Here is a 72,089-nt window from a genome sequence, read left to right as displayed (position 1 = left end):
AATTCCTATCTAGGGGCAAGAGGATTTATTTTCCTCTGGCCACGTACCTTCCAATTCAGAGACTCGGTACCTATCAAGGGGCAAGAGGATTTATTTTCCTCTAGCTATACTCCTTCAAATTCAGAAGTATCCCGAATCAGAGGCTATGACCCACTGGATATGGTGAGCTTGATTCTCAAAGAAGGACGCCTAAGGACAAAAGCCAAGATTCTTCAGACGAAGCTGTGACTGATTCAATGTCTAAATGTTGCTAGCTAAATTCCCTAAAGATCCTTGAAAACATTGCATCTGCATTCATAACATTGCATAACAGGTTTCCATAACAGGTCTCTCATCTTCTCTCGCTGTTTATTTCAGCATAAATGGATCTCGTGCAATCAGTCAAAGACCTTCAGGCTCAGAATGCCCAGTTCCAAGTTTTGATTCTGAACTTGTCCAATGGGCAAGACGAGCTGAAAACCCTCTTGACCAAGAAGGAGAAGAAGCCCAAAAGATCAGCTAACGCCATTTGCTTGAGGAAAAGATTCAGAGGTCCTGTTAAGAGAACCAATGAAGTAGAAATTCCTGAAGACAGTGACGATGATCAAGATGACCATGCTAGCATCAAAACTGATGCAAAGAGCAACCATGATTCTTCCAAGCCTTTTGAAGAAGAAGAAGATTATTACCATGAGAACGAACATCCTGATGACAAATACAAGGTGTTGGAGGAACGTATGAAAGCCATGGAAATTCAGAAAATACCTGGACTGGATTTTGAGGAATCAGGACTCACCTCAGGAGTTGTTATACCTCCCAAATTCAAAACTCCGACCTTTGCTAAGATGATGGAGTCTCTTGTCCTAAACTACACTTGAGGTCTTATGTGAGAAAGATTCAACCTCATACTGCTGATCAGAAGATCTGGATCCATTTATTTCAAGAAAGCCTATCAGGGGCACAACTCAAATGGTACTATCAACTGGAGGGTACCAATATCCACACGTGGGAAGATTTGGCAACTGCTTTCTATATGCAATATCGATATAATGCTGACCTCGCGCCAACCCGCATGCAGCTACAAAGCATGTCTATGGGCTCTAATGAAAGCTTCAAAGAGTATGCTCCAAAATGGAGGGACTTGGCTGGCAGAGTTCAACCTCCGTTGGCCGATAGAGAATTGGTCGATATGCTTATGAGCACGTCGACTGGTCCTTTCTATAATCATTTGCCGGGAAGTTCATCATCTGGAATCACTGAACTTATACTGACTGGGGAACGTGTCGAGAATGGCATCCGAAGTGGTAAGATTCAAGCCGCTACATCCTCAGGCGTTACAAAGAAGCATCCCAATGGGAAGTCAGAGTTAAATGAGGTATACGGTCAAAAAAGGAGTAACCATGACCAATCGGTGGGGGCAGTTCTGATCTCCACACTAGAACCTCAAAAAGGTCGTCAAAACAAGCAAGACATGCCTAGGCGTCAGTTCACGAAGATCAATATGTCACTGGCTCAAGCATTACAACACCTGTTGAATTCAGAGTTGATCACTTTAAAGGATCCCCCTAAGAATCCTAGTACTTCTGCTCGTAGCTATAATCCTAATGTGAGATGTGCATATCACTCCGATAGTCATGGTCATGATACGAATAGCTGCTGGACATTGAGGAATAAGATCCAAGATATGATCGATGTCGGGGAAGTTGAATTTGATTCTCCTGAGACTCCTAACGTGACTGCTAATGCTGTGGATGGCTAGAAGGAGGAACTTTCAGATCATTAGTTTTACTTTCATTTGCAAATTTCTATTCTGTTTGTTTAAACATTCGACTTATGATAGACATTATCTGTTTTAATAATCATCATCAGTGCATTGCATATGTTTGTCTTGAATATATTATTTCGCTATCACTCATTTTAAATTGCGTATTTACTTTGCATATGTTTTGTGTTTATTCAACTCTTGCTAAGCTGTAAGCCTTTTGAGGGAGGATGACAAAAATGATACCGCAACCTCATACAATATGCTTTTGAACGGACTATGTTGACGATGTACAGGCATTGTTTCAATTCCTAAATAGTGGAGATATAAGGATGCTAATCCCTCGTAAACCCTTTTGAGCCTAAGGAGTAGAAGTTTTTTTTCTCATACAAGTTAAACCCTTAATCATAACCTGGGGCAAGGTAGTTACTCAGTTAACTCAATTATACTAGCTGTTGTTTACACAAATAACGATGGGTTTCTGTAGTCATCAAGTCAGGCAGTCAATATCCATCAAAAAGGAGAAAAAAAGAGAAAACTATTAAGTCAAAACCTATGAAGGAGACTTATCGAAAATTGAAATATCCCGCTGACTCTAATCTCAAAATAAACAGTTTAGGCAAAAGTTAGGGACAACAAAGTCAAAAAAGGGTCACTACAAACCCTCGACCAAAGCAAAAAGAATTACAAAGAAGGATGACTGACTGTCCAAATAAACTTCTGGTGCTTCGACCACCATCAAATATCAATGTTGATACCTCGAGCTTTGCAAAAGCTGAAGCGTAAAGTTAACCGAGCATAGGATCGAAGAACATCACGAATATTGGGATGGGTACAAATAAACTTTGAGCCATTATCCTTTGTTTCTTAAAACGTGAACCAAGCCACGTTACAACCTTTGAAAGTCCTAACTAAAGCATGGTTAGTTCGAAAGCATACTGTCACCGAAAAGGTATCCCGACTCCTTAAGGTTTACCACAAATGCTGAGTCGATACAAACATCACGTTTTAACAAACATCACGCTGTTACAAATATCACGTTTTTACAAATATCACGCTTTTACATCTCCTATTTTAATGTTTTCAACAAACTCAAGACATACATATGCATTGCATCTCATGAATTCATTATTAAACATATTTTGCTACATAATTTCGAATGTTAACATCAGAAAGAATTTGCACAAGGTATGAATAATGACTCAAAGTTATCCCGGCTAACAAAGATTATTCCAAAGAAGCAGGGTCTCCTACGTATACAAGGGGCATGACACGTTTTGCCCAATCAATCTGGGGAAATCATGTCGAGATTCCAAGAATCTCCCAAAAGCCAAACAATTAGGGGCATGCACCTAAGTGGGTTTGAAGCCATCGCTCGATCAGTCAGGGGCATCATCCTAAGTTTACGATTACTAGGGGCATGTCGCTCATAGTGCACATCTCATAAAGTCCTCGCGAGGCAAATCTTTCCAAAGTTCCTACTGGCAGGGGCAAATCTACGCAAGTCCAGTTTGACACTTCGATCAATATTTATTGGTGTGTTCTAATCAATACAAATCCAGGAATGGTAGTTACTATAATTTTGGGGGCAATGTTCAAGGCATCCATGCCTTCCCACAACTCTGGCCTCACAGGACTCTATCCCCACAGAGTAATCATTAAGAAGACATCTTCAAATGTTCTCGTCCAACAAAAGACATAGCTCCTCAACAGAGGTCACATCTTTGACACCGTCGGTTCCCCGACCTTCTTCTCTTCTCCAAACATGGTTTATTAATATCTCTAATCCCCAGTCAGGGTACATTAAGTTACTGGTCATCCCCAAGCAAAATCGTAAATCCCCAACTGTGTATCTTCAAAACAAGATCAGGCATCAGAGTCACAATGACCTGGAGATTTCTTTTCTCAATCAAGATACTCCAAATAGCATAAATCATATCCACATATCATATGTCATAAACACATTCATACATCGCATACATTACCTCATAATAAGTTCATACATAATGCGCAAGTTTCTCATTTATTTTGAGAGACCCGTCGCATAATACATGCATCATGACATTGCATAAAGACTAACTTTACCTTTTTCAAGATACAAGTATAAGCAGATGAACAAAATCTCCAATTTTCAAAGATCTAATTCAGTTACTACGAACGGTACTGACACGGTCAACTCTCAAAGATCTAATTCCATTATCACGAACGGTGTGGACACGATCAACTTTTCCAAAGACTAATTCAATTACTACAAACGGTGCTGACACAACAAGAGATCTAATTCTATCATCACGAACGGTGTAGACACGATCATCCTTCGAAGATCTAATTCGGTTACTACGAACGGTACTGACACAATCAATGAAAGAGACAAACTTAATCATGACGCTCAATTCAGAAAAGACAACTGAGTCACGATAATGGAATCACGACAACTGAGTCACGATAATGGAATCACGACAACTGAGTCACGATCATGGAATCACGACAACTGAGTCACGATAATGGAATCACGACAACTGAGTCACGATAATGGAATCACGACAATTGAGTCACGATAATGGAATCACGACAACTGAGTCACGACAATGGAATCACGACAACTGAGTCACAATAATGGAATCACGACAACTGAGTCACGATAATGGAATCACGACAACTGAGTCACCATAATGGAATCACAACAATTGAGCCACGACAATGGAGTCACGACAGTTAAGTCACATATCTAATTCCGATATTCAGTTCAGAAACAATCATGGCAATGAAGTCACGACAATAGAGTCACAACAATCAATTCACTTATATGATCCTGAAGCTCTGGGCAATTTGGCCAACAACTTAATTCTGACACCACAGATTCAGTCTAAAGTACGAATCGTCCTAAGTACGTCCTTCAGATACGATCTAACGTACGACGTATTCTGAATCTCAAGCCTATCAAGATGGATGGCATCTTTAAGCCCATCTCAATCAAGTCTCTTAACATCTGGATGACATCTTCAAGCCCATCCCCGACAATACTCTGCCTGGATGGCATCTTCAAGCCCATCTCCGAAAAGTCCCTTCATCATCAGCAAGGGCAAATTTCTTGGTATTCTAGTGTTCAATCCTCTTATACCTTCAGATTCCGACAGGCACACATGCCAATCTACATCCTCAGGTATAAGAAGATTGAACAGGGGAAGCTGTCATACCCAAAAATTTGCCCACCATATTTTTATACGCAAGCTCATTTGAATATCAGAAGCTCAAGACTTGACTGACTGTACACTCTCCTAAACAACAACCCTCGAACTAGGGTTTCGATCTTTTCAAAGTAAAATAAAATTCTAAGACCTCAAATGGAACCCTTGGTCTCTCATATTCCTCAAAGGATCCTCATGCCAAGTTGCAAGCTCTGATTCAAAGATTGCTCAGTCAAAAGTTCAAACAATCAATAATCGATTAGTTGACCTAAAAGTCAAACTATGGTCAAACGACAGTCAAAATTACTGATTTTTGGTCAGCATCCTCATCATGAAGTGTAATTCATCATTTTATCAAGGATTGATCATGATGCATCAAAGAAAGCTCCAAAATCATCAAAAACCTAAGTTTTTAAATTAGGGTTTTCAAGGAGAAAGTCAACCCAACTTTAACTGGCCATAAGTCTCTCATACTTCATCAAAAATTCCCCAACCAAAGCCTATCTTGAAGTAAATTGAATTATCTACAACTTTGTCTCTCACAAGCCAAGACCAAAAATGCACCATTTGGGAGATATGAGCCAAAACATTACAGGTCCTTCTAGAAGCTCGCAAAAAGCTGTTTTTTCTCAGAAGCCATATCTTCAAGATAAAATCCTCATATGAAAAATATGTTCCAAAGTGGCTTGTAGAGGACATCTTGAGCTTTCCAAAAAGTCCTAGAACATCTTCGTAGGACAAATATCGAATGAGTTATGATTGTCAGAAGTTGGGAAAAATTGGAAAATGCTTGAAACTCAAATTGGTGATTTTTACAATTTTTAGTATTGGGCCTTGGATTTTGAACTTCCCACGAGACATTGAGCCTAAATTAGGCTCAAGGGTCAATTGATATTTATTTTATGGTTTTATTCGATTTATTTTTGGATTTATTCATTTAAATTCAATCTAAATCATATAAAATCATAATTAAATGGATAGCAAATTATGAGGTCAATTTTCCTTTCCTCAATCACCCTAAAATCACCTTGGGGGCCCACAAATCAATCCCATGATATTTTTGACTTTTATTTTATTTTCTTTTGAATTTATTCATATGAATTCAAGATTTAATCAAATAAAATCATAATAAAATTTTGGTTGATTGATTTCTTTTGATGAAAATTAATTCATGAAGCCAACGAATCGTGGAAGATACGTATAAAATATGAGAGAACTCAAAATAGAAAGATGTGGTGTAAAGGATCATATCAAATTTTTCACAAAATATGATTGATTTTTTTTCAAGGTTCTAACCCTAATATAATGATATATATATATATATATATATATATATATATATATATATATATATATATATTCCAAATTCACTGAGAAATAGGGGAGGAAATAGGACGAAAAAAAGAGGAGATGGGCAGCCTTAACTACCAGAACCTAACTTCCAAAAGTTGAAGAAAACTAGGGCACGAGTAAATAAAATTTTCAACCATTATCAAGGCAAAAATATCATTCTACTCTCTTCCTGAGGTGTCAAAGAAGAGGTACAGACGGTGGGTTGAGATTAAAAAGGCTTCAAACGCACACTTCTCACCATTCGTGTTCATGAGCCTGTCAATTTCGTTTTCCATATTTTCTTGCGTTTTGACTCTAACTAATGATTCCTGTGAGTTATTAATGTGTATTAGAATAGGTTTGACGTATAACATGAAAGCTTTAAGCCCGTAGACAACACTTGCCATTGTTAGGATCTCAAAGTGGTCAAGCTTCGTTTTCCATGTTCCAGGCACTTATGGATCGAAACGACATCACCAATGAATTCACAGCATCCTATTTGGTGGATCTGGACGATCTTGTTCCTCCATTAACACGTTTTATGAGCTTTAATTTATTTTCTAAAAATTGCAGGAAAAATCCGCAGGAAAAGTGGCAGCAGAATTCATAGGAAATTCCGCAGGTACAAAGGAGGAAGAAGATGAATAGTATGGTGGAAGCATTGACTACACACGTGGACGATTGGCTCTATGCCATTGGCTGGTCAGTAGCGTCGTTTTCTCCATCCATCTCTCATTCGTCAGTCAACCATTAAGCAAAGTCTCTCTCCTCTTCCATTGGTGGCGCCAGCGATAGTGGGGTCCACATTGACCCCCCATTGAATTTATTTTCTTTATATTTGTTATTTGTTTGATATTTTATTTACAGCGAGTTAAAATAGCACAATTAGTAAATGGCTTTGGATGGGGAGTGGAAGTACCTGGGTTCAAGTCCCAGGATTGTCATATATATTTTTTTAAAATCAATTAAACATAGATCCAACGTATGCAGTTACGCAGGAGTATGGTGTACCATCATGCCTCAGCCGTTGATTCATCCTGAAGCCATATCTGAAGGCCCAGAACACGCTAGCCTACCATGCACCTCTAGGACGCTGGTGCACTGGATCATTCGCCCCATTCCACTCTTCTCCCAGGTTTTGTCTTTATCCTATTATTTTTTATTTGTTCTTTTTTTTTCTTTCTTCTTTAATTATCCTTTTGTTTTAGTTAAATAATAACTTTAGGTTTTAACAAATTAAACTAATTAGAATTAACTTGATTTAATTAGGATTAACCTGATTTAATTAGGTTAGATAACTAATTTTAGGATTAGATTAATTGTAGGTTATCTTAATAATTAATTATAAGTTAGTAATTCAATTAATTTTTTTGTTTGTTTTAGGTTAATTAAATAACTTTAGGCTAATTAATTTCAGAGTAATTTTAGTTAAACAACTTAGGATTAATTTTAGGTTTCAGTTTAGCCTTTAATCAAAACCATGTGACTATCAGTAATGTAGGGGTTGTCCATCTAACTGTAAGTTTAGGTTTTACCCTCTTTTTAGCCATAAGGCTTTAACCATGTTTTTCTAAACTTATCCTTTTATTGGCGAATACTCTTCTCATCTCCCACTCCCTTGATTGTCGCATGCTTTTAATTTTAATTATATATTTTATTTAAATTTCATCTTTTTATTTTATTTGCATTTATTTATTTAAATTATCTGCCTTTATTTAATTTTTGTTTTTATTTCACTTCTGCTTTAATTTTTGCCTTTATTTTTGCCTTTTTATTTTCGCGCTCCTTTCTTCCTCTATTATGTAACTGCCCCAAAGCCTTGTAATAGCTGTAGGTTTTTTTTCTGCCTTTTAAATTCCGCCTTTGTTTTTCTGCATTAACAGGTGTTTATTGTAATAGCGTAGGATCATTAAAACGGTGTTTATTTTTTGCCATGGTTAGTAATTTAGGGAGTGCAAGACTGTCATACTCCAAAATTTGCCCAATCAAATCTACATCTTTTAATTCATCAAGGATCAAAATTAAGAGTCATGGGGTTTGACATTCCTATTGTCAAACCCGCTCTCTCTTAAGATATCCTAAATAAAAATAGGGGTTTGAATAGCAAGTATTTTGAGATCTAAACAGTGGGCCCAAGTGTTACAAAAATTCTATTTTTTTTTAGAAATCATTTGTGTTCTACTAACATTTGTTTTTTTATTTTTATTATTATTAGATAGAATTAGGATTAATTAGGTTTTTATTTTTTATTAGATTTTATTTATTATATAACATTAGGATTATTAGTATTAGGATTTTTTTTAGTTATTAAGTTAATTGGGCAATAGGCCCATTAGGTGTAGAAAACCCTAATTGGGACAAATATAAATATAACATTTTTTTTCTGTACAAGGGGAGGCAGAACTCCATTCACAAAACACCGACACGCTACAAAAATAGTTTCCTCCGACTAACATTTTCTAACCCTGGTACTACCTATCCACACTAAGAATCCTAATCACCCTTTCACCACAATGATCATGTGAATATACAAATACATCTATTTTCACATTGCTGCCCAGAAAAGCCTCAATTTTGAACAACTACTTGTTCATCGCCAATTCAATAGCCATTACTAATTATTATTATTTTTGTTTCTAACATAAACCAGATAACATCCAAATACTGGATACCAAACCACAAAGCTAAACCTCTTCATCAATCTGCAATAAATCATCATAAGAAAATTCACAGACTGACAACTAACGAAATTCTCTTATTTTCTTTGTTTTTTTTGTTTTCTGTGTTCTTCTATTCTTGCAGCCAACTGCTGATGCCATCTGGAGCTGTTCAAGAATTGATGAACTGACCACCGTCTCCGGTAAAGGCTGCGGCGTACGACTTCCGATCAGAATCTCTTCACAACAACGCCGGATCTGATGACAACCGCAACCACCCCTCTGTGCCGTTGAAATCCACCGCGGAAGGAGCTGTCCGCCGCCCCCTATTCGCCGGCGATAACCACCGTGACAACCACACCGATCCCGCTGCGACACTCCCTCCGCCCATTCGCATCTCATCATTCCAAGCTTCGTATCGCCACCGTGTATCGGGTTGAAACCCCTGTTGAGAATCTCTGCGAAGAAGAGGAAGATGGGGCGCGGATCCCCTTTTAATTTTTTTTTTCTCTTTCTTTTCTCTAGTCTTGTTTTGTTAAATTGTATTGGCATGGTAGGAATAATAGATTGGCATCGTAGCATGGATGGCAAGGGCTTGCACTGGTACCCAGAAGAGCTTGGGTTCGATTCCCTCAGGACACAACAATTTTTACTAAATTGCCTATTTATGGATCCAGTGTGGCGCATCAGCATACACCCACCATACGCCCGCTGCAGCCATCCATTGGATCATTACCAAACGAGATCCCATGTCCCGGAGTTTGAGGCTGCATCATGGATAGCCAAGGACACGCCACATACAATCAATACCCAGGTTCTTTTATTTAATTATTTAGATTAGTTAATAGTTAATTATATTAGATTTAATTAATTATTTAAAATTAGGATTAGAATATCACACTAGGATTAGGAATATAACATTTTTCCCGATTATTCGAGTATCTCGATTAATTTATTTAATTGGTTTTAACCATTAAAAAAAAATCAAATCACAATAAAAAATCCTATTAAAATTACCACGTTAGGGTTTGCTCAATCCCATTGGCCATTTGGCCAAGGATATTAGGATTTAATTTATTATTCGTTCCGACTAAATCTATTGGTCGTGATGATTAATAATCGATTAATTTAATTAATCAAACCCTATAAATTAAAATACAACTATTTTGCTAAATGGTTTTAACCATCTTATTGGTTATGATGATTAGCATACCTTATCAATTTGTTATTATTTGTAATCGAATCTATCGATTATGAGGGATAACGATAAATTAATAAATCAATAATAAAACATATTAATTCATTATCAGTGATAATCGAATTGATCGATTTGAATTGGTAACAATGCAAACCCTTAATCTTTTAACTATGGTGATCAAACCTATTGATCATTGCGGTTAATTGTGCCAAATCGGGGTTGTACGCCCCAAACCCTAATATAATTCTAAACTCCATTCAATTTACAAAACAAACCAAACTGCGATAGGCTGACCAAAAAGCCTCTAAAAAACACATCTAATCAAATTCAACTCTAAGGGGCGTACAACCCTCCCCGAACTACGTAGACTCTGATCCTCCATAAGGAGGTACGTAGGCACTTGGCAACAAGGCGAGTCCCCCACCCTAAAATCTCAATTTTCCCCCTTATTCATTTCCTTACCTTAATACTCTTAGCCATCAAACCTTTGCCTTAGATTCAAAGCCAATAGGAAAGGGTTGAGGGTGCCTAACACCTTCCCTCGACCTGAATATAGTAACTTACCCTGATCTCTATACTGCGTAGGGTTTCCTATTCGCCCTTCAGAATAGGTGGCGACTCTCTAAGCTTTAATTTTTAGGCAGGTTGCTACAGCTGGTGACTCTGCTGGGGACATCACTTAATGGTGAATTATTATGCTCCTATAGGTTTTGGCAGAGTTTAGGTTTTTGGCGAAACATTTAGGTTTGTGGCAAACTTTTAGGGTTTGGCTAATTTGCCATTTTTAGGGTTTGGCTAACTCGCCAATTTTAGGGTTTATTTTTTTTATATAAATATTTAAATTTAAACTTTTATTTATTTATTTATAAATACATTTATTTTACCTCAATTTAAATTAATATTTTATTTAAATATTTGTTCTACTGCATTGTTATAAGCGGCCGGATTCTAAGGTTAGTTTTTAAATATTTAAATTTAAATTTATCTATTTATTTACAGCCTTAAACTACAGTAATTTAAATTTTTATTTAATTACTGTCATACTATATTGTCAAATTATAAGCGGCGGGACTTCGAGGTTAGTTTGTTTTTAAATATTCAAATTTAAATTCATTTGTTTATTTATCTACATCTATTTACAGTAATTTTATTTATTTATTTTATTATAATTTAAATAAATACTGCTTTGGTTGCTTATATACAATTGTTGCTTGTTATATTGTCGGGATATTATAAATTATTTGTTTAAACCCTAAGTGTGGGGGTTAACTTTGAGATCAATAGGGGAGTATGAATCTCCTACGAGTCTCATTGATAACTCCACTCGGAGTGGGTTGAGGATTCGGAAATGTCCAAAACGAGGCTTGACTTTGTTGAGGGCAGGATTGGATACTTGGCTGATCTCTCCGAGAACCTACCCCAAAAATTCGAACCTCATGGATAAAATGAGTTGTTCTAAAATCCGAAGAGACAAAAAGTCTCGGAGGCTACGAACGACCCCATGAGACCTTCTAGAACACTCCCATAAAAAGGTTGGCTCCCTAGAGCCCCCTACGTCGAACCTATGAACTTAGGACTTTTGTGCTTTTGTGCTCATTATATGTTTGCAATTTATATACTTCGAATGTCTATACGTTTCAATTTTGCAGGTATCCCTACGTGGTCCCTAGCCTGTAGGGACTCAAATTTCTAAGACCACGTCTTTCCCACGAAGGACATCACCATCTATGCATCCCCTAGCCTGTGGGGATTTTATTTTTATATCCTTGTATTCTTACAACTACGCGTCCTTCCCACGAAGGACATTTCCATTAACGCACGTCAAATGGCCTCTCGATGGCCATGCGATCTAGTGACTGTCTCGAACGGTCACCCCGTGCTTGCTACTACGTACTCCCTAGCATATAGGGATTTTCTGTTACATCCACGTGTTTTCACAATGACGCGTCCTTCCCCGAAGGACAACTTCACTAGCATGCGTTCGATTGGCCTCTCGATGGCTATGAAATCTAGTGACCATCCTGAACGGTCACTCCATGCTTATTCCCGCGCACCCTCTAACTTGTAGGGTTTGGATCTCCATTTAATCATCACATCCCTAGCCTGTAGGGATTTTTCTTCGTCCATATCGTCCTTAGATAGGTTGTGTTCCGCATAGAGAACCTTCCCACGAGGGACAAATTCATTGGTGCATGTTGATTGGCCTCTCGACGGCCATGAGATTTAGTGACTATCTTGAACGGTCACTAGCCGCTATCTCCCGCATACTCTCGAATCCAAGGGATTTCCCTTAGCATGTCATAACATTTATCCTGCGAAGATTCCAAGAGGGTCTAATGTCGCCTCTAAGGCTATCCCTAGGATAATATGTTACACGTCGGCATTGCATACACGTAGTTACAATATAAGGAGTCTCTCGCTTACGCGTGTATTTGCATTTTCATGCATTCATACATTTACATTTGCATTTCTATCTTCGCCCGCATCCATACCAACCACGCTAGCCGGTTTCCCGAAACTCCCAAAAAAATCAAAGGATCGTAGACTACGGATCAAGGAGAATAAAAGATCTTAGTCTTGCTAAAGAGAAAAAAGATGCCTTTCGCCATGCCAGCCGCATGTCCATGCCTTGTCATAACAGGATTATGAATACAATGAAGGTTGTCATCGAGCAAGGATTAGTTCAACAAAGAGTTCCCTCATAGATACACTCAAGATGTATCTAGTTATAAAGGGGTTCATCTTAGAACATATCAAACTTTCGAGGACGCTCTACGATAACCTGGGGGGCAAGGATTAGCCCAACTGGGGCAAAATCCTGAACAAAGATGCATGACTACTATGAAGGGAAGGCGACCTGTGTTAACTCCACGCCAAGGGAGAAAGGGTCATAGATTTCCTTCATTAATTTACAAACGCTGAAGGTTGCAAATGGTGTGATACTATCCTGAGAAAAAGCAAAAGAGGTTCAGTCTAAGGAAACTCATGAAGTTCCAAAACGACGAAAACCCATGCTAACAGTTTATTCCTGACAGGTTTGACGTGTCCAAAGAAAATTCGAGGTTGCCCTCACTTCTACAAGTTTAAGAATCTAAGGAGTGAAACAAGGTCAGTGGATCTACAAAGGAGATTATCCCTAGGATCAATAGGTGTTTACCGTGCTCACAATTTCAACTCTACAATCGCTAAGTGTCGCTCAGGATAAAAGTTGTACCTTCGGATTAGCAACTCTAATGGGATGACCATGCATGTTTTGAAATCAATCCATTCGCTTCATTCGCTCACTACTACGACTTTCTAGTCGCACACTTCTATTTTCAATTTCAAATCATTAACAAACCTGAGGGAGAATGACGATTACAAATAACTAAGTCTCGCTAAACATATGCTTTCAAGGTAAGACCGAGCCGAGGATGTACAGGCATTGTTTCCATTCCCAAACAGTGGAGATATAAGGATGTTAATCCCTCGTCACCCCCTCGAGCCAGGAGTTGGAGTTTGTTTCTACTTTTCAAATAAACCCTGATTTTAACCAGGGGCAGGGTAGATTTCAATTAATTCAATGGTGTATTTTGGTTGTCAAGAGAATCAGTCAATCCAAGCAGGGATTCAAGCAAGGAGCAAAGCAAAGGTTCAAGCACATCTTCTTCCTCGTGTTCATCCAAGAATGAGGAAGTAATGGAGATGACATTCACAACAATCTTCTTCCTCATTACATCATTCAAGATAGAGGAAGTATCAAAGGTGAAGCTTACAAATCAAAATCGACATGGCAGTCACAACATTCAATATCCAAGGATCAAGTACTTCAAAAGGAGCATTCGAAAGAAAAAGAAGAAAAACGCCCGCTAAGTCAAAAATGGATAATTCCATGAAAACAAAAGAACGACTTAGGCAAAAATTAGGGCATCCCGATGGATCAAACTCAAGGAGTTGGTTCATGCAAAAATAAGGGATAAAAACAAAGGCGAAATACAAAGGATAATCTTGTGACTGCTAAACCATCAAAGCTTCACATCAATGCTTGGATCTTTACCACATATGTCATCAAAGTTTGGATCTCTACTAAGGCTTCTGTTCAACATCGAAACTGAAATGATTCTCTTGCAAACAAAGCACATCCATTGGATTAGGAGAATTTTTAGGATCTGGAGAACATCAAGGAGAAAGGGGTGGGTTAAATAAATTTTGAGCCTTATATTCATTGTTTCTTAAAACATGAACCAGGCCAAGTTACAACATTTAAAAGTCCTAATTGAGGCAAGGTTAACCATGAAAGCATGTTAAGCAGGATTTGTTATACTGACTCCTATGTTTGTTAAAACTATCTCTAACCAATGTGCTTCTTCAAGCATTCTTTCCAAAACCATCCAGTCCTAATTCATAACGGACTTCGATTTCAAAACTTGCATACACATTCCATTGGAGCTACTTCTCAAAAGGTACAACACCATCTACGAGTATACACTTAGCATCGAGGAAATCTCGAAATGGTTTAATCAAAGGTGATCATTTCTAATAAAGACCCTGGAGTCGGGGGAACCACATCTAGGGGGTTCTCCTAAACAGGGGCAAAAAAATTTCAAGGAGCACAGGGGCATACAATCGAACATCCTATTAACTAGGGGCAGTCTTCCTAAGGTTCAATCGACTTGGGGCACATCTCAAAGCAATCTCAAACAGGGGCATGTCTTACATGGGAAGAATTCAAAAGGATAGCACACTAAGGATAGTCCTCCATATCATGGAGATCAAGGGCATACCCTTCAACTCAAACGTCGAAGCATATGACAAGGTTATTTCTTGGGGCACTTCCCCCATGACTTGAAGATCATAGGCATCTTTTTCACTAAACATTGGGGCACCGGATATCAAATCCACAAGGCAAACAATTCAAAGGTTAAAGGTGTGGAGAACCTCCAAAGGCTAAAGGTGTGGAGAACCTCCAAAGATTAAAGGTGTGGGGTATTTCTAAAAAAAAAAAATCATCAAACTGGGGCAAGACGCACAACAAAAGGAAAAAGCGTTCTCGCACTTTACGACCTCAAACAGATATTTCTCCTAACTACGATCTTCAAAACAGGTATTGGGAAATCGCGCTAGCATCCAACAAACTTACAACATTAGCAAGCTATACACGCTTTGGTTATTAACAACCTATCATTAGGGCATCGTGCAAATAAATAAATCATGCATTGCATACATGGGTTGATACATTACACCATACCTTTTCGGGTAGTCTTCTTTAGGACAAATTTCTATCTACTCTAAGAACCTTTTCAGGTAGTCTTCTTTAAGACAAACATTCACATCCATTCAAAAGACCTTTTTCGGGTAATCTTACAGAAGACATTACTTTGTTCCACTCATTATGTCAACCAAGCACACGCATATGCGTAAGCATACATAAACATTACAAAGCCGACATAAGCATAGTCAGGGTATAAGTGCAAGCATGGAATAAACAAGTTCAAAGGGTTTGAGGAGATAAAACCATGAGATTGCATCAGCATTAGCATACATGCATACGCATTAGCATTAGCATATACATATCACAAAAGCCCAATTTTTATTGGCAATCCAAACCATTACAAAGTCCAGTTCCCGTCTGGTAGTCAGTCCTCGTCTGACCGTTTCATCAGTATACATACAACATATACATGTGTAAGCATTCACACATACGCATCATACAAACAACAGGGGCATGTGCATAACGCATAAGCATGATGCATACGCATTTACAAAACAAAATTCTACATAGGTAAATTTCGCGATAACACTCGCGGATAACCCTATTGGTGGTACAGGTAAATTCTGCGATAACACTCGCAGATAACCCTGATAACATAGGTAAATTTCGCGACAACACTCGCGAATAACCCTATTGGTGGTACAGGTAAATTCTGCGATAACACTCGCAGACAACCCTGATAACATAGGTAAATTTCGCGACAACACTCGCGAATAACCCTATTGGTGGTACAGGTAAATTCTGCGATAACACTCGCAGATAACCCTAATAACATAGGTAAATTTCGCGACAACACTCGCGAATAACCCTATTGGTGGTACAGGTAAATTCTGCGATAACACTCGCAGATAACCCTGATAACATAGGTAAATTTCGCGACAACACTCGCGAATAACCCTATTGGTGGTACAGGTAAATTCTGCGATAACACTCGCAGATAACCCTGGTGAAACAGGTAAATTCTGCGATGATATTCGCCGATAACCCTGTCGGTGCAGGTGAACTTGCTAGAATTATAGCAAGCAATCCTATTGGGGTCCAAACTGCGATGTAACTTGCCAGAACTATGGTAAGTGAGAGGTACAAACTGCGATGTAGCTTGCCAGAACTATGGTAAGTGAGAGGTTCACAAACTGCGAGTAGCTTGCCAGAACTTTGGTAAGTGAGAGGTACAAACTGAGAGTAGCTTGCCAGAACTATGGTAAGTGAGAGGTTCACAAACTGCGAGTAGCTTACCAGCACTATGGTAAGTGAGAAGTCCACAAACTGCGAGTAGCTTACCAGCACTATGGTAAGTGAGAAGTTCACAAACTGCGAGTAGCTTACCAGCACTATGGTAAGTGAGAAGTTCACAAACTGCGAGTAGCTTACCAGCACTATGGTAAGTGAGAAGTTCACAAAATGCGAGTAGCTTACCAGCACTATGGTAAGTGAGAAGTTCACAAACTGCGACGTAGCTTGCCAGCACTATGGTAAGTGAGAAGTCCACAAACTGCGAGTAGCTTACCAGCACTATGGTAAGTGAGAAGTTCACAAACTGCGAGTAGCTTACCAACACTATGGTAAGTGAGAAGTTCACAAACTACGAAGACTTACTAGAACTATAGTAAGTGAGGGGTTCACAAACTACGAAGATTTACTAGAACTATAGTAAGTGAGGGGTTCACAAACTATGAAGACTTACTAGAACTATAGTAAGTAGGGGTTCACAAACTACGGAAGCTTGCTGACCATAGCAAGCCAATTACACAACCAACAGAAGGTCCTCGCTATTCCTTTTCAGGAACCTTTCCAGGAAGTCTTCTTCAAGACGTATTCCATCCTTTCTAGGAGCTTTTCCAGGCATACAAGATTTTCAAACGATTCCTCAACTGGGTTTATCGCGTTAGTCCCTCGGCAGTGATATTCTTCAAAACTTCAACAAACAATCAAAGGTGCTATCTTGCTTTTCAGAATTACTAACATACTTCGATTAACGTAACTAACAATCATGCATCATTTCAACTAACTAACCTCATTCATACATAATGCATATACATGCATCACTCTCATTTATTTTGAGAGGCTCATCGCATCATACATTGCATTGCATAAATTTCAGGTTGCCTTTTTAGGCCGTGCTACAAAAAAAACACAGTGGTCCCTTTCCAAAGCGTTTGCTCCGCACTCTGAAAAACGGTATTCACCTCGGATGGCATTTGTAAGCCCATCTCCTACGGAACTTCTTCCCATGCAAATTTCAGGGCATTTCAGTGTTCAATCATCTTCTACCTTTAGATCACGATAGGCAGACGTGCCTATCCGACTCTTTAGGTTTAAGAAGATTGAACAGGGGCAGCTGTCATACCCCAAAATTTGCCCAATCAAATCTACATCTTTTAATTCATCAAGGATCAAAATTAAGAGTCATGGGGTTTGACATTCCTATTGTCAAACCCGCTCTCTCTTAAGATATCCTAAATAAAAATAGGGGTTTGAATAGCAAGTATTTTGAGATCTAAACAGTGGGCCCAAGTGTTACAAAAATTCTATTTTTTTTTAGAAATCATTTGTGTTCTACTAACATTTGTTTTTTATTTTTATTATTATTAGATAGAATTAGGATTAATTAGGTTTTTATTTTTTATTAGATTTTATTTATTATATAACATTAGGATTATTAGTATTAGGATTTTTTTTAGTTATTAAGTTAATTGGGCAATAGGCCCATTAGGTGTAGAAAACCCTAATTGGGACAAATATAAATATAACATGTTTTTCTGTACAAGGGGAGGCAGAACTCCATTCACAAAACACCGACACGGTACAAAAATAGTTTCCTCCGACTAACATTTTCTAACCCTGGTACTACCTATCCACACTAAGAATCCTAATCACCCTTTCACCACAATGATCATGTGAATATACAAATACATCTATTTTCACATTGCTGCCCAGAAAAGCCTCAATTTTGAACAACTACTTGTTCATCGCCAATTCAATAGCCATTACTAATTATTATTATTTTTGTTTCTAACATAAACCAGATAACACCCAAATACTGGATACCAAACCACAAAGCTAAACCTCTTCATCAATCTGCAATAAATCATCATAAGAAAATTCACAGACTGACAACTAACGAAATTCTCTTATTTTCTTTGTTTTTTTTGTTTTCTGTGTTCTTCTATTCTTGCAGCCAACTGCTGATGCCATCTGGAGCTGTTCAAGAATTGATGAACTGACCACCGTCTCCGGTAAAGGCTGCGGCGTACGACTTCCGATCAGAATCTCTTCACAACAATGCCGGATCTGATGACAACCGCAACCACCCCTCTGTGCCGTTGAAATCCACCGCGGAAGGAGCTGTCCGCCGCCCCCTATTCGCCGGCGATAACCACCGTGACAACCACACCGATCCCGCTGCGACACTCCCTCCGCCCATTCGCATCTCATCATTCCAAGCTTCGTATCGCCACCGTGTATCGGGTTGAAACCCCTGTTGAGAATCTCTGCGAAGAAGAGGAAGATGGGGCGCGGATCCCCTTTTAATTTTTTTTTTCTCTTTCTTTTCTCTAGTCTTGTTTTGTTAAATTGTATTGGCATGGTAGGAATAATAGATTGGCATCGTAGCATGGATGGCAAGGGCTTGCACTGGTACCCAGAAGAGCTTGGGTTCGATTCCCTCAGGACACAACAATTTTTACTAAATTGCCTATTTATGGATCCAGTGTGGCGCATCAGCATACACCCACCATACGCCCGCTGCAGCCATCCATTGGATCATTACCAAACGAGATCCCATGTCCCGGAGTTTGAGGCTGCATCATGGATAGCCAAGGACACGCCACATACAATCAATACCCAGGTTCTTTTATTTAATTATTTAGATTAGTTAATAGTTAATTATATTAGATTTAATTAATTATTTAAAATTAGGATTAGAATATCACACTAGGATTAGGAATATAACATTTTTCCCGATTATTCGAGTATCTCGATTAATTTATTTAATTGGTTTTAACCATTAAAAAAAAATCAAATCACAATAAAAAATCCTATTAAAATTACCACGTTAGGGTTTGCTCAATCCCATTGGCCATTTGGCCAAGGATATTAGGATTTAATTTATTATTCGTTCCGACTAAATCTATTGGTCGTGATGATTAATAATCGATTAATTTAATTAATCAAACCCTATAAATTAAAATACAACTATTTTGCTAAATGGTTTTAACCATCTTATTGGTTATGATGATTAGCATACCTTATCAATTTGTTATTATTTGTAATCGAATCTATCGATTATGAGGGATAACGATAAATTAATAAATCAATAATAAAACATATTAATTCATTATCAGTGATAATCGAATTGATCGATTTGAATTGGTAACAATGCAAACCCTTAATCTTTTAACTATGGTGATCAAACCTATTGATCATTGCGGTTAATGGTGCCAAATCGGGGTTGTACGCCCCAAACCCTAATATAATTCTAAACTCCATTCAATTTACAAAACAAACCAAACTGCGATAGGCTGACCAAAAAGCCTCTAAAAAACACATCTAATCAAATTCAACTCTAAGGGGCGTACAACCCTCCCCGAACTACGTAGACTCTGATCCTCCATAAGGAGGTACGTAGGCACTTGGCAACAAGGCGAGTCCCCCACCCTAAAATCTCAATTTTCCCCCTTATTCATTTCCTTACCTTAATACTCTTAGCCATCAAACCTTTGTCTTAGATTCAAAGCCAATAGGAAAGGGTTGAGGGTGCCTAACACCTTCCCTCGACCTGAATATAGTAACTTACCCTGATCTCTATACTGCGTAGGGTTTCCTATTCGCCCTTCAGAATAGGTGGCGACTCTCTAAGCTTTAATTTTTAGGCAGGTTGCTACAAAGACTATTAACTGAATATAGATCACCTAATATAAATGTCATCAAAGTAAACCATGTGATTGTGCACTCACACACCTTTAGGGTAATCCCTATGGTTGCCTTGTTGCCTTATATTGTTGTCTTATTGTTGCCTGTTGCCTCTAATTGTACTAAATAGTCAAAGTCCCTCGATTCTGAGGATACCTTAGCAAATGCTGCCTTCGATTCTAAATCATCATAGTCCCTCCGATTTAAAGATCATGGTCCCTTCGATGTTGCCTACGATAAAATGATCTTGTCCCTCGATGTTGCCTCGATAAATGATGATAGTCCCTTCGAATGCTAAGGTATCTTTACATGTTGCCTAAATAACTATTACATCCTTCCCTTAGACTACCTGCCCTCTTTATGGTAGGGACAGTCTTGTGGCGAACGATTATTCTCGATGAACCGCACATCCAATTGAAAGACTTCCTGCCCTCTCATGGTATGGATAGACCCTTTCGCCCGAAAGACTTAAAGAACAAGAAAGACAAACTTAGGGTAGGTAGTTCTTTATTGCTTGCTCAAATTCAAATCAAACTTTAAATTTCTTTTCACACCCCTTTTCAAAGCAATTAAAAAAGGCTACGCTTATTTACAAGCTAAAGTCCTTATTCAAAATCTTTTTACAATTCACACACGACACTCTTTCAAACTTTTCAAACAAACAAACAAGTGAGCTAAGCAATTAAGAGCCCATGGATAACCATGGATACAAAGGGTGCCTTACACCTTCCCTTTGTATAACCTACCCCCGAACTCAAAGGTCTTTCCTGTTCTTTTTGCCTTTCCAATTGGATAAAATAAAATTCGGTGGCGACTCATGCTAAACCGCGACATTTCAGATAAAAGTCAGTTCACTGTATTACAGCTACTAATCAGACGCTTCTAAACTGCACCTGAAAAAGATAAGTTTATTGGGGTGAGATTAGTAAATCTCAGTGAGTCTCCCTATCTTACGAGTTCACTCGAATCTACAGGGAACATGCAAACATACAGATTCACCGAGAATCCGGGTTTTCCTTGCGGCTAGGTACAAGTACAAGCAAGGGTACACCATCATTGGAAGTCCCATAACTATCCAATGAGGCAACAATAACTAACACCAAGCCAAAAAATATGCAGACCCGTATCTGTGTACGAGGAATCCAAGACTAAGTTACTTGCCTGCTACATAGACTATGCATCCACACCCTCGGTGAGTTATCTCTCATGCCTAATTGTCGAGAGACTTGTACATGCACATCGCAGGTGAAACAAATAAGTCCTATGTGGTTTATCCGCGACGAGTTACAACGGTGATTTTCCTATATGGCATCACGCCCCGTTTTCATACCCCAAAATTTGCCTCTCACAATGAGTCAATGCTCAAGGGTTGCATTAAGGAGTTCTCTCACACAAGGTTCCTTTGAAACTATGGTTTGGGTACTCTCCCAAGGAAATGGGATAAGTGAAGCCCAATGAAGTCTCCCCATGGTTCATCATGCTCTAAGGTACTCACATAACAAAGTTCAAGATTCAATTCCAAAGCTCTGCTCACTCAATGGTCCAGATGATCCACGGTCAACTGGTTTGACCTAAAAGTCAACCATAGTCAAGGCACAACCTAAGGCTCTCAATTTTGGATCAACATCAAGTAAATTAAAGTATATCCATCATTTGATCAAAGATTGATCATGATTCCATTAATAGAAACTCAGAAATGAACAAGTGCAAAAAGGTTCAAATTAGGGTTTCTTTAGGAGAAAGTCAACCCAACTTTGAGTGGGCATAACTTTCACATGGAACATAAAAAATTCCCCACTCAAAGACTATTTTGAAGGAAATTGGATTCTCTACAATTTTGTCTCTCACAAGCCAAGGCTAGAAATGCTTCATTTGAGAGGTACAATGCAAAAGATTACAGGTCCTTTTCAAGCACCCTTCAAAAGCAGTTTTTTGTCAAAGAGGATATGGTCAAGATAAAAGCTCCAAATGAAAGATATGTTCCAAAGTGGCTTATAGAGTACCTCTTGAGGTTTCCAAAAAGTCTTAGAACTCCCTCATAGCTAAAAAATTGAGTGAGATACGCTTGATCAAAGTTGAGCAATTTTTGGAGGCAAAATGTGAAATAAGAAGGTTCAAATTGGAAAATTTTGCAAATGGGCCTATGGTGTTATGATTGAATCATGATCCACAAGCCATTAGTGTTATCCAAACCATGTGCCACGAACTTTAGATGTTTTCTTGATTTTATATGATTTTTTATTTCATTTAAAATGATTTAAAAATAAATTAATTGCAAGAAAATCAAATATTATATTAGAGGATTCATATTGGCCTATTCCAATCTGTATTTATTGCATATTTTCAACAGAAATTCGTGCTAGCAAGATTAGAAAAGAGGGAATCAAATTTTTGGCCAAAATAGAAAGATTATATTCAAAAATAAAATCAATTTTCACAAACTTGGTAAGATTTGATTCAAGGACCTTGGGCTTTGTTTCTTTGACCTAATCTTGTTCCTCTATAAGTATGCAACACAGAGCAATAGATTAGGGGTTCAAAAAATCTGGAGAGAGGTGCATATTCGAGAGCAAAAAGTCTTAAAAAAATTCAAGATCGGTTTTGAATATTGAAGGCGTTTCAAAGGATTCTGAGGATTGATACACGTCCATTGGTATTTGCTGAAGCTGTTTGGATACTCACACGACACCAACAACCCCAGATTAATCTCCATTTAGCCAAGGTAAGTTATTCTGAAACTTGAATCGATGGCCATGATTGATGCATCTCCATGTTAATTTGTTTGCGTATTATGGTTTGCTTGTGTGTGCTGAACATGTATGTGCTTTTAATTGAAATTCTGGGCAGTATATGCATAATCGGCCATTGAAGGCCGAGTAAGGTTTCTAGGGTTCAAATTAGGGGTTTTTGGTAGAGATAAAATTAGGGTGAATTAAGAACGTAATTAAGATCGTGTGGCCGAGACGAAAAGAATAAGATGGTTGCGCCATGTTTATATGCTTGAATATGTTAATCGCTATTTTCCAGGTTTGTTCGCCACGAAAAGAATCGTAGCAGATTCGTAGCAGATATTTGCAGGTTTTGTGGTTTTTTTGGGGAAGACGATGATGTGGCATCACGTTATTGGGTTGTTTAAACTGCGCGCGGGTTTTCCATTGTCTGTTTCATGTTTTTTATATATTATAACGAGCGCGTATCTCAAACGATTGAGTAATTTGGTTATGTTTGTTAAAGGGCGCGTATGGGAGTGGAGGGTCACAGGTTCGAGCCCTCCCTCCAACAATTTTTTATGGAAAGCTTTATTTCTTGATTCAGTACGCGTACAGTCATTGGGCTTACCAGATCTGGGCCCTAGGATATCCACCCTTTAGATCTAACACACCCAGAACTTGTCCCCATACTATAGACCCTCAAACCAATCACACGGAATCATAACCCTAATGAATTAAATAAACTTTATTTAACTTATTTTGTTTTTAATTAAACCTTTTAATATATTTGTTAATAATTATTTTCATAAATAAAATTAATATGTGATATTTATATTAAAAATTCTAATTTGTTGTTCGTTCCGATTAAATCAATTAATCGCTATGGTCAATAATGATTTTATATTAAAATACTATTTAATTAAAATATAACTAATTGTTATTTAGTTAAATGGTTTCAACCATTCTCATTGGTTGCGATGATTAACTTATTAATCTCCCCATTTCAAATTCCTTATTCTTTTTAATCAAATTAATCGATTACGAGGGGTAATGATATAAACTAAACTATAAAATTATTAAAAAAACACTATAATTCATTATTAGTGATTATCGAATCAATCGATTAAAATTGGTAATGATACAAATTTCAAATCTTTTAAATATGGTGATCGAATCTATTGATCATTGCGGTTAATAGTACAAAATTAAATCAGGTTTGTACGTCCCTAAAACACTTTTCAAATCCTTTCAAAACTACAAATTATCAAACTGCGATAGGCCACTCAAAAAGCCTCTAAAAAACCATCTCAAATCAAAACTCAACCCTAAGGGCGTACAACCCTCCCCGAACTACGTAGACTCTGATCCTCCCAAAGGAGGTACGTAGGCACTTGGCAACAAGGCGAGTCCCCTTCCTCTTATTTCTAATCACGTCAATATAATTAACCCTGTCTGTTACCTTTCTTTATAAACTTTGCCATAAACCCTTATCTTTGCAATGTTAGCCTTTAGGAAAGGGTTGAGGGTGCCTAATACCTTCCCTCAACCTGATTATAATAACTGACCCCGAATCTTTAAAACTGCGTAGGGTTTCCTATTCGCCCTTCAGAATAGGTGGCGACTCTAAACCTTCATTTTTAGGGCAGGTTGCTACAGCTGGCGACTCTGCTGGGGAAACACATTAGGTTAATTATTATGCTCCTAAGGCTTGAGAGGGTTTAGGTTTGTGGCTAATGGTTTAGGTTTATGGCGCATCTTTAGGGTTTGGCAAGTTTGCCATTTTTAGGGTTTGGGGGAAGGTTTATCTTTATATTAAATAGTTAATTATTTGTTTATTTATTTTTTGTTTTTTTGTTTTCATTAAATGTTTTATCTGCCATGTTTGCCTTAAAATGTTTAATTATATATTATATGCACTGCTGGTTACTTTATGATTGTGTTAAAACCTAAGTGTGGGAGTTATCCTTGAGACCAGGGGGGACATGAATCGCCTACGAGTCTCATTGATAACTCCACTCGGAGTGGGTTGAATATTCGGAAATGTCCAAAACGAGGCTTGACTTTGTTGAGGGCAGGACTGGATAGTCAGCTGATCTCTCCGAGAACCTACCCCAAAAATTTGAACCTCATTGGATAAAATGAGTTGTTCTAAAATCCTAAGAGACAAAAAGTCTTGGAGGCTACGAACGACCCCATGAGACCTTCTAGAACCCCCCATAAAAAGGTTGGCTCCCTAGAGTCGCTACGTCGAACCTATGAACTTAGGATTCTTGAAATATCATAATCTGATTTGTTTTTTTGTGTTATTAATGCTTGGGTTTGTTTTTTTTTGTTTGCTTGTTATTATATTTTTGTGTTTGCATGCATCATTCCTCATTGCATCTTCATCATGACTTATCCACACAAAAAAAAATATACGTATAAAAAATATATACATTTTGTAAAAAAAATATATTTTTATTGGTGAATATGTAGGAAGGATGAGTACGAAGAAGACAATTGTCCACCTTACAGTTTCTACTCCAGATATCAAGAAATTGAAGATAATCAAAGAGAAATTACCATCAGGTGCTTTGGATAGGTTTGTGATCCGCTATGGGAATATCTTGGACTTGCTCAGGGTAAAAGTGCAAGAAGAAGCCATCACCGCTTTGGTTCAATTCTATGATCCGCCGCTTAGATATTTCACTTTTCAGGACTTTCAGTTGGCTCCGACTTTGGAAGAGATGGATGCTATGTTAGGATTCTCAAAAATTAAAAGGGAATTTTACACAGGTGTAGGTAAAGAAGTTGACTTTCCGGATTTGGCAAAAGCTTTGGGAGTATCCGCTACAGAATTAAAATCTAATTATAAAACTGATGGAGATATGCATGGGATCAAAAGATCTTACTTAGAAAATCAAGCTTTAATATATGCTCAAAAGAAATAATGGGACATTTGTGGACATTTATTAGCTCTCTTGGTTTTTGGTGTTGTGTTATTACGAAAGAATGTTGATTATATTGATCCTACCGCAATCCATGCTTTCACATCTTTTAGGATTTTTGACAAAGATCCAACTCCAACTATCCTCGCTAATATTTATTATGCTATCCATACGAAGTATGAAAAGAAGAAAGGAATGCTATTTTGTTGTGTCCACTTGCTATATTCTTGGTTGACTTCTCATTTCTACAAAGCTAGTAGTTTTATTAAAGATTTTACTAGATATGATTGGTCTCAAAAATTGAGGGCTCTTAAAGTGGATTCTATCCTATGGTATGCGAAGAAATTAAATTTTGACAAGGTTATTTACAAGTGTGGGGAGTTCAACAATGTGCCATTAATGGGAACTCTTGGTTGTATTAATTATAACCCCGTTCTAGCATTGCGTCAATTGGGTCACTCTATGGATGGCGAGCCTTCCGAACAACAAGTAGAAAAATTAATTTTGCATGACAATGGGAAAGGTGAGCCAAGAACCTTGAAGAAAGTAATTCAAGCTTGGAAGCATGTTCAAAGAAAAGACTTTGGGCCAAAGAATGTTGTTGCTAGAGAACCGTACATTAAATGGGTTCAAGAAAAAGTTGGAAAGATTTTGCTCCCTTTTGTTGTAGATCCCGCATACAAGCCTGATTCTCCTAATCCTGTTCCTATATCCATCGAAGAGATAAAAGGGATCAGGGCTGCCCTAGAGGCGTCCCGAAAGGAAAAAGAAAAGTTAGAGCTTGATTTGCATCAACTTACCAATGAAAGGAGCCAACTGCGCTTTGACCTTAAAGAAAAAAACCAAGAACTTCAAGCAATGAGGGAAGAGAATGATAGACAAAGGAGTAAACGAAAACGTGCAACCGAAGGAGTTCTAAGTGCTAATTTCAATCTAGAAGCACATAATGAGAGGTTGGAACAATCGGATATTGAAATTGCGAGGTGGAGAAGGCGTTATGAAAAGGCTTCCCATGACAAAGCGGAATCCGAGAAAAATTTAGAAGCTGTGGTTTTTGAATTGACGGATAGGACTAAAGATCAAGAGGTAGAAATAAAAAATCTCAAATTTGATCTTCAAGAAGCCCGCAATTCTGGACAAGAGGAACGCACAAGGAGATTGGCTGCGGAAGAAGCACTTTTACAGCGCACCGGTGAGCGCCATAGAGCACTTCAAGCTATGGTCTTGCTTAGGCAGGTACTTATGAGGCAAAGGGAGATATTTGAGGCTGCAAGGGATGAAGGGGATTATTGGAAGAGACAATACACAATTGTTTCTACAGCATATGAGCATGTGAGCATGGTTCCCAAGATGCTTGAAGAATACAAAAAATGCCGTGATAATTATGACAAACTGGTTTATTTATGCAATGATTTAATCATAGACATTCCAAAGAGTTTGGCAAAAGCGGAATCATCTCCTGTTATCCTTCCTAAAGAAGTCAAGGAGTTCATGGAGCTTTGTAGAGACATGGTGGACAAGTTCAAAGAAGACATCCAAAGGCGTTCTTAGTTTTATTCTATTATCTTTGTTGCTTTTTTCATTAAGTACTTTAATTTCCAATTTCAATTTCTATTTGTGAACCAGCAATGGAGTAGTACTTCTTTTTTTAATAAAGTGTGTTTCTTTTCCGTTACTCATTGTTCCCATAATATTCACCAAAGGATTATTTCCCTATATATATATATATATATATATATATATATATGTATAAAAAAAAGAGGCTATTACATATGTAAAAAAAAAAAAGAGAAAAAATATTACATATGTATATAAAAAAAAATGTACATATATATAAAAAAAAAAAGAAGAGAAAAGGAGAATAAAAATAGTATATAAATATATATATGTATATTATAATAATGTGGATAAGACGTGAACATAGCACAATCATAACATTCATAGCATGCATATCATATTTATTTTTCAAACATAAAGAAAAAACTATCTTCATCTCCAGTCACACCATTGCAACTCGACCACTAATCCATACAAGATCCCAAAAGAAGAAGGCAATGGAGCAATTGGAACAGAATCAAGCCGCCCTTCGCGAGGAAATGACCCAATTGAAAGGCACTGTTGAGGACCTCAAAGGAGGGATGACCCAAATGTTGAGCTTCATGAAAGATCTCAAGGATAAGCAAGATAAGGCTAAGGAGGTTCAGGATCAGTATGAGGAGATACCTAACGATGGCAGCCCACTGTTAGGATATGTTATAGGATGTGACCCTCATAAGACAAACACTCGCTCCTTTAAGAAGGTTACCACTACTCAGGAAGAGGGAGAAGCCTCTCAAGAAGGATTTGTTCCTGCTGCTCCGAAGGAAGGGGTGTCCCGCACAGTTCGCATTCCTGTCAACAATCCTCTTAGGGATGAAGACTACTTGGATTTACAATATGGGGACAATGATGATACAAATCAAGTCCTTCAACCCAAGTTGACTCCCCCTAACTCTGGGGATGATTCTAAAGATAACGGACAAATCAAGGCGCTGGAAGAAAGGTTAAAGGCTGTAGAGGGATATGATGCCTTCGATGTGGATACCTTCGAGATTAGTTTAGTCCCAGATCTGACTATTCCACACAAGTTCAAAGTTCCTAACTTTGAGAAATACAAGGGACTCACATGCCCAAGGAATCACTTGCGCATGTATGTGCGAAAAATGGCCGCTTATGCTCATGATCAGAAGTTAATGATACACTTCTTCTAGGACAGCTTGAGCGGAGCATCTGTTGACTGGTACATGCAATTGGAGAAGTCCTACATCCGAAGCTGGAACGACCTTCCTAATACGTCCTGAAGCAATACAAGTACAATTTGGATATGGCGCCTAACCGAATGCAACTCCAAAATTTGTCACAAAAGAAGGATGAATCATTCAAAGAGTATGCCCAGAGGTGGAGGGAGATGGCTTCCCGAGTCCAACCTCCCTTGTTGGAGAAGGAGCTGGTAGACATGTTTATGGCTACGTTGCAAGGACCATACTACGATAAAATGGTCGGAAGCGTATCGTCAGGGTTTTCAGACTTAGTAGTTATTGGTGAAAGGATCGAGAACGGAATTAAAAATGGGAAGATACAAGGGGCATCGTCTGGATCTTATCAGTCAAAGAGACCTACTCCCACCTTCCCAAAGAAAAAGGAAGGAGAGACTAATGCAGTGGTGCATCAGGAAGCTAGACCTCCTATGTCATTCCCACCGCAACAAAATCGGTTTCAAGGGCCTCAAAGGAGATTCGATCCTCTACCTACTTCCAAAAAGGAGATACTGAGATACTTGATAAGCGAGTCCTTAGTAGAAGTCAAACCATTGGCGCCTCCTCCTCCAGGCAAAATCACACCCAATTACAAACCCAATGAGAGGTGTGAATATCATGCTGAAGGATAGAAAAACACTTAGAAAGGGGGGGATTGAATAAGTGTGACTTAAAATCTTGAGCGATAAAAATAAAATGCACAATTATTTTTATCCTGGTTCGCTGTTAACGAAGCTACTCCAGTCCACCCCCGCAGAGATGATTTACCTCAACTGAGGATTTAATCCACTAATCGCACGGATTACAATGGTTTTCCACTTAGCCGCAACTAAGTCTTCCAGAGTCTTCTGATCACAACCTGATCACTCCAGGAACAACTGCTTAGTTCACTCCTAAGACTTTTCTAGAGTCTACTGATCAACACGATCACTCTAGGCTTAGTTCACTCCTAAGACTTTCTGCTCAGCCAACTGCCAAGACTTCCTGCTCAGCCAACTGCCAAGACTTCCTGCTCAGCTAACTGCTAAGACTTCCTAGAGTATACTGATCAACTGATCACTCTAGTTCCTTACAACTTAATGTAATCAATTCAAGAGTTTACAAATGCTTCTTAAAAGCGATAATCACAACTGTGATATTTCTCTTACAATTTAAGCTTAATCTCACTAAGATATTACAACAGCAATGTAGTGAGCTTTGATGAAGATGAAGATTCTGAGTTTTGATTTGAACAGAGTTTCAGCAAGTGAATTTGAATTGTATTGGTGCGAAAATCGTTAACCTTGCTTCTCATCAGAACTTCATATTTATAGGCGTTGAGAAGATGACCGTTGAATGCATTTAATGCTTTGCGTGTTCCGTACAGCTTTGCATTTAATGTTATACGCTTTTGTCAACTACCTCGAGCCTTGTTCACGCTGTGTCTACTGACGTAGCCTTTAGTAGCTTTAACGTTCCTTTTGTCAGTCAGCGTAGTCTGCCACGTGTACTTCCTTCTGATCTGATGTTTGTGAATACGACGTTTGAATATCATCAGAGTCAAACAGCTTGGTGCACAGCATCTTCTGATCTTCTGACCTTGAAGTGCTTCTGAGCGTGATACCATCTTCTGATCTTCAGTGCTTCTGATCTCATGTTCTTCTGATGCTTCCATAGACCCATGTTCTGATTCTGCTTCGACCATCTTCTGATGTCTTGCCAGACCATGTTCTGATGTTGCATGCTGAACCATTTGAGACACATCTTCTGAGCGCTGAATTATGCGTACTCTTTATATATATTTCCTGAAAGGGAAATTGCATTGGATTAGAGTACCATATTATCTTAAGCAAAATTCATATTATTGTTATCATCAAAACTAAGATAATTGATAAGAACAAATCTTGTTCTAACAATCTCCCCCTTTTTGATGATGACAAAAACATATATAAATGATATGAATTTGCGATCAGAAAGAGTAGACGGCAAAAGACAAATTACACAGCTATAGCATAAGCATATGAATATGTCTCCCCCTGAGATTAACAATCTCCCCCTGAGATAAATAATCTCCCCCTGAAATAAATACTCGAAGAACTTTAATAAAAGACTTCCCTGATTATTTCGGTAGAGACGATCATATGAGCTTCTGCCTTCAGAGAATCCATAGCTTCTGACTTCTGCTTCCATTGGACAGCTTCAGAACTTGAATTTCTTTGATCTTCAGAACATTCACAGCTTCTGACTTCTGCTTCCATTCAGGACAGCTTCAGAACTTGAATTTCTGGATCTTTTAGAACATTCACATCTTCTGATTTCTGCTTCCCTCGGATAGCTTCAGAACTTTGAATGTCTACCAACATCACTTCATGCTAGATTTGTATCAGAACATTGTTGAATGTACCAGAGCATCATTTGAGCATCTCTACATCCTGAAATGTTACAGAACAAAAACTAAACGACAAAAGTCAGCATGAACGAGTTAGAACATAAAATGTATATTCAAATACATGATATGTATCAGAGCCAAATGTATCAGAGCATTTTAGGCTAAAAACATGTATCAGAGCAAATAATGTATCAAAGCCATAACATTATGTGTATCAGGGCAAATAGAATTTTGTCAGAACAGGAATGTTCAAATTCTATTATCAGTGCTTCTGATTCATTCTTCTTTCTTGCTTCTGATCTCTGAAGCTTGACAGCACTCAGCTTGCTTCAGTTTCAATGGTTTTGCTTCTAGTGTTTGCTTTGAAGATTCACTTCACTTCTTTGTACCTGCAAAACACTTAAACCATATAGAACTTGCAGTTCATGTTAGTGAATGTGTGGGAGCCTTTACCCAGCAACTGATAGATTTAATCAAATCATTTATCATTTATCTTTCTCCCCCTTTTTGTCATAACATCAAAAAGTATATATAAAAAGATTCAGATGTATAAAACGACAAAAGAAAACATTTACTGGAATGTAAAACACAAGGAAACTTTTTCATTGATAAATCAAAAAGGATTACAAAAGATGTGCAACAAAGAAAAATAAAACTACTGAGAGATAATAAAGACAAATGAAGTGACTGGCACAGTTACCTATGGTCGGCGTCCCTTCAACTGCACGCGCGCTTATCCATGAATAGTAACGGCAGGTTTACCATCCCGAGATAAAGCGTAACAGCTGTTTTGCTTTACAAGATGTTCTGAATCAACTTAGACAATGAAACGTTAGTAATAACCGAATCATAATTTCTAAACGAATTCAATCAGAACTTCTGATTAAAAAAAAATGTTCCACATTCATTTCAGAAGATACTCATACATGAGAAATTCTCATCTTCTCATTCTGGGCATAAATCCATACTGATGTTCTTCAGAATGAACTTAAACCTATCTTCAGCCAGGGGTTTTGTAAAGATATCAGCCCATTGATGGTCTGTATCAACAAAGTTTAAAGATATAACACCCTTCTGAACATAGTCCCTTATGAAATGATGTTTTATCTCAATATGTTTAGCTTTTGAATGAAGAATAGGATTCTTAGATAAACATATAGCAGAAGTATTATCACAGAATATAGGAATGTTACTCTCAAATATCTGATAATCTTCTAACTGACTTTTCATCCAGAGCATCTGTGTACTACAACCAGCAGCTGCGACATATTCTGCTTCTGTGGTTGATAGAGCAATGGTTGCTTGCTTCTTGCTGTACCAGGAGATTAAGTGACTTCCAAGAAATTGGCAACTTCCTGAAGTACTTTTTCTTTCAATTCTGTCTCCAGCATAATCAGCATCGCAGAATCCTACTAAGTTGTATTCTTTAGATTTTCTGTAAACTAAACCAACATTAGTAGTACCTTTCAGATACCTTAGAATCCTCTTAACAGCAGTTAAATGAGATTCTCTAGGATCCGATTGGAATCTAGCACACAAACAAACACTGAACAGAATGTCAGGTCTAGAAGCAGTCAGATATAGAAGAGATCCAATCATACCTCTGTATAGCTTCTGATCTACCTTCTTACTTACCTCATCCTTACCTAGGATGCATGTTGGATGCATAGGAGTTTTGGCTTCTTTGCAGTCTAGAAGATTGAACTTCTTCAGAAGTTCCTTCACATACTTGGTTTGGTGAACATACGTTCCTTCTGATGTTTGATTTATTTGTATTCCAAGGAAATACTTGAGTTCTCCCATCATGCTCATTTCAAACTCAGCCTGCATAGACTTAGCAAACTCCTTTCCAAGTGTAGCATTAGATGTTCCAAAAATAATATCATCTACATATATTTGACAAATTAAAATATCCTTTTCAAAGGTTTTACAAAAGAGAGTAGTGTCCACTTTTCCTCTAGTGAAACCATTATCTAGAAGGAAAGAACTTAAGCGTTCATACCAAGCTCTGGGAGCCTGTTTCAATCCATACAATGATTTCTTAAGTTTAAAAACATGATTAGGAGACATAGAGTCTTCAAAACCAGGAGGTTGATGGACATAAACTTCTTCATCTATATAACCATTTAAGAAGGCACTCTTAACATCCATCTGATAGAGAGTGATGTTATGTTGAGTGGCAAAAGAAATTAATAGACGAATAGACTCTAACCTGGCCACTGGTGCAAAGGTTTCTGTGTAGTCAATCCCTTCTTGCTGACTATAACCCTGAGCCACCAGTCTGGCTTTGTTCCTTATCACTTCACCTTTCTCACTAAGCTTGTTTCTGAAGACCCATTTTGTACCAATTATGTTGAATCCATCTGGTCTAGGAACAAGATCCCAAACATCATTCCTTGTAAACTGATTTAGTTCTTCTTGCATAGCAATTATCCAGTCTGGATCTTCTAGAGCATGATCAACAGAAGTTGGCTCGATCAAAGATACAAGACCTAATTGACAGTCTGCATTGTTCCTAAGGAATGCTCTTGTTCTGATTGGATCATCCTTCTTTCCAAGAATGACATCTTCTGAATGACCAGAGATGAGTCTGGATGATCTTCTGACAGATGGTTCTTCAGAAATACTTAGATCCTCCAGAGAAGCTGTTACTTGATCTTCAGATTCTTTGCTTCTGAGGAGCTCTGCTTCTGATGCGTTGCTTCTTGGCTCAACAACTTCTGATATGTCAATATCACAACCTGCAAAATTATCAACTTGCTTTGGTTTTTCAGAACCAAGCTTATCATCAAACCTGATATTGATTGATTCTTCTACAACCAATGTTTCAGTATTGTATACCCTGTAGCCTTTTGAGCGTTCAGAATATCCAAGAAGGAAACACTTTTGAGCTTTGGAATCAAACTTACCAAGATGATCTTTAGTGTTCAGAATAAAGCATACACATCCAAAAGGATGGAAATATGAAATGTTCGGCTTTCTATTCTTCCACAATTCATAGGGAGTCTTATTTAGAATAGGTCTGATAGAGATTCTATTCTGAATATAACATGCAGTGTTTATTGCTTCTGCCCAGAAATGCTTAGCCATATTGGTTTCATTGATCATGGTTCTGGCCATTTCTTGAAGAGTCCTATTCTTACGTTCTACAACCCCATTTTGCTGTGGAGTTCTAGGACAAGAGAAATCATGGGCAATACCATTTTCTTTGAAGAATTCTTCAAAGGATTTGTTCTCAAATTCACCACCATGATCACTTCTGACCTTTATGATTTTACACTCTTTTTCAGATTGAATCTGAATGCAGAAATCAAAGAACACTGAATGAGTCTCATCCTTGTGTTTTAAGAATTTTACCCATGTCCAGCGGCTATAATCATCTACGATGACTAATCCATATTTCTTTCCTCTGACAGATGCTGTTTTGACTGGTCCAAACAGATCAATGTGCAAGAGTTCTAATGGCCTTGAGGTAGAAACAACATTCTTAGACTTGAATGCAGGTTTGGAGAACTTGCCCTTCTGACATGCTTCACAAAGAGCATCTGATTGGAATTTCAGATTAGGGAGTCCTCTGACAAGATTCAGTTTGTTAATTTGAGAGATCTTTCTCAAACTAGCATGACCTAATCTCCTGTGCCAGACCCACTGCTCTTCAGAAACAGACATAAGACAAGTCACCTTCTGACTCATAAGATCTTGCAGATCTGTCTTATAAATGTTATTCTTCCTCTTGCCTGTAAATAGGATTGAGCCATCCTTCTGATTTACAGCCTTGCAAGACTCTTGATTAAAGATTATATCATAACCATTGTCACTTAATTGACTGATAGATAAAAGGTTATGTGTTAATCCTTCTACAAGAAGTACATTAGAGATGGAAGGAGAGTTACCAGATTTTATAGTTCCAGAGCCAATTATCTTGCCCTTCTGATCTCCTCCGAACTTGACTTCTCCTCCAGACTTAAGCACCAGGTCTTGGAACATAGACCTTCTTCCTGTCATGTGACGCGAGCATCCAGAGTCCAGGTACCATGACATGTTGTGCTTTGTCCTTCTTGCAGCCAAGGATATCTGCAATAGGAATAATCTTATCCTTAGGTACCCACATCTTTTTGGGTCCTTTCTTGTTAGATTTTCTCAAGTTCTGATTGAACTTGGGTTTAACATTGTAAGCAATAGGAGGAACAGCATGATAATTCTTAATGTGAGTTTCATGATATTTCCTAGGTTGTGTCACATGCTTCTTAGTGTGTGTAATGTGAAAACTTTGTGCATGTGAGGTGTGCCTAATATCATGTGAGTGGCCATACTTGAACTGATCATACAATGGCTTGTATGTAATTTTCATTTCATCAACAGGTTCAAGTTTGTATGGGGTTTCACCCTCATAACCAATGCCAACTCTTTTGTTTCCAGACACAGCATATATCATAGAAGCTAGCTGACTTCTGCCAATACTTCTAGATAGGAACTTCCTGAAACTTAAATCATATTCTTTCAGAATATGGTTCAGACTGGGAGTGGATTTTTCTGAATCAGAAGGAGATCCAACATTATTGGATAATTTTAAAAGTTTTTCCTTTAATTCAGAATTCTCCAACTCAAGCTTCTTTGTTTCAAATTCAAATTGCTTTTTCAGCTTTTTGTATTTGAGACTGATCTGAGACTTGAGTTCCAGAAGTTCAGTTAGACCGGAAACTAACTCATCTCTAGTAAGTTCAGAAAATACCTCTTCAGAATCTGATTCTGATGTAGATTCTGATCCGTCATCTTCTGTCGCCATCAGCGCACAGTTGGCCTGCTCATCTTCTGAATCATCTTCTGACTCATCCCAGGTTGCCATAAGACCTTTCTTCTTATGAAACTTTTTCTTGGGACTTTCCTTCTGAAGATTTGGACATTCATTCTTGTAGTGTCCAGGCTCATTGCATTCATAGCACATGACCTTCTTCTTGTCAAATCTTCTTTCATCAGAAGATTCTCCACGTTCAAATTTCCTTGAACTTCTGAAGCCTCTGAACTTCCTTTGCTTGGTCTTCCAGAGTTGATTTAGCCTTCTGGAAATCATGGACAGTTCATCTTCTTCTTCAGATTCTGATTCTTCAGGATCTTCTTCTCTAGCCTGAAAAGCGTTAGTGCATTTCTTGATATTAGATTTTAATGCAATAGACTTACCTTTCTTTTGAGGCTCATTTGCGTCCAGCTCAATCTCATGGCTTCTCAAGGCACTGATAAGCTCTTCCAGAGAAACTTCATTCAGATTCTTCGCAATCTTGAATGCAGTCACCATCGGACCCCATCTTCTGGGTAAGCTTCTGATGATCTTCTTTACATGATCAGCCTTGGTGTATCCTTTGTCAAGAACTCTCAATCCAGCAGTCAGAGTTTGAAATCTCGAAAACATCTTTTCAATGTCTTCATCATCCTCCATCTTGAAGGCTTCATACTTCTGGATTAAGGCAAGAGCTTTTGTCTCCTTGACTTGAGCATTTCCTTCATGAGTCATTTTCAAGGACTCATATATGTCATAGGCCGTTTCCCTGTTAGATATCTTCTCATACTCAGCATGAGAGATAGCATTCAGCAAAACAGTTCTACATTTATGATGATTCCTGAAAAGCTTCTTTTGGTCATCATTCATTTCTTGCCTTGACAGCTTCACGCCTCTGGCATTTACTGGATGTTTGTAACCATCCATCAGAAGATCCCATAGATCACCATCTAGACCCAGAAAGTAACTCTCCAGTTTATCTTTCCAGTATTCAAAGTTTTCACCATCAAATACCGGCGGTCTAGTATAACCATTGTTACCGTTGTATTGCTCAGCAGAGCCAGATGTAGATGCAGGTGTAGGCATAGTCCTTTCACTTTCATCAACCATCTTTTAAATGAAGCGTTTTTCTCTTCCTGAATCTTTTCTAAACACGGTTAAGTGCTTGCACCTTAGAACCGGCGCTCTGATGCCAATTGAAGGATAGAAAAACACTTAGAAAGGGGGGGATTGAATAAGTGTGACTTAAAATCTTGAGCGATAAAAATAAAATGCACAATTATTTTTATCCTGGTTCGCTGTTAACGAAGCTACTCCAGTCCACCCCCGCAGAGATGATTTACCTCAACTGAGGATTTAATCCACTAATCGCACGGATTACAATGGTTTTCCACTTAGCCGCAACTAAGTCTTCCAGAGTCTTCTGATCACAACCTGATCACTCCAGGAACAACTGCTTAGTTCACTCCTAAGACTTTTCTAGAGTCTACTGATCAACACGATCACTCTAGGCTTAGTTCACTCCTAAGACTTTCTGCTCAGCCAACTGCCAAGACTTCCTGCTCAGCCAACTGCCAAGACTTCCTGCTCAGCTAACTGCTAAGACTTCCTAGAGTATACTGATCAACTGATCACTCTAGTTCCTTACAACTTAATGTAATCAATTCAAGAGTTTACAAATGCTTCTTAAAAGCGATAATCACAACTGTGATATTTCTCTTACAATTTAAGCTTAATCTCACTAAGATATTACAACAGCAATGTAGTGAGCTTTGATGAAGATGAAGATTCTGAGTTTTGATTTGAACAGAGTTTCAGCAAGTGAATTTGAATTGTATTGGTGCGAAAATCGTTAACCTTGCTTCTCATCAGAACTTCATATTTATAGGCGTTGAGAAGATGACCGTTGAATGCATTTAATGCTTTGCGTGTTCCGTACAGCTTTGCATTTAATGTTATACGCTTTTGTCAACTACCTCGAGCCTTGTTCACGCTGTGTCTACTGACGTAGCCTTTAGTAGCTTTAACGTTCCTTTTGTCAGTCAGCGTAGTCTGCCACGTGTACTTCCTTCTGATCTGATGTTTGTGAATACGACGTTTGAATATCATCAGAGTCAAACAGCTTGGTGCACAGCATCTTCTGATCTTCTGACCTTGAAGTGCTTCTGAGCGTGATACCATCTTCTGATCTTCAGTGCTTCTGATCTCATGTTCTTCTGATGCTTCCATAGACCCATGTTCTGATTCTGCTTCGACCATCTTCTGATGTCTTGCCAGACCATGTTCTGATGTTGCATGCTGAACCATTTGAGACACATCTTCTGAGCGCTGAATTATGCGTACTCTTTATATATATTTCCTGAAAGGGAAATTGCATTGGATTAGAGTACCATATTATCTTAAGCAAAATTCATATTATTGTTATCATCAAAACTAAGATAATTGATAAGAACAAATCTTGTTCTAACACATGCCAGTTCTCCCGGGCATACATTGGAGATATGTTGGGCTTTCAAGCACATAGTTCAAGATCTGATAGAGTCAGGGGCAATAGCCTTTGACAAACCCAATGTGAAAACAAACCCTATGCCACACCATGATGGTGCAGTCAATGCAATAGAGGTCGTCAATGAGCAAGAGTTGGTTCAACAAAGGAACTCCCCCATAGATGCACTTAAGAGGTATCTTCTTATAAAGGGGTTTATCCTAGAACATAACGAGGCTTTCAAAGACACTTTGCAGAGGCTCATGGACCAAGGGTTGATCTAGCTGAAGGAACATCCTGAAGAGGAGTATGTAGCTATGGTGGAAAGGAACGAGCCTTTAATGATACCCACTCAGGGGACAAGAAAGACATTAATCATCCCGTGCTCTAGACCACCATTGATGATACCTACGCAAGAGCGCACTAGGATCATCCCAACCAAAGAACCATATCCTTTGGGCAAAATGAAAGCAGTACCATGGGAGTACGAGGCTGATACCAATACTACTGTGTCGAGCATTGTTGGACCTGGGGGCATGACCCGTAGTGGGCGCATATTCAAAACGGCGCAAGCACCACCAACGTCTAATGAAAACTTGACACAATCTGGTGAACAAGCTGTTATGAGACCGAATAATGAGGCTGAGCCTAAGGATAAAGAAGCTATTAACAAGGACACTGAGGAGTTTCTTGCTTTAATTAAGAAGAGTGACTATAGGGTGGTATATCAGTTGCAACAGACACCATCTAAAATATCACTCTTATCACTACTGATACACTCCGACAGGCACCGAGATGCCTTGATGAAGATTTTGAATGCCGCCCATGTAACTAAGGACATCACGGTCAATCAATTTGATGGGATGGTGGCTAATCTGACTGCTGGGGCATGCTTGGGTTTCAGTGATACTGAGTTGCCTCCACAAGGAAAGACACACAACAAAGCCTTGCATATCTCCATACAATATGGAAAGGCTCATCTAGCTAGAGTTTTGATTGACACAGGTTCATCATTAAATGTGATGCCAAAAGCTACACTTGACAAAATAGCCTTGGAAGGACTTGTGGTTAGGCCAAGTCGTCTGGTGGTTAAGGCTTTCGATGGATCACAGAGTCCGGTGTTTGGAGAAGTGGACCTTCATGTTATAATTGGTCCTCACACCTTCTGCATCAATTTCCAAGTGATGGAAATTGAACCAGCTTATACCTGCCTACTAGGGCGTCCTTGGATTCAAGCAGCTGGGGCAGTCACCTCCACCCTCCATCAGAAATTAAAATTTGTGAATGGGAACTCCATAGTGACCGTCAATGGAGAAGAGGATATATTTGTCAGCAACCTGAATTCATACAGATATATTGAGGCTGGAGAAGGAGCATTGGGTACTGTGTTCCAAGCACTGGAGATTGCAACCGCTGTTACACTACCTGTGGAAAAGGTGAGAAGGGCGGTAACATCATGGAGAGATCTACAAAACACAGATATGAAGGGCTGGGGCAAGCTACCAGAGGTTTTGGAGAAGAAAGATCGCCTAGGGTTAGGATACCAACCAGCAAGGATCACAAGCACTAAGAAGGAGGAACAACAATTTCCCCCAATAATGCAGACTTTTGTGACAGACGGGTATGAACATGTGGCTATGGTGTCCAACAAGGATTCTCAGGAGGGAACGTCCAACTTCATCCGAGAGATCAGACCAGGAGAACAGCTTCAGAATTGGACAAGCCTGGAGATACCGGAGATAGTTTTTATTTCAAAGTAATTTGCTTCTGTGTGTTTTATTTCCCTTTCAAATAAAGAAAAACAATAACGCTCATGCCTCGCTCGGAGCATAGAGTTGGTTTGTAAGGTCCTCATTTATTTTCAAGTTTAAAAGTTTATTAATAAAATTGTCTTTGCATTTGGTATTGAAAACATTGTCTCTTCCCGCATTTATTTCCTTTCCTTTCAAATTGACAAATAAATTTCTTGCACAAAAAGCACGTTCATATCTGCATACTAAAAACAAAACATAAAACGTCTGCAGATCACCCTCTAACACTACCGATAATAATACTGCTGAAACTCTGTACAAACTCGAGGCTCTCGCTAATCAGTATGAAGAAGGGGATGAGGAAGACGATGAACTTCTGGAGGAGTTGTCGAGGTTAATGGATAAGGAATCCAAAAGCATGCTCCCTCCGCAAGAGGCCATTGAAACCATAAATTTGGGTACAGACGAAGAACCCAAGAACATTAAGATTGGGGCAACACTGAACGAGGACGTGAAAGCAACACTAATCAAGCTCCTACACAAGTATGCAGAGATATTTGCTTGGTCATACCGTGACATGCCAGGGCTGGATAGTGATATTGTTGTACATAGGTTACCACTCAAAGAAGGATGCGCACCTGTCAGGCAAAAGCGCAGAAGAGTTCGACCAGATATGGATAGTAAAATCAGGGAAGAAGTGCTCAAACAGTTCGACGCCGGGTTTCTTGCTGTTGTCGACTATCCACCATGGATTGCCAACATAGTGCCAGTTCCTAAGAAAGACGGGAAGGTACGCATGTGTGTGGATTACAGGGATCTAAACAAAGCAAGTCCGAAAGACGATTTTCCACTACCACACATAGATGTCTTGGTGGATAATACAGCACAAGCTTCGGTATTTTCCTTCATGGATGGGTTCTCCGGGTATAACCAAATCAAGATGGCTCCTGAGGATATGGAAAAGACAACCTTCATGACATCCTGGGGCACCTTCTACTACAAAGTAATGCCTTTTGGGTTGCGAAATGCAGGGGCAACATATCAAAGAGCCATGGTCACATTATTCCATGATATGATTCACAAGGAGGTCGAAGTATATGTAGACGATATGATTGCCAAATCTTGCACAGAAGAAGAGCATATCACACACCTACATAAGTTGTTCGAGCGCTTAAAGAAGTTCAAGCTGAGGTTAAACCCAAACAAATGTACATTTGGTGTAAGGTCGGGAAAGCTATTAGGATTCATTGTAAGCCAACGAGGCATAGAGGTTGATCCCGACAAAGTAAAGGCTATACAAGCAATGCCTGTTCCAAAGACAGAAAAAGAGGTGCGGGGTTTCTTGGGTCGATTGAATTACATCTCAAGGTTTATTTCACATCTGACGGCTACGTGTGAGCCTATATTCAAGCTGCTCAGGAAGGATCAACCTATCAAGTGGAATGACGATTGTCGAGTAGCCTTCGAAACTATAAAGAACTACTTACAAGAACCACCGATACTCTTACCTCCCGTGCCAGGAAGACCGTTGATCATGTACCTCACAGTTCACGAAAGATATATGGGGTGTGTACTGGGGCAACAAGATGAAACAGGCAGAAAAGAACACGCTATTTATTACCTTAGTAAGAAATTCACGGATTGCGAATCTCGGTATTCACCATTGGAAAAGACATGTTGTGCCCTAGCATGGGCCTCCAAACGTCTAAGGCAATATATGCTGAACCATTCCACATGGCTGATAGCGAGGATGGATCCTTTGAAATACGTGTTCGAAAAACAAGCCCTCACAGGGAGAATTGCAAGATGGCATACAATATGTCACTCAAAAGGCGACATACAATATGTCACTCAAAAGGCGATAAAAGGGAGTGTACTGGCAGAACATCTAGCTCACCAACCCATCGAAGAATATCAGTCTATGAAGTTCGACTTCCCCGGTGAGGACATTATGCTAGTAAGAGACTACGAAATACCAAGACCCGACGAAGGACCCGAACCAGGCTTGGTATGGACACTTACATTCGATGGAGCCTCCAATGCATACGGACACGGTATAGGGGCAGTCTTGACATCTCCTGACAATCGTCACTTACCTTTTACTGCAAGAATGTGCTTTGACTGCACCAACAACATTGCAAAATACGAAGCATGCATATTGGGGGTAGAAGCCGCAATAGACCTGAGGATTGAACTACTCGAGGTATACGGGGATTCAGCACTGGTAATCCACCAGGTCAACAAAGAATGGGATACTCGAGATTCAAAGCTAATCTCATATCGAGACCTTATACTGGAGTTAACGACTGAGTTTGAGACAATCACTTTTACCCATATCCCAAGGGAAGAAAATCAAATGGCTGACGCATTAGCGACACTTTCCTCTATGTTCAAAGTGACCTGGCCAAACCACGAACCACGGATAACGGTTAGACACTTTGATGAGCCTGCTTATTGTCTCACAATCGAGGAGCAGTCTGACAACAAACCATGGTACCACGATATCAAAAGGTACTTGGAGAAACAAGAATACCCGGAGAACGCCTCTACGATTGATAAAAAGACACTAAGGAGATTGGCAGCTAAGTTCTTCCTAAGTGGAAATATCCTATACAAACGGAATTACGACTCGGTGTTACTAAGGTGTGTGAATAAAAACGAGGCCAAGGATATTATCCGGGAAGTACAGGAAGGAACTTTCGGAACTCATGCAAACGGACACTTAATGGCTAGAAAAATACTACGAGCGGGGTATTACTGGTCAACGATGGAAGCTGACTGTTTCCAGTATGCAAGAAAATGTCACAAGTGCCAGATTTACGCTGACAAAGTACATGTACCGCCAAGTCCGTTGAACGTTCTGAGTTCGCCGTGGCGGTTTGCAATGTGGGGGATTGATATGATAGGGATGATCGAACCGAAAGCTTCAAATGGACACCGATTCATATTGGTTGCCATAGACTATTTCACCAAATTGGTCAAAGCCGCCTCTTACACCAACGTGACGAGACAAGTAGTCACCCGGTTTATCAAACATAATATCATATGTCGGTATGGGGTTCCAAACACGATTATCACCGATAATGGGTCGAATCTAAACAACAACATGATGAGGGAGCTGTGCGAGGAGTTCAAAATTGAACACCACCATTCTTCGCCATACAAGCCTAAAATGAACAGCGTTGTCGAAGCTGCAAATAAAAATATCAAAAAGATAATACAAAAGATGGTGAAAACATACAAGGATTGGCACGAAATGCTTCCCTTCGCCCTACACGGTTACAGAACCTCGGTGCGCACATCCACAGGGGCAACCCCATTCTCCCTGGTTTACGGTATGGAAGCAGTCCTCCCCATCGAAGTGGAGATTCCGTCATTGAGAGTCATAGCTGACACAAAGTTAGAAGAATCGGAATGGGTAAAAACCCGTTTCGACCATCTTAATCTCATTGAAGAAAAGCGACTGAGGGCTTTGTGTCACGGGCAACTCTATCAGAAAAGGATGAAAAAGGCGTTCGATAAAAAGGTCCGTCCTCGAACTTACAAAGATGGTGATATTGTTCTCAAGAAAATACTATTACCTCGACTTGACGCCCGTGGAAAATGGACACCCAACTACGAAGGTCCATATATTGTAAAAACGGTGTTCTCAGGAGGGGCATTAGTTCTCAATACAATGGATGGGGATGAGCTACCGCACCCAATCAACTCTGATGCGGTCAAGAAGTATTATGCCTAGCAAAAGCAGGATTACTGGACATAAGCCGAAGGCAAACTACGAAGGATAAGGGTTCGTGCAATCATCTACTTCTAAGGTCAAAGGATTACTGGGACCCTCGATAACAAAAGGAGCAACGACAGTATTATATCATTTCTATTTGTCATTTTCTTTTCTCAATTTTCCTGTACACTCGCCAATTCAAAGCAATATCAATAAAAATTCCCTTTTCTTGCATGCTACGCTTTCTTTCTCATTTCAATACCATTTGCAAAGGATAAATTATTTTCATAAGCTTTAACTGGGATTTAATCTGAGAAACTTACAAACTTTCAACACAAAAACAATAGGATAAAACTACAAAATCTTCGGAAGGCTGCATACGCCCTACACCGCGATCACTCTGATCTGATATAACTCTTTCACAAAGGATAATATCAGTAGGTCATTCAAATACAATCCGAGCTAGGATTCACCAACACTTCAAAAGGGGCTAAACAGAGACAATGGATGATAAGGAGATAAGACGTCGGAATTATCATACATGTTCATTTGCATACATGCAACATTTACGTGTGTAAACATTCATACATATACATTATACAAACAACAGGGGCATACGCACAATGCATAAGCATGATGCATACGCACTTACAAAACAAACTTCCACGCAGGTAAACTTGCCCGAACCAGGGTAAGCGATCCAATGGTGCAGGTAAGTTTGCTATAAGCATAGCAAATAATCCTTTGGCGCAGGTGAATTTGCTCGAACAAGGACAAAGGATCCTAATGGTGCAGGTGAATTTGTCCGAACAAGGACAAAGGATCCTAATGGTGCAGGTAAATTTGCGATAACCCTCGCAAAGGACCCTATTGGTGCAGGTAAGTTTGCTATAAGCATAGCAAATGATCCCTTGGTGCAGGTGAATTTTTCCGAACAAGGACAAAGGATCCTAATGGTGCAGGCAAATTTGCGATAACCCTCGCAAAAGACTCTATGTGTACAGGGAAATTCGCTATGAGCATAGCAAATGATCCCTTGGTGCAGGTGAATTTGTCAGAACAAGGATAAAAGATCTTAATGGTGCAGTTGAAACTTGTCCGAACCAGGACCGATGATCCGAACGGTGCAGACAAGCTCGTCAGAGCTATGACAAGTAATCCTATTGGTGCAGGTGAACTTGCTAGAACTATAGCAAGTGATCCTTTGGGGCCCACAAATTACGAAAGTTTGCTATCATTGGTAGCAAGAGGATCATACAACTAACCACAAGTCCTTGCTATGTAAGACTCAGGCTTTAGCAGGACGATCCTCTCTCACACTCAAGCACGGGATAAATTTAGGGGTCTTCCATTATTTAATAACTCTTTGATCCGAACAACGTGAGACCTACGTATTCTCTCGCCATTCGATCCAAGGTAATTAAATAGGGACAGTTGTCATACCCCAATATTTGCCTCTCACACTTCACTCACAATGAGTCAATGCTCAAGGGTTACATTAAGGAGTTCTCTCACACAAGGTTCCTTTGAAACTAGGGTTTGGGTACTCTCCCAAGGAAATGGGATAAGTGAAGCCCAATGAAGTCTCCCCATGGTTCATCATGCTCTAAGGTACTCACATAACAAAGTGCAAGATTCAATTCCAAAGCTTTGCTCACTCAATGGTCCAGATGATCCACGGTCAATTGGTTTGACCTAAAAGTCAACCATAGTCAAGGCACAACCTAAGGCTCTCAATTTTGGATCAACATCAAGTAAATTAAAGTATATCCATCGTTTGATCAAATATTGATTATGATTCCATTAATAGAAACCCAGAAATGAACAAGTGCAAAAAGGTTCAAATTAGGGTTTCTTTAGGAGAAAGTCAACCAAACTTTGACTGGGCATAACTTTCACATGGAACATAAAAAATTCCCCACTCAAAGCCTATTTTGAAGGAAATTGGATTCTCTACAATTTTGTCTCTCACAAGCCAAGGCTAGAAATGCTTCATTTGAGAGGTACAATGCAAAAGATTACAGGTCCTCTTCAAAAGCAGTTTTTTGTCAAAGAGGATATGGTTAAGATAAAAGCTCCAAATGAAAGATATGTTCCAAAGTGGCTTATAGAGTACCTCTTGAGGTTTCCAAAAAGTCTTAGAACTCCCTCATAGCTAAAAAATTGAGTGAGATACGCTTGATCAAAGTTGAGCAATTTTTGGAGGCAAAATGTGAAATAAGAAGGTTCAAATTGGAAAATTTTGCAAATGGGCCTATGGTGTTATGATTGAATCTTGATCCACAAGCCATTAGTGTTATCCAAACCATGTGCCACGAACTTTAGATGTTTTCTTGATTTTATATGATTTTTTATTTCATTTAAAATGATTTAAAAATAACTTAATTGCAAGAAAATCAAATATTATATTAGAGGATTCATATTGGCCTATTCCAATCTGTATTTATTGCATATTTTCAACAGAAATTCGTGCTAGCAAGATTAGTAAAGAGGGAATCAAATTTTTGGCCAAAATAGAAAGATTATATTAAAAAATAAAATCAATTTTTACAAACTTGGTAAGATTGGATTCAAGGACCTTGGGCTTTGTTTCTTTGACCTAATCTTGTTCCTCTATAAGTATGCAACACAGAGCAATGGATTAGGGGTTCGAAAAATCTGGAGAGAGGAGCATATTCGAGAGCAAAAAGTCTTAAAAAAATTCAAGATCGGTTTTGAATATTGAAGGCGTTTCAAAGGATTCTGAGGATTGACACACGTCCATTGGTATTTATTGAAGTTGTTTGGATACTCACACGACACCAACAACCCCAGATTAATCTCCATTTAGCCAAGGTAAGTTATTCTAAAACTTGAATCGATGGCCATGATTGATGCATCTCCATGTTAATTTGTTTGCGTATTATGGTTTGCTTGTGTGTGCTGAACGTGTATGTGCTTTTAATTGAAATTCTGGGCAGTATATGCATAATCGGCCATTGAAGGCCGAGTAAGGTTTCTAAGGTTCGAATTAGGGGTTTTTGGTAGAGATAAAATTAGGGTGAATTAAGAACGTAATTAAGATCGTGTGGCCGAGACGAAAAGAATAAGATGGTTGCGCCATGTTTATATACTTGAATATGTTAATCGCTATTTTCCAGGTTTGTTCGCTACGAAAAGAATCGTAGCAGATTCGTAGCAGATATTTGCAGGTTTTGTGGTTTTTTTGGGGAAGACGATGATGTGGTATCACGTTATTGGGTTGTTTAAACTGCGCGCGCGTTTTCCATTGTCTGTTTCATGTTTTTTATATATTATAACGAGCGCGTATCTCAAACGATTGAGTAATTTGGTTGGGTTGGTTAAAGGGCGCGTATGGGAGTGGAGGGTCACAGGTTCGAGCCCTCCATCCAACAATTTTTTATGGAAAGCTTTATTTCTTGATTCAGTCCGCGTACAGTCATTGGGCTTACCATGCGCTTCCAGATCTGGGCCCTAGGATATCCACCCTTTAGATCTAACACACCCAGAACTTGTCCCCATACTATAGACCCTCAAACCAATCACACGGAATCATAACCCTAATGAATTAAATAAACATTATTTAACTTATTTTGTTTTTAATTAAACCTTTTAATATATTTGTTAATAATTATTTTCATAAATAAAATTAATATGTGATATTTATATTAAAAATTCTAATTTGTTGTTCGTTCCGATTAAATCAATTAATCGCTAGGCTCAATAATGATTTTATATTAAAATACTATTTAATTAAAATATAACTAATTGTTATTTAGTTAAATGGTTTCAACCATTCTCATTGGTTGCGATGATTAACTTATTAATCTCCCCATTTCAAATTCCTTATTCCTTTTAATCGAATTAATCGATTACGAGGGGTAATGATATAAACTAAACTATAAAATTATTAAAAAATACTATAATTCATTATTAGTGATAATCGAATCAATCGATTAAAATTGGTAATGATACAAATTTCAAATCTTTCAACTATGGTGATCGAATCTATTGATCATTGCGGTTAATAGTACAAAATTAAACCAGGGTTGTACGCCCAAACCCTAAAACACTTTTCAAATCCTTTCAAAACTACAAATTATCAAACTGCGATAGGTTACTCAAAAAGCCTCTAAAAAACCATCTCAAATCAAAACTCAACCCTAAGGGCGTACAACCCTCCCCGAACTACGTAGACTCTGATTCTCCCTAAAGAGGTACGTAGGCACTTGGCAACAAGGTGAGTCCCCTTCCTCTAATTTCTAATCACGTTATTATAATTAACCCTGTCTGTTACCTTTCTTTATAAACTTTGCCATAAACCCTTATCTTTGCAATGTTAGCCTTTAGGAAAGGGTTGAGGGTGCCTAATACCTTCCCTCAACCTGATTATAATAACTGACCCCGAATCTTTAAAAACTGCGTAGGGTTTCCTATTCGCCCTTCAGAATAGGTGGCGACTCTAAACCTTCATTTTTAGGGCAGGTTGCTACACCCGTCAATCACTATACACCAATGTGATCGCTACAATGTACAAAACGCCATCAAGACTACATGAGCTCACCGGGCGAAAGCCTAGTGATATTTTCTACATGACATCACTAGAGGTTAGTTACCTGAGAGGTGCATCCTATATGGTACCACTACCTCACCATACCAAGCACACATATGTTTACCTTCTAGAGGAACACCATAGAAGACCCTCTTAGCGCATCACAATGGTAGCTCAGGTGCGTAAGACATACCCAGAACTCAGCAAGGCATCCCAGATCACGCAGCAAGGCACAAACTAAAGATCACATAGCAAAAGTCGTAGTCTTAAGCGATTTACCCTCTATTAGCCAGACCTACTCCTATTCAAGCATATACACACATCATCGAGATCACATAGCACGGTATAGGCCATCACACATGAAATCACATCCGAATGTTCAACCGCAACAAATGGGAAACAATGCACAATTATACATAACATTACATGTGATTCATAACCCATCAACATGCATAACAATGTCATAAACATAAAATAATCATGCATTTAATCATCATAGAAACATATATTTAAACAAAAAGTTCCATGATATTCTCATCTCAAAACAAGAGGCATTCAGTTCCCGATTCGGAACGAAAATGCACTCATAACGGAAAAGTATAAATTCTGCATCAGGCCGGTTCGCTACAGCGAACTTCTGTTCGCTATATCGAACCCATACAGAAGCCAAACTTTCTTCAACAAAGGTAAGTTCGCTACAGAGAACTGCCAGCGAAGCCCCGATTCACTACAACAAGTAGTAGCGAGCTCTAGCAAATAAATCAAATCAACTTCCAGACTTATTCGCTACCCGTTCGCTACAGCGAACCATTCGCTACAAAAAACCAAAGTTTGCTACAGCAAACTCTGTTACGCCCAGAAAATTCAGAAACGCATTGGGGTTCCCAAGCCCCAAATTTTCGCATGCATCAATTTACCCTTCAACTAAGTGGTAATTACAACCTTGCCACTTAGTTCAATCCCAACTAATCCTTTGGATTTCTCTTCTAATCCCTTATACTCATTCTTAATATATATAGTTATACATGCTATTTCTTTAATTGAAATAATACCAATGCGCCCTCTAGTTACCATTTAACCGATTGAATTAATGATAGTTTCTGGTGTCAAAAGATTGGGGTATTACATTATCCCCCCCTTAAATAGAACTCGCCCTCGATACCATCATCAAGAAAACAAGTTCCTGGTGTCTTCTTCCAACACGGGGATGAAATGCCCTTACATTCCTCCTTTATGTAACCTCACACTTGTCTAAATATCGTTCCCCTTTGAGGAAACATAATCCGCCAAACACTTGGGTTCCATCGTTCATGAACAGAAACTCTAATCCTCATGTAACATATCTCTCCAGATATTTCGTCTTGATATACTTGGGAAATATCCCTCCAAGATCCTAGACATTCGTTTCTCTACACTAGATTCCCATAACTCTAGAAACCCTAGCCTCTACTCATGTCGGATATCCACCCTTCAATCTCTGATGTGCTCACCCTTGCTTAACACACGTTACCGATTCACTTAGCTCCTTGGATTACTTCCCATTCAATAATTTATGCCACAATGTTTCTTCTGCAACGACACTTCAAATTACTCTTCACCCGAGAGCCCATACAATGTCTCTTAGATGATTTCCAGATTCATTGGTCTTAACTCCCAATCCTCTAATGCCAAAGATGGGTTGCTCCAAGTTTTCCTTTGCCTATGCGGCTAAGGTTTCTTACTTTGATCCCTTCTTCGGTCTTATACCTAACAACCGTCGTTGCAAGCCACAAAGGTGTAACATTCTGTAACCAGAGTGTTGTATTCAACAACTTCACACAAGGTTTCGCCCATAAAGGTGAACTCCAACAATTATCCTGTAACCACGATACAAATCTTCATACATGCTCATAAATGCACAAAACATAACCGCGAAAGACCCACACCAAAAGAGATCCTTCACTTGTATTTCAGAATTCCAGCGGTCACGATACTCTGTCTAACACTCAATGCTTATAAGCTCAACCAGTGGTCTAAAAACATCCGATCACATGTCAACCTCAAAGTCCCTTCTAAGTTGGCCCACTAAAAACACCTCTTGGGGTTATGGCAAACTCTCAGGAGAGACTAAGACGAACTAAATAGTACTTTGATGAGTTCTCTTAGGAAGATACTTCCATCCCAACACAAAACCTACCAGTAGTCCGTCCATTCTTATCCCAGACTTATCTGGTCCTCCCTTCATCCGTTGTGCTACTCTGATATCGACCAATCACACACTTCTTGAAGTCCTTTGAGTTATATAACATCCACAGTACACTTAGTCCCATTACTACACAACAATTCCTCATCTACAGATGTCCAATCACAACAGGTGCCAAAACTTCACATACACCCATCACCAACTACTCCTCGAGGTTGAGTACTCCCCAATCCAGGTCACTACTTACCCTATTATACCAAATTATGTCCAATCAACATAACTTGGTCCCACGTTATGGTTATAGAGCATCTAAATCCAAATATTTAACAAGAAGAAGTTTTTTTTCCTTACCGACTTCTACATCATAAAATTGTTATGACATCTCCCCTAATAACTCATGCTGCTTAACCGGTACAACGAACCCTTCACAATCGCATTGCAACTCATAATAACTCTGTTAGTTCTGCATAGCTTCTGACCAACCATACGACTCCACCCTCTTAGGGTGATAACACCTCTGATAACTCATGTGACCTACTGATGTAACAATCCTCTCATAGTTACACTCCGTTCACACAATCACTTATTGCCCTATTCATCTCTAGATCTGACACTAAGCTAACTACCTCGGATGCATTCCTAAATGCACATCTTGCGACAGATGAAGTGTAGCTATAATGCAAGAGATCACACTTTGCACATTTAACGTCTTCTCTCACGAACTTCTCAACACTTCTCAAAACCAAAGCGTCTCTACTGCACCAAGATTGGCATTCTTCCTCTCAAAGTATCTACAGACACTCTCCCAGATACGTTCCACATCGAGCTAACCAAGGTACACTCCGCTTATTCTATCACTGGTCACCAATGTCAAAGAATATCCACTCAATGTTCTGGCCAGAATATCATGATCACACATGAGTCCCACTTTAGACATATGTGTACAACTGCCAACTTAACACTTCACAAAACAAGGACGTCTGCAATAGTATAATCTGATACTAATTCACGCGATCATGATCACTAAGAGTCTCTATAAGCATAGTATCAGATATTGATCCATCTTACCATCGTCTGTCTAGTTATCCCTCTACTATCGAGCGCGCCATATAGATCCCTTTTCCCACATATCTTATGAGAGACTGGATTTGCGCCTCACGAGTACCTAATCAGAATTCTACCTTGAGCTTTAGATCACATTTGTCCCACACATGTGGGAAAAGGATGACTCACACATCTTGTTTACGATAGCGATACTGTGACATTATACCTGTCTGGTAGTACCAACATGGTGGTCCAACTCCGAGGCCATGTATCTAGGTAACCTACCTTTGTAGCGTATAACGATCTCCACGCGTATCCTATAGTCATAACCGACAGGTGTCTGAACAGGTCTCCAATGAGTCGTGCTTCACAATTCCTTCCAATCACACTCCTCAAGATGCTAATACCTTAAGATTCCTGCTCATCAAGGTTTACTTACTTAGAAGGAAATAAGCCAGACACGAAGAGTTAAGATTCCAGCTCGGATTATTATGCCATGCACGCACTCACTTGTCCCACGCATGCATAAGAGATTATAAGGATAATCCAGTTCGAATAGGAATACAATGGTTCCCAACAACCACCACAATCATGATCATCCCACTGATACTTCAGATAGATGCTAGTTCTTACTCACTTGAACGCCCAACGCCAAGCGTAGTTCTACGGCTTCACTCGGGTTTAGATGAACTACAACTAGCAAGGAAATTAGGCTAATGCATTCCACTCTTCTATATCATTTCATATTTCATCTAGCGTAGTGCTAGAATTTAAGTACAAAATGATAAGAACGGAAATACATGTCCTCTTCTACCGATCAGGTATCCAAGTTTCGCCCCATTGCAAGTTACCACATCTGAACACTCTACCAACCCATAGTTAAGGTAATTACCCCCACTTAGGATACACCAAGTTGATTTGGAGTCTATCTCATTGTTTATCCCATTACTATCCAAGCTGGCGTAATCAGAAAGGTCTGACTTCTCTGTCCACACTCCCAAAAGTCCTTCCGTCCCATCTGTCCTCTAGTCATATTCACCAGTGGTACCATCATTAGGTAACAAATCCTAATATCTTTGAACTCAACGCCTTATGAAAACTCCCTTTCCTACATTCCTGCTTAGCCGCTTCATAGATTTCCTATACTGTTACAGGGACTTAAGGAAATTCCACCTTATCCCGTCTAAACTTTGGAATTCCAATTGTCTTTAGTCTTACTATAATAGTTGATTGTCTCTATCTTGCATCATACTCTCCCCTTATGTATGACATTCCAAATATTCCATCTACTTACATTGTAACACCCCAAATCTACCCTGCAATTATAAGCGAAAATCAGAGTGCATTTAAAAATCTTCATCAAACAATGGGATGTCACAATTCTACTTAACCCAAACAAACATACTCATATTTCATTCAACAAAGATACATAGCATTCAGGAATAAAACTTTATCCAACAAATTCCAATTTCATCTTATAAACATCTTTCAATTCAACTTAACATAATTATCATCATAGAATACAACAATTAAACAATAGTGACTAATCCCCCCGAGTGCTACGTATCAGAGCAATGGACACCAACTCGACTTGCCATAAAGCAACATAAAGACTTCTCATAAATAACCTCGAACATCCACGGCTAATCTTGAGTACCTTCCCATTTCCCATGGTAGGGGAAATACTAGCAAAGGGGTGAGATATCTTACAATATAAATTAATGCATGATAAATAATATAGGAGATATAGATCATACATAATTTCACCACTTCGCATCACATAACATCTCACAAACAATTTCATCGCAAAACAACTTATCAATATTATACAACTTTCAAAACGGAAAAAATGTCATTAGTCAATTAAGATAACATATTCAAATTCACAATTATACTATCATTACGTCACGACAACATATCATCGTCTCAACAACACAAACACAATTCAAATGCAATTCAAATGCGACTGGACTTATGAAAATGCACGTGGAACCATTTGGAGTGAAACTCCCATCTCAGTCATTGCCATTGGGCCATAGTCGTTGCCATTTTCAGGCTAATAGTCGTTGCCATCTTTCAGGCTAATAGTCGTTGCCATTCTCAGACTAAAAGACACTTATTCAATGAATGCGATACAATGAGACACATCCATAAAACACACATTCACCATGTACGACAACATCGTTTAAATCACCATCGAACATTATTAATATAATGTCGAACTTCAACAACAACAAAATCATCGTTATTCATAAGAATGCATCACTTCACAATCAAGTCACTACGTTGCACACATCATACAACAATACTTCACTTCACAATACGTCACAAATACAACTTATCAACATTTACCGTAGGGTCTACAACAACAACGAAAAATTCATCATGTTACGGCAACAACAACAATTCAACATATTACAACAATTAGCATATAATCATTCACACTCATCATGAATATCATATCACATATCATGCCAATAATATTATTATCAATCAACACCAATTCACATATTACATAAATACGATTCAAGTAACATGTTGTTCACTCACATATAAATCATATTCATAGTATTAACCAATTCAACATCTCATTATACATGTAGTAAATAATTGCTAATACATTTGAGCACATCCTCATCAATTCATTACGGTATACAATATTAATCAATTGCAACATACCATATCAACACATGTTATTCACATTTCATCAAGCCATAACACCTATTCACATACATACATGTTATTAAAACATACACATCATAATTAAGTCATCAAGTAATCATTCTTCACAAGAACATTCAAATAGTACATACTCATTCACACACATCATGAATATTACACCACATAACATGCCATCGCAATGTTATTCACAAATTATCAAACATATACTTAATTACATGCTAACCACATCATAATTAATTCATCATATGCTAAACATTTCACTTATATCATATATATAATTTCATTATCTTCCCAATGCTTCGAACGACGCATAAAACGGAGTTACGGATCAAAAGTTACATCATTTCAAAGTTTGGAAAATTTTACATACAGCAGAGTCCGCTCAGCAGACCACCAGCGGGACTAGGCAGAAGCGAACTTTGCTGAGCTCCTCTTAGTGGACCACCAACGCCCTTCAAGCGGGCTAGTGCTCCGCTTAGCGGACGCGCGATTATGCATTAAAATAAAAGAGCAAACAGACTTGCATAAACCCACTTCTACCACCCCAAACCCTTCTCAAATAGCAATTTGAAGCATATAACAATACCACCTAACATCATTCATCACTAATAATCATTCCAAACATATTTTCAACCACAAATCAATGGAATCTAGCATAAACCCTAACATTACAAAACTATGAAATTGAATGATTAAAGGTTGAACACCAGTCACAATATCATTTACTCATCTAAACCTCTAATAATACATCAAATTTCCAGCAACCATTTATCAATTTCACATTCATCAACATTGCAACACATTCATGGATTTCAATTATGAAATCTAATCTTTACCATTCCCAACATCATGCCAACCCTTAGAGAGTAAGAACCCCACCCTTACCTTATCAAAAGCTTCATCTTCACCAATGAAGTCATTCCTCTGTTCATGCCATAGCTTTCTTCTTTCTTCCGTTCTTTCTCTCCTTTCTCTTCTTTTTTCCACAAAATAAGTTATGAGACCAAACCTCTAAAACCTTAACTCTTACTACTCATTCTCATTAATGGGCTCAACCCATAACCCATTCATTGTGTTATATTCATTCCACTTAGGCCCAATTCATAATATATTCTTTAATTACTTAATTACTCAGGTCTACGAGTAGATTGGAATTGCATTGGGTAGGTTTTAAGTGAGGAGTTGTAAACGGGGGAGTTTAACTCCGAATTAATTCTGATTATATTGGATTCCCTCCCTGGCTTGGTAGCCCCAAGAGTAGGTTGTTTGAACCGAACTGGGTAAACAATTCTCTGTGTTCCTATTGTTTTTATGCGCTTCTGTTTTAACGTTTTGTGTTGTATAATCGTGGATGTCATAACATCCAGTTAGACATCCAGCACGAGTTACTAGAATTTTCAAGGACCATCCAAAAGTGTCGGCAATATCTCAACCGTTTAAACAACCAAAAATTATAACATACTGAAAATTTAGTTAATTTGAAATTTCCGGTATACCAGAAATTTGAAAATTCAGGTATACCGGAAATTTCAAATTAACTAAATCTCCGATATGTTGTATTAGAAATTTCAAATTAATTGAGTTTTCGGTATTTTGTATCGAAAATTTTGAAGTGCATACTAAAAATTTGCTTCGAAAATTCTTTGTTTCTCACATTTTTTCAACAAGAATAAAATTGAATTAAATAAAAATAGAAGGTGGCAAGTATAAATAGAGGGTGACAAGTAGATTTATCGTATTTGTTCCTTTTGGCAAATAATTATAGAGAAGTCATTTTGACACCTATGAGTAAACATTATAAGTGGACCCATAAAAAAAAGAAGGATAAGGAAATTTCTTGAGAGTTGTGCTATCTTAAACACCAAATTCAATTACACAGTATTTTCCAAACAATTTTGTTGTGACACAGAAATTAATGCAGGAGAATAATTATTAAAGGAAACCAAAGAAAAGTCTAACCATATGTACATACGGTGTAATTGTAACTACAGAAATGATAAGCATACACTAAAAACTACACCAACACCGTATATACATACGGTTTCATGCACCTTTGCTTTTTTTTAATAATTTTTTCTTGTCTTGATATTTGTGTCCAAGCTAAAATGGTTTGAGAAATATATGGTGTAAATACGGTGTAAAGCTTTTTCAGTGTAAGCATAGCAAACCTGTTGTAACTAAACCTAGACTTTCTCAAATTTCTTATCCCGTGTATCTGAGTGCATAGAAATTGAGGGCTGCTATCTTGACACTAAAAACCATACACAAATACTTACACCACATGAAATACAACATAATATGTCTCTGTGTGCATGTGTTAGAAAAGTGGAAAATAATTATTAAACATTCTAAAGAAACAAATACGTAGTGATTATTAAAATAGATGAGGATTTTACTCTATCTGTTGATCAATGATCTGATGATATAATTGTCAAGAATATGTTTATATCTGTTGACCCTTATCAGATTAACCGCATGAAGCCCTTCAGTCCTTCTCAAAATTCTATTACTGCCACAACTAAAATTATTCCAGGCCATGTAATATTTTATATTTTGTTATACAACTGTATGGAAAAATGTATTATGTTGTTATAAGCTGACTCTTCAATTTCCAGGCTATTATTGCTCCTGTTATTGGAAAAGTTGTGGCTTCTGGAAATCCTAAGTTTCAGAAAGATGATTTGGTTATGGGATCATTCACTTGGGCTCAGTATAGTGTGGTTAAGGAACAAAGCATAACCAATAAAATAGATTCCACTGAATTTCCACTCACCTATTATCTTGGAGTTCTAGGTAGGTATGTTTCTTTATTAGAGGTAATTTTACTTGACACACTCTTGGCCACTAAATGGTGAAAAATAGAGTTAATTGGTTTGAGCATGTAGAGAGAAGATCCGTAAATCCTGTTGTAAAAAGAGTAGATCAGATGAAAAAAAATGTCAAACAACCAGAAGTAGAAGACCACTAATAAAAACTATTACGTTGATATTAAAAAATTGGTTAGAAACATAGTCCTAAATAAAACATTATAGCGTTATTTGATCTATGTTGCCAATATCACTTAATAACAAAAGACTTGGTTGATGTTGTTATATACTTAAATCAATTTGAACATCCATAAATATGAAATTGGAAGGATTACAAGTTTTTTTCTTCTTTATTTTAGGTTGCAGTGGATTGTCGGAAAAAAAATTTAAATAACCATGTTTAATAAAAAAATTACCAAAAAAACCATGTTTTCGGGGTATTTACCAAAATGTCTAGGTTTGGGACCCCAAATAAGTGGATGCGCCAAATGAAATGGCGCATGTGTGCATTATACGCCAAACCATTTGGCGCAATTGATGAAATTTTAGGGCAAAAGCATGTTAGCCAAACCAATTGGCGCATGCATGTAGTAATCAACACATAGGCGCCATTCCATTTGGCTCCTATGTGTTGGGCCTTTTTTTTCAAAATTAATCCGTTTCGGGTATTTTCGGGCATAGTTTTTGATTCCGGTGTTATATTTTCGTAAAAGCGTGTGATAAACCGAGTTCATAAAATTCTTAGTAACCTTAAATAATGTTTGCGTTGTCAATTGCGATATCTTACTAAAGCACATTTTATTGATGAAAGACTTAGGAAAGGTTACAATAGGTGGTAAAGAAATTGATACATTGTCGAAAAAAAATACAAAGTAGATTAAACTTGCGACGAGGTCGAGCCACGATTAGGGCATCTTTTTCTATTGTGCCCCACTTGACGACAAATGCTGCATTTTCTTTCCATTTTGTCGTGGACGTCCATTTCGGTTCTAATCCGCGTACTATTGGGGCGACCCTTTTTCTTTCGCCGCATTGCATCATTATGCCAAACTACCTCCCCATCATACTCAGGCCAGTAATCCTCCTTGGCTACCACGGGAAACGCAGCACTGTAAACTCGGAGCAATGTCTGAGCCTTGTAAATTGGAGACAGTAGTGATTTTGCGTCACGGTGCGCAAATGCACATGCAGCTATGACATGTGAGCAAGGCATAGGAAAAGCTTGAAACCTTCCACAGTCGCACCAAATCTTTGTCTAGCAGAACCCTATATTGTTGTCTTGGAAAACCCTCATTGTGGTCAATAGTTTCGCGCACACTGAACGTGCGGTTGAATCGGTTGAAATAAGTTACTTGATGAGTGTTTGCTTTTGCCGATTGCTGTTGCATAAATTTCATGCAAATATAACTTAACAGTTGACCAGATTGTCTAACATCACCCCACTTCCTGCCTCTCGTTGAGAATTGCGAAACCATCCTAAAGTAGGTTGCCTCCACTAGTGATGTGATAGGAAGGTTACAAATGCCTTTGAAAACTCCATTCATGGATTCCGCCAGATTTGTCGTCATATGGCCCCATATTTGTCGTCATATGGCCCCATCGCACGCCTTTGTCATAAGCCATTGTCCATTTCTCCCTAGAAAGGTTATCTATCCAACTTCCTACATTTGGATTTGTCAGTACAATCTCACTCCGATAATGCTGGAATGTGGGTTGGGTTAATGCATAACCAGCATTGACCAGGGCCTTCCTGAGATGTCTGTCCTTGATCTCCCGCATGAAGTTCTGGGCGATGTGGCGAATACAGTAGACGTGTTTTGATGGTGGGTCATGTCATCCGTTTGCTGGATTATTATAAGCACTCTCAATGGAAGCGTGCCTATCAGAGATTAAACAGATTTCAGGCTGAGGAGTAACATGTTCTCGGAGGTTCCTTAGAAAGAAACTCCAAGCCACGGCAATTTCACCTTCAACAATTGCGAACGCTACTGGAAATATGTTGTCGTTCCCGTCCTGTGCAACCGCCATAAGCATGGTTCCTTTGTATTTTCCGTATAACCATGTTCCATCAATTTGAAGTATGAGTTTACAATGTGCAAACCCTCGTACGCAAGGATTGAACGCCCAAAAAAACCGATGGAATATTCCGTTTCCTTGGATAGGGTTTCCATCCGGGGCATGCGCGGGCAGTGTCTCTAGAATAGTAACAGTGCCAGGTGCGTAACTTTGTAGCGCAGTAAGGTAGCGGGGAAGAATTTTGTATGACTCCTCCCAGTTGCCGTAAACTATCTCAATTGCCTTTGTTTTTGCATCCCACGCCTTTCTGTAAGATGGAGTGTAGTTGAAGGCTGTAACGATATACGAGATGATATTTTTGACTTTCAAAGACGGATCAGAGCTTATGAGAGGCAAGATCTCCTGAAAGATAAGATCGCCATTGAGTTTCGTATTATCCTGGGAAGTGTTATGGTTGACACATGTGTGTTATTGCGTAATCGACCCTATTTTCCATGCATTACTTCTCTTCCTATAAGAAGCCAACTGCCTGAAGCCACACTCTGGATTTTTACAAGTGATTACATACCATTCCAGGTTTGAACGATCTACTTCAAAATCTAAGTTGTGCGCCATGTGCCATTTTTTTATTGTTCTAAGACATGCCTCCTTAGAAGGAAACTTGTCTCCTTCCTTTAACTCATCATCATTTTGGATGTACGGTGTGAAGAAGATGTCGGATGATGGTTCGTCACCTTGCAGGTTCAAGTTACTCATATGTGTTGGAGGTGCGTACACATGAGCTGGAGGCACCAACATGTGTTGCTCGTCCTCAGATTCCTCGTTGACCATGTCGTCCAATTCAGTTTCCATATCTTCTTCTTCCTCGTCTATGACATCAACCTCTTCTTGCTCGTTGACTGCTGGGTCTATAACTTGCGACTGGACAACATGAGTTTCTTGTGTCTCAACCGGTATAGTAACGTACAGCTCGATGGAATCCAAGCCAGAGTATTCGTGGGTAGCAAACATATCTTGGAGGTCTTCGTCAATTGCAATCTCCATCTCATAAAACTTGACGGTGTTGTTGTCATTGAAAGAGGGACATTGGTAAAAAATGTTTGCAATATGACCCAGTGCAATCTTAGCGTGTAGTCGCTGAATGAAGGATGTAAAGGTGGCTCTTTTGCTTAGCAAATATTTCACAACTTGAGTGTTTCTCATCACAAAACCGGCTATTTCATGTGAGTAACTCTCACCGTTTAGATGGGCATGTACAAGGTATTGGGGCGATGAAGCCATTTTTTTGGGTTAGTGTTTGGGTGTTGTAATATCAGGTCAGAGTAGGCAATATTGTTTGTGTTGTAATGTTTAGAAAATATTGGTTGTCTTATATAGGGTAATGCTTACAGCTTTGCATTGACTCAAGACAGACGCACGTTGATCTAGGTCTATCACAAGATTCCAACATGACGAGACTAGACAAACGCACGCTGATCTAGGTCTGTCCCAAGATTCCAACATGACGCGACTAGACAGACGCACGCTGATCTAGGTCTGTCACAAGATTCCAACATGACGAGACTAGACAGACGCACACTGATCTATGTCTGTCACAGGATTCCAAATTGATGAGACTAGAGAGACGCACGCTGATCCATGTCTATCACAGGATTCCAAATTGAATGTAAAAGACAGACGCACACTGATCTAGGTCTGTCACAAGATTTTAACAAAAGATTATAAACTTTCACTTTGAAGAGAAAAAACTGAAATATATATAAAAAATGTATATAATTACATATATATATATATATATATATATATATATATATAACGATATATTATATGTTAATTAAAGAATAATCATATTTTAAAATTATGTTCATTTTTTATTTGTTTGAAATTATAAATATTATATATTTTTTAGTTATTATTCAATTATAAAATGTATCTTAAAATATGTCTGTTAGCTTAATTAATGTTCAGACAACCACAACTAACACAACAACCACATTAATTTTAATTAAATGATCCGGCATTTGCAACACAAAACAACTGGTAGAACACGATTTTACATTGCAAAAAAGAAAATAACACAAAACAACTGGTAGTACACGAAATTACATTGCAACAAATAAAACAACACATAGTGTAAACTACTCAAGTATCACTGCAAGAACAAGTGGATTTTCAACGCCTCGATTAACTTCTCCACTGTGTGTCCATAACATTAGATCCACGTCCACATCGTCTTTCACACGATCCCAATAATACATGTAGGTGCCTTCTAGGTTATTATCCGTCAACGTAATGTATGGACAATGATAATCTATCTGTTTAACTTTCCTGGTTGGACCATCCAGTTGACGAAACCCAGTGTTGATGGCTCTAACAATTCTCTTGAAATCCCAATGCGGGTTCAAGCAAAACCGCATGTGACTACCTTCCTCAAAAAAGACTACAGCCCAAACTGAATTCGTTTTTAAGTGTTTGCAGTAATAAAAAAAAAGAGTTAATACTTCAACTCCACACACACACCTCTATTTATAGAAGAGAGGACCACTTGTAAAAACTTTTTTTTAGCGGGTAAATATGGCGAGAAAGATTTTTTTTTTAATTATTTATAATTTAAATACTTATTGGCAACTTTGTAACGAAAAAATATCATTTCATTGAAATATGCTAAGAGCATTTGATTGAACGGTAAAGAAGTTGCAGAAATGATAAAGAAACTGCGGCATCTAGGAAATTACAACGGTTAAAACAATGTCTTCTCTGTCCTCCATCATCCGAGTGCATTGGATGTCGTCTTTCATAGTCTCCCACCAACGCTGTCTTTCAAGAAAAATACCACCCCTTGTTCTAAGCCTCTTTATAGATCTGATTTCTTCGCCGGGACTGTACTTCCCGTCCAAAAACCTCAGGATGGTTCTCTTAAGTTGGTCCATGGAATGGATATTCCAAAACATGACCTGCATGGGAGGTTTGACGGGAGAGAAAATGACGTACCCGTTCCTTCGACGATACTCCGGTTGATAGTCGAACCGCCTCACAGGTGGTGGAGGCTCAGAGCTCCGGTGCATGCTATATGGTCTTATTCGAGATCTCATTTTTTCGTGTGTGTAGTCTTATCCACACAAGAAACCCTAATTTATAGAGGGACGGACGCCTGGCTTATGGTCTATAGAACAACTAGGGTTTCCACTACAAGACAAAACAGAAACCCTAATTTTAAAAAAAATTAGGGTTTATACTAATGCGCCAAATGGAATGGCGCATATGCTATTTTCCTTACCTAGAAGGCGCCAAATGGATTGGCGCATTAGTTGAAAATTTGAAAGAATATGCCATTTCATTTGGCGCATATGTATGGTACATGTGGTCCCCACCTGGTCCCCACATGGTCCCCACCTGTTAACGTCTTAATAATTTCAGTCTTTCGCATGCGTCCGAAACGATTCCTGCAACCTCGCATGCGTTTGAAACGATTCCTGAAAAGATTCATGAAACGATTTCTCCTAATATTGCATGCATGCAACCCTATCTGGACCTAGTTCTGCTCTGCATGCATGTAACCATGTCCTGTCATCGAAAGTTATGTTGCATGCATGCCAACCACTTCTGCACAAGCAACACCTAGCAACTTTGAATGTGTTGACATGTCCAGCATGCAGCTTGTTACCGTTTAAGCCTCATCACTATATATACTACCTAGGCCTCTGCAGATTTCTCACCACCTTCACTCATCTACTCTCACAAAAATCATTTTGCTTTCAAATTCCAGATTTCCAGTGTTCAACCATGTCTCTCTTAACTATGGGTGATACGCACCGAGGAATCCCCGAGAATATCGCATCCTATGTAAGTATTTTACTATGACAAAATAACTCAATACTTATGCATACATAATTATTTTTAGGACGCTTCCCGTTACCGGACTCGTAGTCACTCGATCATCGCTCCGGACGACCGCATAACACCCTACTTGGAAGTTGCTGGTTTCGGACCGATTAGCACCATCGCTGAGGCTTCCATTGATCACAAATTTGTTCTGGCCTTGTTAGAACGCTGGAGGCTAGAGACACACACTTTCCATCTTCCAACAGAGGAGTGCACCATCACCTTGGAGGATGTTCATATGTTACTAGGCCTTCCAGTTGACGGTAAGGCAATTAATGGCTGTGTAATGCAGGAAATTTCCCTATGCTTTCAGGCATTGGGCATAGACTTGATAGAGGGACAAGTTGGTGCTAGGGGACAAGGTATTAACCTTAAGAGGTTAAGGAAATATTATGATAATTTTCGGTTGGATGATGCGTCTCCCCAAGAGACCATACTTCAGAAAAACCAGGTGCTACCTTATCTTGCTAATTGGAAACGTTTTGTTTCCAGATAGTACTGGTAACACTATTAATTTTATGTATCTTCGTTTATTAATGGATTTTACTAGAGTTGGTCTATATTGTTGGGGGTCTGCAGTGCTGGCTACGGTGTACCAATCCCTGTGCAGGAACGTAAGATACGATTCTTGCACATTCTATGGATGCACTCTGTTGGTGCAGATGTGGGGGTGGTGGAGGATGCCTATAATGGCCCCGATTATCAAAGCTAGTTGGACCTTTCCGTATGCAATGAGGTAAGTTTTTAATATACCATATTTTTCATGCAGAATTAGTGGATTATGATTTACTCTAACTAAAACATTTAATTTGCGTTTTAGATTTTGCGTGAAAAAAATGGACTTCACAAAAAATCCGCGGTCAAATATCACAATGTACCGCCAGCTGATTGATCACTTAGGACCCGAACAAGTATTATCTCTAATCTTTTGCTCTTTTATAAGTGTATTTTTTATAAATATTTGCCCTAAATAATGTATAACTCTTATGCATGCAATTTATATGGAGACCGTATCTCAATTGCGACCATGAGCCTAGAGCTGCAGATGCATCCATCTTGACTACAACATGTTTCCTGATCCGATACAACATCATCGAAATGCATCATAGTGACCGGGTCAAGCTACAGTTCAGAATGCGTCAAGGTATACCCGACCCTCAAGTTGACTTGGGAGAGTGGCACCTCAAACGAGTCAACCATCAGTGGAATCACCAAAACTGGAAGGATTACGCACCTGAATGGCGCCAGATGTGGAAGGACCGTCGCCAATTTGTCCTCAACTTCCCCGTGAGTGATAATGATATGAAACCGTCCGCCGAGTACATGAGTTCGTACCGTACGGTTACCACCCCTAACTTTTTTATTGCAGATCCATTCTACTTAATAGACCCCCGTGCTCACAACTACATCCTACCCCAACATCAACCTGAAGAGGAATAACAACAACAACAACAACGACAACAACAACGGCAACAACAACAACTACAACAACGAAAATTACAGCAGCAACAACAACAACGAGAACAAGAACAAATTCAGTACACCAACCAATAACAAAATTTGTTCCTTACTCCGTCCCGTTCTGCCCACAACTACCGGCAACCAAATTTGTTCCAATCACTGTCTCAACCTTTCCAAGAAGCTGAAGACCAACACCATTCCGCTAGCCAATATCATACCCAATCACAACCACTTGGATTTGTAGCATACGCAGGGTCCACAAGGTTGTTCGGCCAAAACATTACGCCTGGTTCGTCAAGCCTACATCTAAGTCCCGACGATGGTCCTCATGATGAATCCTCTCACCGTGGCACCCCTTCTGGCTATGCAACACCGTCGAACCAATTTGGCTTTTATCAAGGTATTTCTAGTGCTGCTGGGTACTACCAAGATGAAGTCGTGCCCCTACCCACTCCCCCACCAAAATTTAACACTTATGAGGGCTTGGGTAACCGACTTTACAACATTCGGTATTCGGAAAATTATGGTGGCGTGGACGAATTCATAGACAGCAACCAACAGAACAATCCACTTCCAGGCCCAGTTACACAGACCCAACTAGAAGCACGAAGGGATATGGGTGGTGTTAGACTTCGCGGCGGCATCAACGAACGTGCTAGACGTCCGATAACAAGACCTTCGTGCGGAAGAGATGGTTATCTTGGCGATGGACGCCATTAGGCATTTTGTTATGTTTTCTTTAATCAATTGTTGTCGATGTATTGTTTCTCTTAAATTAATGAAATTTGCTGTTTCCGATTATTATATATATCCCTGTTGTTTCGATTTCGAATGACCGATGTCAATCTAGGGTTTTCTAAATGTAATTATAAAAACTGTAAAAAAATGGACTAATGCGCCATTCCATTTGGCGCCAACACTTAGAAAATTAGGGTTAGCCAAATGGTTTGGCGCATGCACCCTTTTTCAATACTTATGCGCCATTTCATTTGGCGCATCCACTTATCTGGGGTCCCAAACCTAGACATTTTGGTAAATACCCCGAAAACATGGTTTTTTTTGTAATTGTTTTATTAAACCTGGTTATTTAAATTTTTTTCTGGATTGTCTGCATATGTAGGTCTTTTCCTAGTGTGCAAACTCCAAAAAGGAGAAAATGTATTTGTTTCGGCAGCGTTTGGATTAGTTGGAAATTTGGTAGGACAATATGCAAAACTATTTTGTTGCTACGTTGTTGACAGTGCTGGGAGCCATAAGAAGGTGAGGTTTAGTATTATAGTTTCAGTGTATTTCTAATATGTGATTAAGTTGAAACCCTTGAATGATTTATCTCAGATTGCACTACTCAAAGAAACATTAGGATTCGACGATGCATTCAACTACAAGGAAGAAAAATATCTAAACTCTACTCTCAAAAGGTTTGTTAATTACTGATAGAAGATAAAATCTAAAGTATAATAGTCTTTTCAAACTAAAAAAAGTGATTTTACAGGTACTTTCCTGATGAAATTGATGTATATTTTGACAATGTTAGAGGGAAAATGCTAGAAGCAGCAATTGCTAAGATGAAAGCATTTGGTGGAGTGGCTGTTTTTTGTGTAATCTCTGAGTACACTGATGCTGGAAAGAGAGCTTCACCAAATATGATGGATGTTGTGTACAAGAGAATCACCATTAGAGGATTTTTATGTAGTGACTTTATGGATGTTTTTGCAGATTTTTAGACTGAAACATTTGATTACCTTCGTGCTGGTAAGTTGCAGGTGATTGAAGAGATGTCATTGGGAGTGGAAAGCATCCCTTCTGGTTTTATTGAACTCTTCAATGGAGATAACATTGGAAAGAGAATTATAAAATTAGAAGATTAATAAATGAGTGAATGGGAGATGAGAGATTTCAATTTCAAGAAATTACAGTGATGTTTAGATTGTATAATATTTATTTATAATTGTATAACATTTGATTTCCTAAAGAATGAACACATTGTGTCTTCATTGTCAACCAATATTCCTCTTTTCTAAAAGATTTTTGTTGAGAGTTTATCAAGTAAGGTTTGCCACCTGAACACATTGATCTTGGATGAGGTGTTACTTTTCCACATCTTTGATATGACTTGGTTTTAGATTGCATTAAATGGCAAAGACATGAAAGAGTTCAACCGTACTTCATAATATAATTTAGCTATCAAATTTGTAACTTTATTTTAAATACAACTCCATGATGTTGGGTAGGAATATGGAGGAGAGAAACGGTTTAGAAGGAGTATTGTTTGCCGTGAAAATTGGAAAATAATCTTTGGTCTTCAATGACATGGTTTATTCATAGGATCAACCAATAAATCCTAGGACATGTGTTTTTGTGTTTAGACTATTATTTCTTGAAGTAAGAACACACCGACATCGTTCATCTTCTTTAAGTTTGTTTGTCTGAAGTTATTATGATGTAACTTTGCAGAATTGTAAAAGAAACGCAGTAAGGAACACTTGAAAATAAATTGCAAGAAGTAATGAATTCTAGAAATGTAAAGTAAATTGCAAACTGGATAAAATATGGTGATTACACCTACATTTCTCAGTGACTATTTATCAATAACGCAGATACTTTGACTATTTGTGAGATTTTGTACAAATGATGGAACACCCCTAGATTCCTAACATTAAGGCTCATATATATACTAAATCGAAATAACCGTCATCAACGGTCTTTCTCATTTCGCTCGACATGTCTTTCATTCACCCTGAGGCTCCACACGTTTTCTACCGAAACAGGATAAGGACGAAATTCAGTTATTCCTTTTACAAATCAAACCAACTTCGTCGAACCTACTGTACTGTTTGTAATACGGTGAACTGACTTTTTTGAAATGTTTGGTAAGCAAGAGTCGCCACCGACTTTTATTTTATCCAATTTATAGAAAGGCTAAAAGAACGGGAAAGACCTTTGAAAAAGATTTTGAGTTCGGGGGGTAAGTTATAAAAAGGGAAGGTTTAAGGCACCCTTTGTATCCATGGTTATTCATGGGCTCTTAATTGCTTAGCTCACTTGTTTGTTTGTTTGGAAAGATTTTAAATAAGTTTGAATAAGAACTTTAGCTTGTAAATAAGCGTAGTCTTTTTGAGTTTGATTTGAAAAGGAGGTGTAAAAAGGATTTTTGAATTTTAGGACAAGAAATTAGTAGCAACTACCCTAAGTTAGAAAAATTGTTCTTTTAGTCTTCCGGGCGAAAGGGTCTATCCATACCATAAGAGGGCAGGAAGTCTTTCAATTGGATGTTTAAGGGTCATCGAGGATAATCGTTCGCCACAAGACTGTCCCTTGCCATAAAGAGGGCGGGTAGTCTAAGGGAAGGATATAATAGTCATCAATCTTTTTAGGCATCATGCGAGGATACCTTAGCAATGGGACAATCATCTTATTTTTCCGAGGCAACATCGAGGGACTAGATGATTTTCAATCTTTTTAGGCAACCTTGCTTTAGGTATCCTCGGAATCGAGGGACTTGACTATTTAGTACAATTAAAGGCAACAGGCAACAAAGGCAACAAGAGGTATTACCCTAAAGGTGTGTGGGTGCAACAATCACGTGGTTAACTTCGATGATATTTATCTTATAAGTTAGTGATCTATATTCAGTTAATAGTCTTGCACTCCCTAGGGTTACTAGCCACGTAGTTTAAAATTGCAGAAATTAAAGGCAGAAAAATAAAAGTTCCTACGCTATTACAATAAACACCTGCGGGGAAAGGGAAATAAAATCAGAAAATAAGAGGGATAAATAATTAATTTAAATATCTTGAATGCCTTGATCTTCCTCGAACTCTGAAAATTAAAAGGAAAATAAAAGGGTGAGTGTAAGAGGGATTCATTGACTTATTCGAGGCAAACCCTATTTTGGGCGAAAGGCAAAATAAAGATTAAAACGATATTTAAACAAAAAAGAGATTTAGAACTTAGCTTTTTGATCTGATGCCGCGTGGCTGAAGGATTTTGGTTACCCCTGAAAATTAGCGACGAAGAAGATAAATGTTAGTGCATTAAAGGCCTCAACAATTATAACGTGGCAAATCAAAAATTAAACAGGTAATGATTTAGGCGCAAAAAAAAATGAACAGGTAAAACCCCAAATAGGGAGCAAGTTAACCAGGGTTAATAGGCAACACCTACCAACAACAGTGATTAGTGATCATGATAGAATCAGGGTTTAAGGCATAAAATAAATTTAATTAGCCTAAAATTAAATTACTATCCTAAAATAATTATTAGCTAAAAAACAAAAAAAAAATGAATATTTTTAATGTAATAAGATAAATCGGGTTTTCGATTAAATAATCAATAGTTATAATTTTACTATAAAAATAATTTATTAAAATAAAAAATCTAAATAAAAAGAGTTATAATAAAAATAAAGAAAGAAAAGGACCATAAAATTGTTTATGTAATTAAAAATAAAAATTAAAAAAATACTTAGCTAGAATTCAGTGTGGGCAGCTTTTTGTTAGAACAAGATTTGATCTAATCAATATTCTTAGTTTTGATGATAACAATGTATCTGAATTTTGCTTGAGACAATGTGGTACTCTAATTCTATGCAATTTCCATTTCAGGAAATATATAAAGAGTATGCACAAAATCAGCGCAAGAAGCACTGACTCAGAAGGTTCAAGTATGCATCATCAGAACATGCTCTCGCAAGACATCAGAAGATGGTCAAGTAGAATATGAACATTGTCTATTGAAGCATCAGAAGAACTTGAGATCAGAAGCAGAAGCACTGAAGTTCTCATGGTATCACGCTAGAAGCTCTTCAAGGTCAGAAGACAAGAAGATGCTCTGCACCAAGCTGTTTGACTCTAATAATATTCAAACATTGTTTAAACAAAGATCATATCAGAAGCAAGTAAAAGATGGCAGGCTACGCTGACTGACAAAAGGAACGTTAGAAGCTATTAAAGGCAACGTTAGTTAAAGCAGGAAAAGCAAGGCTCGAGGTAGTTGACAAAAGACTGAAACATTAAATGCAATGTTGTACGGATCACGCAATGCATTAAATGCTCCCAACGGTCATCTTCTCAAACGCCTATAAATAGAAGTTCTGATGAGAAGCTGAATACAACACTTTGCGCAAACTTACAGAAACGCTGTCAAATTCAAAAGCTCTCAAACTTCGTATTCAACTTCACTTCATTACTGTTGTAATATCTTAGTGAGATTAAGCTTAAACTTTAGGAGAAATATCACAGTTGTGATTATAGCTTTTAAGAAGCATTGTAATACTCTTGTAAGAATTGTTTACATTCATTTGTAAGAACTAGAGGAGATCAAGTTTTGATCGGATTCTCTAGAAAGTCTTAGAGGGTATCTAAGCATTGTGTTCCTAGAGTTTTAAAGCTACACTTATTCAAATCCCCCCTTCCTAAGTGTTTTTCTATCCTTCACTTGTGAGGTTCCATGGTGCACTTGTAATCCCAGGAACGTTAGATTGACCCGTGTGAAGATCTGATGGATAGATGATGAAGGTGTATGGTGAACCCTAAGGTCTGTAGTGCATATGATCTGCAATTGTTAATTCACATAAAAACAATGTTGGGAACAAGGATTCGAACACACTCCCCTTGCCTCACCAACAAAGCGCCTCGCCAACTGTGATGCAGAGATTATTCATTAAGGGAACAACATCAAAATCATAAACATAAAAACGTGTATCAAATGAAATTCAAAGAAAAACAAACAACACGTGGGCCCCAGCACAGTCGTTCCACCCAATGAATAAGGGGGAGAGATTTGAGAATGTTTGACCGTCCACTTGTTGCACTACACGCGTACGCACGGACCCCACTCACTGTTCATCTTCTTCCACTTTACAAAGACTCCACAAATTGCTACGAAAAGGGCGTGTTTTTGCTACGAACGCAGTCACACCGTTCCGTAGCCGTTCCTGAACTTTTAAACCTGCAACAAAACAACAAGAACAAGAACTCTAGAAGACTTTAAGGTTATCTAAGTGGAAAACCATTGTAATCTCGTGTGATTAGTGTATTGAATCCTCAGGTGAGGTCAATCACTCCAAGGGGATGGACTGAAGTAGTTTAGTTAACAACGAACCAGGATAAAAATCATTGTGCAAATTGTTTTTATCTTAAGATTTTAAAGCTACACTTATTCAAACCCCCCTTTCTAAGTGTTTTTCTATCCTTCAATTGGCATCAGAGCGTCGGTTCTAAGGTGCAAGCACTTAACCGTGTTTAGAAAAGATTCAAGAAGAGAAAAACGCTTAATTCAAGATGGCTGGTGAAGATCCAACACCTACATCTACATCTGGCTCTGCTGAGCAATACAATGGAAATGGTAACAATGGTTACACTAGACCACCAGTATTCGATGGTGAAAACTTTGAATATTGGAAAGATAGACTTGAAAGTTACTTTCTTGGTCTAGATGGTGACTTATGGGATCTTCTGGTGGATGGTTACAAACATCCAGTGAAAGCTAGAGGAGTAAAGCTGACAAGACAAGAAATGAGTGATGATCAAAAGAAAGAATTCAAAAATCATCACAGGTGTAGGACTATTCTGCTGAATGCTATTTCTCATGTTGAATATGAGAAGATATCAAACAGAGAAACTGCCTATTATATATATGAATCATTGAAAATGACTCATGAAGGAATTGCCCAAGTCAAGGAGACCGAAGCTCTTGCCTTGATCCAGAAATATGAAGCCTTCAAGATGGAGGATGATGAAAACATTGAAAAAATGTTCTCAAGATTTCAAATGCTAACTGCTGGATTAAGAGTTCTTGACAAGGGATACACCAAGGCTGATCATGTCAAGAAGATCATCAGAAGCTTGCCAAGAAGATGGGGTCCTATGGTGACTGCTTTCAAAATTGCCAAGAATCTGAATGAAGTCTCTCTTGAAGAATTGATCAGTGCCCTGAGGAGTCATGAAATAGAGCTGGATGCTAATGAACCTCAGAAGAAAGGTAAGTCTATTGCATTAAAATCTAATTATAAAAAATGCACTAACGCTTTTCAAGCTGAAGAAGAAGATTCTGAAGTATCAGAATCAGAAGAAGAAGATGAACTGTCCAGAATCTCCAGAAGGGTAAACCAACTCTGGAAAAGCAAGCATAGGAAGTTCAAGAACTTCAAAAGTTCTAAGAAGCCTGAACATGGAGAATCTTCTGGAAGCAGAAGATCTGACAAGAAGAAGGTCACATGCTATGAATGCAATGAGCCTGGTCACTACAAGAATGAGTGTCTAAAACTTCAGAAGAAGAATCCCAAGAAGAAGTTTCATAATAAGAAAGGTCTTATGGCAACGTGGGATGATTCAGATTCAGAATCATAATCAGACTCTGAAGGCGAGCAGGCAAACATTGCACTGATGGCCACAGTTGATGATGGATCAGAATCTACATCAGAATCAGATTCTGAAGAGGTATTTTCTAAACTATCTAGAGAAGAGTTAGTTTCCAGTTTAATGGAACTTTTGGAACTCAAGGCTCATCTTAGTATTAAATACAAAAAGCTGAAAAAGCTATTTGATTCTGAAACTAAGAAGCTGGAAGTGGAAAATTCTGAACTGAAGGAAAAAGTTTAAAATTATCCAAAGATATTGGATCTCCTTGAGAGTCAGAAAAATTCGTTCCTAG

The 72,089-nt window shown here is 38.4% G+C and overlaps 1 pseudogene; it reads left to right on the top strand.

Annotated features, from left to right (window-relative positions):
- Positions 1–38,802: 38,802 nt before the first annotated feature.
- Positions 38,803–66,437, top strand: LOC131624219 (2-alkenal reductase (NADP(+)-dependent)-like; annotated as a pseudogene).
- Positions 66,438–72,089: the final 5,652 nt, after the last annotated feature.

Source organism: Vicia villosa, unplaced genomic scaffold (assembly GCF_029867415.1).
Source record: "Vicia villosa cultivar HV-30 ecotype Madison, WI unplaced genomic scaffold, Vvil1.0 ctg.000108F_1_1, whole genome shotgun sequence".
NCBI classification, from domain to species: domain Eukaryota; kingdom Viridiplantae; phylum Streptophyta; class Magnoliopsida; order Fabales; family Fabaceae; genus Vicia; species Vicia villosa.
Note: the sequence above shows the minus strand (reverse complement) of the source record. Positions and strands in the feature narration are given on the sequence as shown.